The 72089-nt window shown below is 41.4% G+C and overlaps 2 protein-coding genes across 3 annotated transcripts in view; one reads left to right on the top strand and one right to left on the bottom strand.

Annotated features, from left to right (window-relative positions):
- mpi (mannose phosphate isomerase) overlaps nt 1–14861 on the bottom strand; it is a 21269-nt gene extending 6408 nt beyond the window's left edge. For both annotated transcript variants that reach the window (XM_043680364.2, XM_087982211.1), the window contains exons 1-5: nt 14819–14861; nt 11656–11783; nt 10431–10631; nt 6791–6932; nt 4967–5146 (exon numbers count right to left, since the gene is read on the bottom strand). In XM_043680364.2, the coding sequence (XP_043536299.2) occupies nt 4967–5146; nt 6791–6932; nt 10431–10631; nt 11656–11783; nt 14819–14834 (667 nt within the window). In that variant the 5' untranslated portion in view covers nt 14835–14861. The remainder of the gene's footprint in view (nt 1–4966; nt 5147–6790; nt 6933–10430; nt 10632–11655; nt 11784–14818) is intronic.
- An 8402-nt stretch (nt 14862–23263) lies between these two features.
- Nucleotides 23264–69603, top strand: LOC122542530 (secretory carrier-associated membrane protein 2). Its single transcript, XM_087982141.1, has 9 exons — nt 23264–23418; nt 43696–43776; nt 48398–48493; nt 55777–55888; nt 56665–56793; nt 57671–57830; nt 61742–61843; nt 64892–65009; nt 67093–69603. Exons 1-9 carry the CDS (start codon nt 23362–23364, stop codon nt 67237–67239), a joined length of 1002 nt encoding a protein of 333 aa, XP_087838267.1. The 5' UTR covers nt 23264–23361; the 3' UTR covers nt 67240–69603.
- The last annotated feature ends 2486 nt before the right edge of the window (nt 69604–72089 follow it).

Genomic DNA, 72089 nt, shown 5'->3' with positions numbered 1-72089 from the left:
GATGTATGGAGATGTCTTCATCCACAGGGTAGAGATTTTTCTTTCTACTCTAATCCACATAAATGTCATACCAGAATTGATATGTTTTTTGCCCCCTCAATTTTTTTAAATTCCATATCATCCTGTAAAATAGGTAATATAGCAATTTCTGACCACGCTGCTGTATATATGGAAACTAAGGCGAGGAACAGTGGGACATCCCCTCGGCATTGGCGTATGGACCCCTTCTTAATGAAAGATAGTAAATTTGTAAAGTACTTCTCTCAAGAATTTAAAACTTTTTTAGAAATTAATTCAGGTACAGCTAGCAACCCGTCAATGATGTGGGAGACCATCAAAGCTTACACGCGAGGCTTGATCATCTCCTACTCAGCGTCCCAGAAGAAATTAAAGGGAGAACAACAGCGTCTGCTTGAAGCCCGCTTAAAAGCGGCTGAAACAGCATACACTGATAGACCCTCTATTATTAAATTGCAAAGGATTACAGCTCTTAGGACAGCTCTAAATACTACACTTACTCAAACGGCTAAGAGGGAAATATTATTTGCAAAGCAAAGGTTATATGAATATGGCGACAAACCGGGTAGATACTTAGCATTTCTTGCAAAGAAAAAAAAGGCCCCTCAGACTATTATGTCTATCAAGGAAAGTACGGGTATTTTGACTCATGATCATAAAAAGATTAATGCGACCTTTAGAAAATTCTATTCTGAGTTATATAAATCACAGGATTGTGAAGATAGGACGAAGAGGATGCAGTCATTTTTTAAAAATTTGACTTTTCCAGACCTAACTCCGGAACAAGTATCGGTCCTAAATGCTCCTCTTACACCCCAAGAAATAGTTGATGCAATTAGGCACCTTCAAAATGGTAAGACGCCGGGCCCAGATGGCTTTCAAGCTGAATTCTATAAAGAATTTACAGAAATACTGGTTGGTCCACTTATGGACATGTATAACTATGCATATAGTCAGGGCTGTCTCCCGCCTTCGCTGAAAGAGGCAAATATCTCTCTTATCCTCAAAAAAGGAAAGGACCCAGAAGATTGTACATCATACAGACCAATATCCTTGCTAAATGTAGATTTTAAAATCCTCTCTAAAACGTTAGCACTGAGATTAGAAAGGATACTGCCACATATTATAAAGGAGGATCAGACGGGGTTTATTAAGGGCCGTAGATCATCCAATAATGTTAGAAGGGCTCTGAATATGATTCAAGCTTGTCATCAGGGAAAGATACCAGGAGTAGTGGTTTCATTAGACGCGGAAAAGGCATTTGATAGGGTCGAATGGTCATATTTGTTTTACACATTGGAGAGGTTTGGTGTTGGACAGGTGTTTACCAAATGGATCTCAACATTGTATAGTGATCCCAAAGCAGTTGTGGTTACCAATGGATTAGGCTCGGATAGCTTCAGTGTGGGTAGGGGCTGCCGTCAGGGATGTCCCCTCTCGCCATTGTTATTCACGCTAATAATTGAACCACTAGCAGAAGCTATACGAGCTGATCCTAATATAGTGGCCCCAAGGATTGGTACAGGTAAACATAAAATTACCATTTATGCAGATGATGTTGTTCTATTCCTCAGTAACCCTTTGATGTCCATACCTCGCTTAATCCAAATTATTAATACATTTAGTGCATTCTCAGGCTATAAAATTAATTTTTCAAAATCGGAGGCTATGCCAATGGGTGGCCTTGCTGTGATACCCCGCTTAGCGGACGGTTCCCTTTTTCCCTTTCGCTGGTCCCTGGAGGGTTTCTTTTATTTAGGCATTTTTATTACTCCAGTATTTGGTCAGTTGTATAAGGCTAATTTTGTGTATTTATTGGAAAGGATAAGGCAGGACCTCCAGCAATGGGGAGACCTGCCAATTTCCTGGTTGGGTAGAATAGCATTAATCAAAATGAATATCCTGCCCCGTCTCCTATATCCTATGAGAATGCTTCCGGTGATGCTGCCGAGGACAGCTTTATGTAAGTTATACGGCTGGCTGAGTTCCTTTATCTGGAACCATAGGCGGCCCCTCATTAAGCTGAAGAAGCTACAGCTTCCACAGGCAAGGGGTGGATTGGACTTCCCAGATTTTAGGAAATATCAATTAAGTTCCCTATTAAGTTACATAGCTGATTGGGTCTTGTCTGATCCACAATCAATCTGGTTGGACATCGAGGCTTCTCAAGTAAAATACCCACTTATTAACCTTTTATTCTCAGACAAGAGGAAAATCATTACAGATCACTGTAAAAACCCTATAATACTGAATACAATCAAGGCTTGGAATATAATGCGGCAAAATGAGGGTAATTCACATAAAACATCCCCCTATGCACCGATAGTGGGAGCATGGGGATTCCAACCGGGGTTAACAGATGCCACTTTTAAACTCTGGAGATCCAGGGGTATCTCATGTCTCGGGGATTTATTTAAAGATGGGGTCCTGATGTCTTTCGGACAGCTGCGTCAGAAATTCGGATTACCCAATGGAGACCTCTTTCGATACTTCCAAATTCGAGATTTTATACAGAAGAAGACTACGTTATTAGATAGTCTTTATAAATCCGATAGAGAATGTAATGTCCTATGACCAGTGGGGGTATCTTCCGTCAGTAATATTTATCATTTGCTACATGATGAAGTATCGGGAGATATGGATAATCTGCTTAAAACATGGGATCAGGATCTGGGACTAGAAATCTCCACAGAAACGTGGAATGATATCTGGGAAAATGCTAGAAGAGTTACTATTTGTAACAGAACCCAGGCTATCCAGCTGAAGATACTTCATAGGGCCCAAATAGCACCGGTTCGATTGGCAAAATTTAAGGCAGGAGCATCTCCAATGTGTCCCAAATGCAAAATAGAGGTGGGCACTCTTGTACATTGCTTATGGACCTGTCATAAGATCCGTAGATATTGGACTAAAGTAGCAAGCACCCTGACAGAAATTTTAGGAACAGAAATAAAAGTGGACCCCGTATCTCTCCTCTTGGGCTTTTCGAACTTTCCCTCCCTGGACACGTACGGGAAGAGACTATTTTCTATTCTTTCTTTCAGTGCAAGGAAAAATATTTTGATGAACTGGGTGGCGGAGGGCCCCCCTGGACTTTCAAATTGGCACAGACTAATTATGGAATGTATTCCCCTTGACTTCCTTACAAATATGGTGCACCGAAAGACCGAATTATTTTATAAAATATGGCAGCCCTTTTTGAATTACATAAATACAGATATTTCGGCTATCCTAACAAGGGCTTTTATTTAATTGAGACTACAAACCTGGCTGGTCCGCGGCCCCTCGGGGGAGGAATCCCGCACGAATACGGGTTTTATCATATCTGATGTTAACACATCCCGAGCATGTAAGAGACTTAAATATACACCCTGGTTAGTTGTAGGTTAGATTAGTAGATAGTTGAGTTTTGTTTGTTTGTTTTTTTTCTTTTCGGTTTTTTTTGTTGTTTTGTTTTTTTTTTGTCAAATTTTGGCTATTGTATATTTGAGCTAATTGTATATCAATATTTATATCTGAGAGTTTTGTTTATTTTTGTAAACTTGTAAAAATGTTAAATTTCTAATAAAAATATCTATAAAAAAATAATGCACAATAAGCAGAGGTTAGTTTTTTTCAGTTGGCTGACTATCAGCCTTATTGAAGGACATGCCTGAAATAGTGACCAGTCTTTCGTTGCAAAGCTAATTCCCTATTGTACAATTGCAGCATTTCCCTAAATAAGTTTATTTTTAGCATCTGGAGCTTTATGCAGAATTGCAACCACATGGAAGTCAGGATAGCTCTCCATTGACCAGAGAAGGTTAAAAGGAACTTTTAAGAGATGCATTCAAAATCATGGATGGCTTTGAGAAAAGAAAAATGGTTTCTACCAGAGGAGTATCAGTAGTGACAATAAACAAATTTAAGAATAATTAATAAAAGTGCCAGATGGGTGATGTAGAGAATTTTTCTTCATGCAGCAAATCATTATGAATTGCAATGCATTCTGAAACAATTTCAAAAAAGAATTGTATAAATATTGAAAAAGAACAAATATTGCAAGGATATGAAGAAAGATGACAGAGTGGGATTAACTTGATGATTCTTTCAGTGTCAGGGCAGGAACAACAGGTTCAATGGCCTGCTTTTGTGCTGCAAGATTCAATTATTTAATTATAGGTCACAGTCACTAAATGGCAGCTTGGTTAACTTGGTAACACTTTCTGTTCAAGCCACATTTCAGGTTTAAGCTCAACTGCAATGCAATAGAGAGAGCAGGACTGTCACTACCTTGTGGGTAAGAGATTTAGGCACTGGTAATCCTGTGAATGCAGATCACAGTGCATCACTTCAAGGGAAGGTTGCCTTCGTAGTGTCATAGATAATATCACTGTCTCACCAACATCCATTATTAATTCATCTTATTAATGTTGGTGGGATCTTACCATGAGAGGTTCTAAACAGAGGCAGTCCATTTAGGACAGAGATGAGGAGGAATTTCTTTACTCAGAGGGTTATGAATCGTTGAAATTTTCTACCCTACAGGATGGTGGAGAGTTATTGAGAATGTTAATGATGGAGGTTGAGATATTTCTACACATTAAAAACACCGAGAGATTCATGGAGAGTGCAGGAAATGATACTGAAGATCAGTCAAAATCTCATTGAATTGTGCAGCAGACTGAATGGCCTCCTTCTACTCCTATTTTATATGTTAAGTGCAGTAAAATGGCTATCACATACTTGCAAACCAGTAACTGCATTTCAAGTAATTGCCAGCAAGTCATTTCCGACAGCTGGGATTTGGTAGGTAAATGCAAATATTTGTTTAAGAGTTCCATATGACGACAAGCTTACATAAAAATGTTTAAGAAATATTGCACAATAAACACTAGCTTAGTGAGTGCAAGCTAATTTACATTTGACTTTAACTATTTTCTTCAGGCGGATTATTAATGTAACAAACCTTCTTGCAACACCCTCTTCACCAACATGTTCAGCTGATCAATAAAGGTTTTTTTTTCACAGTTCATCATTCGGGTAAAGCATTTCTTCAAAGCATCAGATACGTGACGTGGGTCACCAGTGTTATTTTCAAGCACTTCGGCAGCTTCGTTGCCAATGACTGTACGGAATTCCGGGACGTCTGCAACAAAGCAAAGTGTCTCAAGAGAAGGGAACCAGTGCAGGTCAGACATTTGTTCAGTTTCCATCTGAAAGAGGAAGGCTAGATAATACTTTGGGTGTAACACTACAAAATGATGAAGATAGTTGGGACAAGGAATAGCAACTAAAATTCCTGCTTGTATTACCAATAATGATCGAAATGCATAGCGCAACTCTTGATTGAGGAGGACAGACTTAAGAGGAAGGGCACACATTGTTGAGTATCTATATCTGAACTTTTAGAAGAGCATGTTACACAAGGAAGTGGAGGTTGCTGTTTTAATGAGGAATCATGATCAATCCAAGATACTACCATTAGGAAAAGAGATGAAAGGACAATGCAAGTACACTATCTCAAATCCAGCTACCCCAAACTGACTTAATCTCAAATACTTTTTGAAAAAATATTTAAGCTGAGAAAAATTTCTGACATAGGAAATGGGGACAAATAGGAAAGTGTTATTAAGTCCAATGCATTTAAAGTGAATCAATGTCAGCAACAACCTGGCAATTAAGATAAAGTGCTTTGCAATTACGTAACTGGTTTTCCTGCGTTCCTATTCACTAGCTTAAGGTTTTCCAATATGAATTAACATGGTCCAAACCTTTTGCTAAAAAAAACACGTTCCAAAATCTATCACAGTTTTCAGGCTGAGGTCAAGTAAGTCTTGAGAGTGTCTACTTATATCAGAAGATAAGAAACAAGGGGCATTAAGTCATTTTTTAAAAGTTGGATTTAATCATTGACAAACCAATGACTTTGGAAAATATTTGTGTTAATGTTATAAACAGATATCCCAGCTCTAAGGGTGCATTTTGATAATACAAAAGAACCTTTGGTTATACAGGACCTCACCACATCCTCAATTCATCATAAAGTTATTTACAGCTCAATGATGAGCACCCAGTATTTATGCAGATAAATTCAGCAATCAACTTGTCCTGTAATGTTTGACAAGTAGCATAAACATTTTTTTCAAACAGTGAACAGGAAAATCATTGGTACATCAACAATGCAGCTTTTCCTTATTAGATTAGATTACATTACAGTATGGAAACAGGCCCTTCGGCCCAACAAGTCCACACCGACCCGCCGAAGCGAAACTCCTTACATTTACCCCTTACCTAACACTACGGGCAATTTAGCATGGCCAATTCACCTGACCCTGCACATCTTTTGGACTGTGGGAGGAAACCGGAGCACCCGGAGGAAACCCACGCAGACACGGGGAGAACGTGCAAACTCCACACAGTCAGTCGCCTGAGGCGGGAATTGAACCCGGGTCTCAGGCGCTGTGAGGCAGCAGTGCTAACCACTGTGCCACCGTGCCGCCCGTATTACTGCACTGATATAATAGCCCATATGTCCTCCAGACTTCTATGAACCTTGAACAACCACCTTTGGTCTTGAAAATAAGAGTGCTACCAAATCAGATTACTAATAGCAACTTGGGGGAAATCTACACATTAAACAGGAGGGCTGATCTTTCAATATTGCTCCATGAGATTCCACGGCAGAACAACAAGGTAGTGTGTCTAGAATATGGAAAACAGTGTATAATCCAGAGGTCTCTGATTGAGATTCCCTACAGTTCTTACCAATACATGTCAGAAATCCTCTTACTTTTCAGAAATCCAATAATTTCCTCCACTGGTCTAAATCCACACAGCCCTTCAAATGGAGTCAGTGCAATCGCCATTTCTGGTTTGTGATTTTTATCCGGATAGCGATCCGGAAACTGAGTGTGCAGTTTTACTGCTAATTCCTGAAAAAGACACAAACTTTGTTAAACTGTGAATTATGCAGTGCTGAATGATCTAAGAGAAGATAGTATAAAACTCCCAACAATTCAGTGTAGAGTGCTAATTCCTGTAAAAACATGTTATGCATATATTTTTCAAATGCTTAAGCTTTGAGACACAGAACAGGAACAGGATGATGCGCTTCAGAGTCCATCAAAATCTTATGATCAATCTCACTTTGACCAAACGGTGTGGAAACATAAATTTACCCCAATAACGTAGGTGGTGGTGTGCTTCAATATTTCAAGCAAATTCCTTACTAAATGCATTTGCTACACATTCATGACTCTGTAAACAGTAAAAAAAAGGACTTTTATTTAAATAATCTTTGACTGCCTTAACTCAAGGTTTAGGAGAGACCATCTTGACATGCCCATGTAAATAAAAACCAGGTGTACTTGGAAGTTTGCAACAGTTAAGTTAATGATAGTTTAACAGGAGAATCGACGTTTCGGGCATTAGCCCTTCTTCAGGAATGAGGAAAGTTGGTCCAGCAGGCTAAGATAAAAGATAGGGAGGAGGGACTTGGGGGAGGGGCGTCGGAAATGTGATAGGTGGAAAGAGGTCAAGGTGAGGGTGATAGGTCAGACTGGGGTGGGGGCGGAGAGGTCGGGAAGAAGATTGCAGGTTAGGAAGGCGGTGCTGAATTTGATGGATTTGACTGAGACAGGCTGGGGGGAGGGGAAATGAGGAAACTGGTGAAATCCGAGTTCATCCCTTGTGGTTGGAGGGTTCCTAGCCGGAAGATGAGGCGTTCTTCCTCCAACCGTCGTTTCGCTGTGGTCTGACGATGGAGGAGTCCAAAGACCTGCATATCCTTGGTGGAGTGGGAGGGGGAATTGAAATGTTGAGCTACAGGGTGGTTGGGTTGGTTGGTCCGGGTGTCCCAGAGGTGTTCCCTGAAACGCTCCGCAAGTAGGCGGCCCGTCTCCCCAATATAGAGGAGGCCACATCGGGTGCAAAGGATGCAATAGATGATGTGTGGAGGTACAGGTGAATCTGTGGCGGATATGGAAGTTTCCTTTCGGGCCTTGGAGGGAGGTGAGGGGTGAGGTGTGGGCGCAAGTCTTTCACCTCCTGCGGTTGCAGGGGAAGGTGCCGGGAGTGGAGGTTGGGTTGGTGGGGGGTGTGGATCTGACGAGGGAGTCACGGAGGGAGTGGTCTTTACGGAATGCTGATAGGGGAGGGGAGGGAAATATATCCTTGGTGGTGGGGTCCGTTTGGAGGTGGCGGAAATGACGGCGGATGATGCACTGTACATGGAGGTTAGTGGGGTGGTAGGTGAGGACCAGTGGGGTTCTGTCCTGGTGGCGGTTGGAGGGGCGGGGTTCAAGGGCGGAGGTTCGGGAAGTGGAAGAGATGCGGTGGAGGGCATCGTCGACCACGTCGGGGGGGAAATTGCGGTCCTTGAAGAAGGAGGCCATCTGGGATGTGCGTTTTTGGAACTGGTCCTCCTGGGAGCAGATGCGGCGGAGTCGAAGGAATTGGGAGAATGAGCAGATGCGGCGGAGTCGAAGGAATTGGGAGAATGAGCAGATGCGGCGGACCGCTCCCAGGAGGACCAGTTCCAAAAACGCACATCCCAGATGGCCTCCTTCTTCAAGGACCGCAATTTCCCCCCCGACGTGGTCGACGATGCCCTCCACCGCACCTCTTCCACTTCCCGATCCTCCGCCCTTGAACCCCGCCCCTCCAACCGCAACCAGGACAGAACCCCACTGGTCCTCACCTACCACCCCACTAACCTCCATGTACAGCGCATCATCCGCCGCCATTTCCGCCACCTCCAAACGGACCCCACCACCAAGGATATATTTCCCTCCCCTCCCCTATCAGCATTCCGTAAAGACCACTCCCTCCGTGACTCCCTCGTCAGATCCACACCCCCCACCAACCCAACCTCCACTCCCGGCACCTTCCCCTGCAACCGCAGGAGGTGCAAGACTTGCGCCCACACCTCCCCCCTCACCTCCCTCCAAGGCCCCAAAGGAAACTTCCATATCCGCCACAGATTCACCTGTACCTCCACACATATCATCTATTGCATCCTTTGCACCCGATGTGGCCTCCTCTATATTGGGGAGACGGGCCGCCTACTTGCGGAGCGTTTCAGGGAACACCTCTGGGACACCCGGACCAACCAACCCAACCACCCTGTAGCTCAACATTTCAATTCCCCCTCCCACTCCACCAAGGATATGCAGGTCTTTGGACTCCTCCATCGTCAGACCACAGCGAAACGACGGTTGGAGGAAGAACGCCTCATCTTCCGGCTAGGAACCCTCCAACCACAAGGGATGAACTCGGATTTCACCAGTTTCCTCATTTCCCCTCCCCCCAGCCTGTCTCAGTCAAATCCATCAAATTCAGCACCGCCTTCCTAACCTGCAATCTTCTTCCCGACCTCTCCGCCCCCACCCCAGTCTGACCTATCACCCTCACCTTGACCTCTTTCCACCTATCACATTTCCGACGCCCCTCCCCCAAGTCCCTCCTTCCTATCTTTTATCTTAGCCTGCTGGACCAACTTTCCTCATTCCTGAAGAAGGGCTAATGCCCGAAACGTCGATTCTCCTGTTCCCTAGATGCTGCCTGACCTGCTGCACTTTTCCAGCAACACATTTCCATCTCTGATCTCCAGCATCTGCAGACCTCACTTTTTCCTTAATGATAGTTTAGTTTGGCAGAGATACAGTTGATCAGTCACCTTAGCTGGAATTAAAAGTACCAGGGATAAAAGAAGAGCTCGTCAACATTCAACGACTTTAAAAAAGGACTAAAATTTGAACCTTTTGCTCCATATTAGGAAACACTAATTTCCGTGCTTAATCATTGTGAACTACAGCCCAACATATTCTCTTTCATTCCGAACCACTGATTTTGTCGAGGTAACAAATTAAGCAGCTCATTATTCTACAGAAATTACTTTTTCTAAATTTGTGTTCAGTGACTTGCCCCATCAAAATGTCCACAGTTGGATCCAATTAACAACGTTATCCAAGACCAAACTGGGACCCATGACGGAATACTAGAATTCATTAGGTTTCTGTCAATCTTGAGCAGAGCAAGCATCAGGTTTTGACAGTCGCTACTTTCTTATCTAAAGAATGTGTTTCTTCATTTTGCTGGATCCCAATAGAATAATTATTCTGAAACAAAAGAACCAGCTTCTCGTGGACAACTGCTCCCATCTTTAAAAGTCAGAAGGGGCATCTGCAAATGCATCAACACTTGGGGATGCAACTCACTGCTGAAGATAGTATGTTTTGTCTTCAACTCAATAATCTTTGAAATGACATTTACCGCTGCAAATTAGGTTTTCCTCTCAAATTCTGAACAAGACTGCATTTTTAAGATTCTGAGCGTACAAAAAAAAATTTCCGGATCAAACCAAGTGTAGAATCTATGTAACATGATATTTGCCCAGTTGACTAGAAGCAGTTAACCGTTTCTTCACTTACTTTGGTTGGATGAGCTTGAATAGATAACGAAATGTTGACCGAAAGCACCTTGAACAGAAAGGGAAGCTGCCCTTGGAAAATATCTTTCACCTTTGACCCTAAACAGTCAGGATGCTTGGCAATCCATTCCCCAAGAGTCTTCTGAGGAATTCTGTTGTCGCAGATAATGGCATCCCCTTTGGGATGCGCTCCCATCCATAACTATTAGAAAATTATAACAAATTTTAAAAATTACTTTTCAGCTCATCATTCCTGTATTTTCCTTAATTATTTTACACATTTTAGTGTTCTTGTGCTGTCAATGCTATTCATTAACAAGGTAACACCACAAAAAAACTGCAACATGTTGGGAATAATTTCATGTGAGCAGATTTATTTTATAAACGCTGCCATTTGAAATTAACAGCATTCCTTAATTCCCAAATGAACTGCAGGAGGCCCAGTGTTGGCCAAAGCAGGGAAGGAGGCTTTACCACACAACAGATTTGTTTGCTTCTCATATCTTAGTCATTCAGAACACCGAGTGCTGAATTAATATTTCAGCAGGAGGAATAATTCTTTTCTGTATCAGTCAATGAGTAAGTTAGCAAGTCGAGCAAACCGTTTTATGCTGGTATTTGTTGGGGTGCAGAATTGTTGGCCTGAGTACAAACTGAATTAAATTGAACCCTTTTGCCAAGATATTAGATAAATAAAGATTAGCAAGGCCAAATCATCAGCACACACCTACTTGAACAGGTCTGTTTAACATCTTGCAAAAAGATGACAATACAGCTTTTGTCACATAGCACAAAAGTGTCATCATAGATTAATCTTTGAAATTAACACAAAGGTCTGAAAGTGGAAATGCCTACTGCTGAATCATATTGATTTATTCTTGAGAGGGAGCTCCAAGCACAGCATCACAGAGTGGGACAGTGGCCTCATATGAATGACCCACGTTACCAAGCTTCTGATCTGCCCAACTTCCAAGCACAACTGCTGAGCGAAAAAATCTGAACACTCCACTGCACAATCGCTGGATACCTGGCTCAAAGCAGCGCTGATAGAGGCCAGACAGGCATCAGCATTACGATGCACAGCTGCCAAGGAGCAGGGAAATAAAGCTCACTCACACCAAAGAAGAGTTACTGACATCACAACGCTCTCTGAAAGTTGACCCCATGTACCTCCACGTAAAAACAACCACCTTGGATTTTGTATGAAGTGAAGAAAACTAAAGTACCTCAGCATAGGGTTTCTCTTGCTCAATGGCTATAGAGGGATCATCACTTAAAGTGAGTTTTGCTACCTCACTCTCCAGGCCAACTTTCCCCCAGGCATAATGCTGCACGACACACTTCAGCGGGAACACTGAAGAAACAAAAAGATTGAAGATCGCTGTTGGTCTCTAAATTATAGTGCAACACTCAAGGTATGGTGATTGCTTGACACAGTGCATATTAGAATTAAGATACTGAACTTGATTTTAACTTTCAAATCAATTAGGCAATAAAAAGCTGCAAATTGAGACAATTTTGTTTTAAAACAAAGAACATTTTGAAATCATGTAAAAGTCAAATGGGGTCTAAATCAATGTGTTTGTTGATAGAGTTCTGGTTGGGAGTGCCATGCTTCTATGAATTCTAGGAGACATGTCCAGTGTGGGCAACCCTTGTCCTAGGACTGATGTGTTGTCCCAGATTTTGAGCCCACATACAATCTTTCAAATCGCCAGGTTCATTTTCCAATCAGAGAAAATGAGGACTACAGATGCTGGAGATCAGAGTCAAAACGTGTGGTGCTGGAAAAGCACAGCCATTCAGGCAACATCCAAAGAGGAGAGTTGACATTTCAAGCATTCCTCATGAACAGCTTATGCTCAAAACATCAACTTTCTTGCTCCTCAACTGGCTGTGCTTTTCCAGTGTCACACTTTTTGACTTATTTTTCATTAGGGAGGAGAAAGTGAGGTCTGCAGATGCTGGAGATCAGAGCTGGAAATGTGTTGCTGGAAAAGCGCAGCAGATCAGGCAGCATCCAGGGAACAGGAGAATCGACGTTTCGGGCATAAGGGCTTATGCCCGAAACGTCGATTCTCCTGTTCCCTGGATGCTGCCTGACCTGCTGCGCTTTTCCAGCAATACATTTCCAGCTTATTTTTCATTAGACCAACCAAGAGCAACGTGCATAAGACTAGAGTAGCGAATAGTTGGTGTGAACATTGCAATAAAGTAGGATGAGCACAAATCATTGGAGAAAAGAAGGTTCAGGGGTGACTTGATAGAGGTGTACAAGATGATTAGGGGTTTAGATAGGGTTGACAGTGAGAATCTTTTTCCACGTATGGAGTCAGCTATTACAAGGGGGCATAGCTTTAAATTAAGGGGTGGTAGGTATAGGACAGATGTTAGGGGTAGGTTCTTTACTCAGCGAGTCGTGAGTTCATGGAATGCCCTGCCAGTAGCAGTGGTGGACTCTCCCTCATTATGGGCATTTAAGCAGGCATTGGATAGGCATATGGAGGATAGTGGGCTAGTGTAGGTTAGGTGGGCTTGGATCGGCGCAACATCGAAGGCCGAAGGGCCTGTACTGCGCTGTATTCTTCTATGTTCTAAATCAACTGGCAGCAGCACTGCCCATGATTAATTGATACATATCCCCTTATAAAGTCCAATATAGTGGGAAAGGTGGGCAAGACGTTTTAGAAACAAAATCAAATGGTCAGAGCCTCCTCACTAAAGCAGAACTGCCTCATTAAACGGGAAGCTCTTTACAGCCACTTACTGAAGGAAATATTGACACATACTTCATCCAAAATACTGATAACAAGAAAGATTGGTAGTTCAGGAAGTGAGTGGCTTGTGCAAGGTTTCTGAGAAGGCATTTGTATTGCTTTTCCCAACAAAGCAGTAAAAATCCTGGAAGGCCAGCAAATTAAGAATGTTCTAAATGCATGTTTGCTCGCTGAGCAGGAAGATTCGTTTTCAGATGTTTCATCACCACATGAGGTAACATCATCAGTGAGCCTCTGGTGAATCGCTGATGTTGTGACCCACTTTCTATTTATATGTTTAGGTTTCCTTGGGTTGGTGATGTCATTTCCAGCTCTTTGTTTCAGAGGGTGGTAGAATAGGGTCTAAATCAATGTGTTTCATGATAGGGTTCTGTTGGAGTGCCATACTTCAAGGAATTCTAGGAAGCTTGTGCAGTGTGGGATCCCTTGTCAGAGGACTGATGTGTTGTCCCAGTCAAAATGTTGTCCTTCCTCATCTGTATATAAGGATACTAGTAAGAGTGGGTCATGTCTTTTTGTGGCAAGTTAACGTGCATGTATCCTGGTGGCTAGCTTCCTTGCTAAAACTGTAACAACATTACATTGGACAAACAGGCAGAAAGCTAGCCACCAGGATATTTAAATATCAACTAGTCACAAAAAGACATGACCCACTCTCACTAGTATCCTTACATACAGATAAGGAAGGACACCACTTCGAGTGGGACAACAGATCCATCTTTGGACAAACCAAACAGAGACATGCACAAGAATTCCTAGAAGCATAGCACTCAAACCAGAAGTCTATCAACAAACATTGATTTAGACCCCATCTACCACCCTCTGAGAAAAAGAACCAGAAGTGACAACAACCCAAGGAAACCTAAACACAAATAGAAAGCAGGTCATAACACCTACGCTTCACCACAGGCTCACTGATGTTAGCTAATATGGTGAAGAAACATCTGAGTATAAACCTTCCAGCTCAGCAAGTAAACTTACATCCAGAACCTAACCTGAGCAACAAATCTTCTCAAAACTTACTAATTAAGAATGCTCTCAACTGGCTGTGAGAGGGTGGATAGGATGGGAGGGGAGATGAGGAAGGATTTGGAAAGGGGGGGGGGGGGGGGAGAGAAGGAGAGGATAAAAGGGGGCTGGAGGGAAGGTGAAGAACAGAGAGAGTGCTATTTGAACGGGGGGGCCCCACCGGACAGGGGGGGGAGCCACTGGACGGGGGGGGGGGGGGGGGAGCCACTGGACGGGGGGGGGGGGGGGGGGGGAGCCACTGGACGGGGGGGGGGGGGGAGCCACTGGACGGGGGGGGGGGCACTGGACAGGGGGGAGGGGGCAGGGGAGGGGGAGGGGGAGGGGGAGGGGGAGGGGGAGGGCCACCCCTGCCCCTGCCCCCCAAACACTGGACATGGCCCCCGCCGTGCCCCTACATACTGGACAGGGCCCCCCAGGCGGCAGGGAGGCAGCCCTTACTCTGACCTTTAAACCAACACAGCAGACCGCCCTCACTAAGGCCCGAATCCCACACTCCGGCCCACGGGCCCCCTGAATGCTCTGTATGACCGTGACTCGGCGCCACCAGTTCCCTGATATTAACCGAATTGAAATTCCGCCTCACCCTTCACCGCCGCCATCAGCCCGCTCCAGGCGACACGCGCCAAGCCGACGCGTCATCGCCGGGCCACGTAATCACGTGGAGGAGGGGCACGTGGCCGAGGTGGCTGCCGGGAATTGTAGTCCTTCCCTCAAAGTGGAGTTGGTTCTGGAGAACACAAAAACATAAAATGCTGGGAAAAAGAAACGGAGCAGTTTAGTCAGGCAACATTGTACAAAGATAAGCAGCAATTGTACAAAGTTTGCAGCAATTTTCTATTTTTCTTTCAGATTTCCAGCATCCACGTTATTCTCCTTTCCGATTTCTGCTCTGGATGAAATTGCAGTTTGAACTGATATGCTTTGCTGACTCTTTGTGCTTTCGTCAAATATCCGTTGGAGTGTAGGTGATCCATAATAGTCAGTTTTCTCAAACTAATTTAAATTGTTAACTGAAAATGTTACATTTTTCATGTAATTTATCATATTCTCTGGACTTCTAAAGCACTGCAAATTCTCCTTTGCAATTCTATATCTGTTATGCCAGAGACCAAAAAAACTGCAGATGCAAGAATCCAAGTTAGAGAAGCAGGAGACTGGAATAGCACAGCAAGCCAGGCAGCATCAACAGGTGAAGAAGTCAACATTTCTAGTGTAACCCAAAAGAAAGGTTACACCTGAAATGTTGACTTCTCCACCTCCTGATGCTGCCTGGGCTGCTGTGTTCTTCCAGCCTCCTGCTTGTCTATATCTGTTGTGCAGGCAAACGTGACAACCAATCCATTTTTTTAAAAAAGCTTCTTTTTTAGGAAGACATGTTGGTCAAAATATTCAGAAAGCTTTTTTTCCTGATTAGTAATTTTATTCTACCTGACGAGGCAAACAATGCCTTGTATTATCAGAGACTGGGATTGTCATAGTGTTGAGGGCTCAGACGGAGAGGAATTTGTTTAAATGTGTATAAAAAATTTTCAAAATTCAGTTTGTGGATGTACCTCCCAGAGAAACAGAAAAAACCTGACCTTCTCTTGGGAAATAAGGCAGGACAAGTGACTGAAGTATCAGTGGGGAAGCACTTTGAGGCCACTGATCATAATTCTGTTAGTTTTAAAATAATGGTGGAAAAGGATAGACTTGATCTAAAAGTTCAAGTTCTAAATTGTAGGAAACTGAAAATGTGTTGCTGGAAAAGCGCAGCAGGTCAGGCAGCATCCAGGGAACAGGAGAATCGACGTTTCGGGCATAAGCCCTTCTTCAGGAAGGGTTAATATCAGGGAACTGGCGGCACCGAGTCACGGTCATACAGAGCATTCAGGGAGCCCGTGGGCCAGAGTGTGAGATTCGGGCCTTAGTGAGGGCGGTCTGTTGTGTTGGTTTAAAGATCAGAGTAAGGGCTGCCTCCCTGCCATTCCTAAAGAAGGGCTTATGCCCGAAACGTCGATTCTCCTGTTCCCTGGATGCTGCCTGACCTGCTGCGCTTTTCCAGCAACACATTTTCAGCTCTGATCTCCAGCATCTGCAGTCCTCACTTTCTCCCTAAATTGTAGGAAGGCCAATTTTGTTGGTATTATGAGCTTTCAAACATTGATTGGGACAGGCTAGTCACAGGTAAAGGGATGTTGGAAAGTGGGAGGTCTTCAAAAATGAGATGAGAGTCTAGAGATAGTATGTTCCTGTTAGGGCAAGGCTGGTACATGTTGGGAATGCTAAATGATTAGATAGATTGAGGTTATGGTCCAGGAAAAGGCGGAGGCATATGTCAGGTTGAGAAAGCTGGGATCAAGTGAATCCCTGGAGGAATACAAGGCAGTAGGAATATACTTAAGAGGGAAATAAGGAAGGCAAAAAGGGGACATTTGATAGCTTTGTCAAATAAAGTTAAGGAGAATCCAAAGAGACTCTACAAATACATTAAGGGTAAAAGAGTAACCAGAGAAGGAATAGGACCCCTTAAAAATCAACAAGGCCATATATGTGTGGAACCCCAGGAGACGAATACAATACTAAACAAATAATTTGCATCAATAATTACTGTGGAGAAAGACATGGAAGCTAGAAAACTTGGGAAATAAATAGTGCTATCTTGAAAAGTGCCCATATTAAGCTAGATGTCTTAAAATGCAATAAGGTGGATAAATCTCTGGGACCTAATCAGCCATACTGTAGAACTCTCTGGGAAGCTAGGGAAGTGATTTCTAGGCCCCTTGCTGAGATATTTGTATCATCAATAGCCACAGGTGAAGTGCTAGAAGACTAGAGGTTGGCCAACGTGGTGCCACTATTTAAGAAAAATGTTAATAAAAAGCCAGGGAACTATAAACCAGTGAGCCTGACTTTGGTGGTGGGTAAGTTGTTGGAGGCAATCCTGAGGGACAGGATTTACATGTATTTGGAAAGGCAAGGACTGTTTAGGAATAGTCAACATGGCTTTGTGCGTGGGAAATCATGTCTCACTAACTTCATGTCTCACTAACTTCAAAAAATAACAAAGACAATTGATGAGGGCAGAATGGTGGATGTGATCTATATGGACTTCAGTAAGGTGTTCAACAAGGTTCCTAATGATAGACTGGTTAGCAAGGTTAGATCACATGGAATACAGGGAAAACCAGCTATGTGGATAAAGAACTGGCTTGAAGATAAAGAGTGGTGGTGAGAGTTGCTTTTCAGACTGGACGCCTGTGACCAGCAGTGTGCCACAAGAGATTAGCACTGGGTCCACTGTTTTTTGTTATTTATATAAATGATTTGGATGTGAACATAAGAGGTATGGTTAGTAAGTGTGCAGATGACAGTAAAATTGGAGGTGTAGTGGACAGCAAAGAAGGTTACCTCAGAGTACAATGGAATCTTGGTCAGAGGGGCCAATGGGCTGAGGAGTGGCAAATGGAGTTCAATTTAGATAAATGTGAGCTGCAGCATTTTGGAAAGGCAAATCGGAGCAGGACTTATACACTTAATGGTAAGGGCCTGGGGAGTGTTGCTGAACAAAGAGACCTTTGTTCATAGTTCCTTGAAAGTGGAGTGACAGGTATATAGGATAGTGAAGGTGGTTGGTACGCTTTCCTTTATTAGTCAGTGCATTGAGTATAGGAGTTGGGAGGTCATGTTGCAGCTGTATAAGACATTGATGAGGCCACTTTTGGAGTATTGCATGCAGTCTAGTCTCCCTCCTATAGGATGTTGTGAAACTTGAAAGGCTTCAGAAAACATTTACGAGGATGTTGCCAGGGTTGAAGGGTTTGAGCTATAAGTGGCTGAATAGGCTGGGACTTTTTTCCCTGCAGCATTGGAGGCTGAGCTTAGAGGTGTTCATAAAATCATGGGAGCATGGTTAGGGTAAATAGGCAAACTAGAGGGCATAGGTTTAGGGTGAGAGGGGAAAGATTTAAAAGGGACCTGAGGGTCAACTTTTTCTTGCAGAAGGTGGTGTGTGTGGAATGAGCTGCTAGAGGAAGTAGTAATGGTTGGTACAGGATTGCACCTAAATTGGAAGGGGACTAATATACTGGCAGGGAAGTTTGCTAGAACTGCTTGGGAAGATTTAAACTAGTAAGGTGGGGGGGTGGGCCAGGAAGATAGTGAGGAAATAGATCGATGTGAGATGGGTACAGCTGAGAAGAGAAGTGAGTCAAATAGTCAGGGCAGGCAGGGACAAGGTAGGACTAATAAATTAAACTGACAATAGACAATAGGTGCAGGAGTAGGCCATTCTGCCCTTCGAGCCTGCACCATCATTCAATATGACCGTGGCTGATCATTCTTAATCAGTATCCTGTTCCTGCCTTATCTCCATAACCCTTGATTCCACAATCCTTGAGAGCTCGATCCAACTCTTTCTTAAATGAATCCAGAGACTGGGCCTCCACTGCCCTCTGGGGCAGAGCATTCCACACAGCCACCACTCTCTGGGTGAAGAAGTTTCTCCTCATCTCTGTCCTAAATGGTCTACCACATATTTTTGAGCTATGTCCTCTGGTTCGGCACTCATCCATCAGCGGAAACATGTTTCCTGCCTCCAGAGTGTCCAATCCTTTAATAATCTTATATGTCTCAATCAGATCCCCTCTCAGTCTTCTAAACTCAAGGGTATACAAGCCCAGTTGCTCCAGTCTTTCAGCGTAAGGTAGTCCCGCCATTCCAGGAATTGACCTCGTGAACCTATGCTGCACTCCCTCAATAGCCAGAATGTCTTTCCTCAAATTTGGAGACCAGAACTGCACACAATACTCCAGATGTGGTCTCACCAGGGCTCTGTACAGCTGCAGAAGAACCTCTTTGCTTCTATACTCAATCCCTCTTGTTATGAAGGCCAGTATGCTATTAGCCTTCTTCACTATCTGCTGTACCTGCATGCTTACTTTCACTGACTGGTGTACAAGAACACCCAGATCTCTTTGTACTGTCCCTTTACCTAAATTGATTCCATTTATTTCAATGCAAGGGGCCTAACAGGGAAGGCAGATGAACTCAGGGCATGGTTAGGAACATGGGACTGGGAAACATGGCTCAGGGATGGGCAGGACTGGCAGCTGAATGTTCCAGGATACAAATGCTATAGGAAGGATAGAAAGGGAGGCAAGAGAGGAGGGGGAGTGGCATTTTTAATAAGGGATAGCATTACAGCTGTGCTGAGGGAGGATATTCCAGGAAATACATCCAGGGAAGTTATTTGGGTGGAACTGAGAAATAAGAAAGGGATGATCACCTTATTGGGATTATAATATAGACCCCCCCGCATAGTCAGAGGGAAATTGAGAAACATTCTTGTAAGGAGATCTCAGCTATCTGTAAGAGTAATAGGGTAGTTATGGTAGGGGATTTTAACTTTCCAAACATCTACTCGGACTGCCTTAGTGTTAAAGGTTGAGGTGGAGAGGAATTTCTTAAGTGTGTACAAGACAATTTTCTGATTCAGTATGTGGATGTACCGACTAGAGAAGGTGCAAATCTTGACCTACTCTTGGGAAATAAGGCAGGGCAGGTGACTGAGGTGTCAGTGGGGGAGCACTTTGGGGCCAGCGACCATAATTTTACTTGTTTTAAAATAGTGATGGAAAGGGATAGACCAGATCTAAAAGTTGAAGTTCTAAATTGGAGAAAGGCCAATTTTGACGGTATTAGGCAAGAACCTTTGAAAGCTGATTAGAGGCAGATGTTCGCAGGTAAAGGGACAGCTGGAAAATGGGAAGCCTTCAGGAATGAGATAACAAGAATCCAGAGAAAGTATATTCCTGTCGGGGTGAAAGGGAAGGCTGGTATGTATAGGGAATGCTGGATGACTAAAAAAATTGAGGGTTTGGTTAAGAAAAAGAAGGAAGCATATGTCAGGTATAGACAGAATAGATCGAGTGAATCCTTAGAAGAGTATAAAGAAAGTAGGAGTATACTTAAGAGGGAAATCAGGAGGGCAAAAAGATAGCTTTGGCAAATAGAATTAAGGAGAATCCAAATATATTAAGGACAAAAGGGTAACTAGGGAGAGAATAGGGCCACTCAAAGATCAGGAAGGTGGCCTTTGTGTGGAGCCACAGAAAATGGGAGAGATACTAAATGAATATTTTGCATCAATATTTACAGTGGAAAAGGATATGGAAGATATAGACTGTCGGGAAATAGATCGTGACATTTGCGAAATGTCCAGATTACAGAGGAGGAAGTGCTGGATGTCTTGAAATGGTTAAAGGTGAATAAATCCCCAGACCTGATCAGGTGTCCCCGAGAACTCAGTGGGAAGCTAGAGAAGTGATTGCTGGGCCTCTTGCTGAGATATTTGTATCATCGATAGTCACAGGTGAAGTGCCGGAAGACTGGAGGTTGGCAAACGTGGTGCCACTGTTTAAGAAGGGCAGTAAAGACAAGCCAGGGAACTATAGACCGGTGAGCCTGACCTCGGTGGTGGGCAAGTAGTTGGAGGGAATCCTGAGGGACAGGATGTACATGTATTTGGAAAGGCAAGGACTGATTCGGGATAGTCAACTTGGCTTTGTGCGTGGGAAATCATGTCTCACAAACTTGATTGAGTTTTTTGAAGAAGTAGGTAAAAACAATGACTGCAGATGCTGGAAACCAGATTCTGGATTATTGGTGCTGGAAAAGCACAGCAGTTCAGACAGTATCCGAGGAGCAGTAAAATCGACGTTTCGGGCAAAAGCCCTTCATCAGAATGCCCTTCCTGATGAAGGGCTTTTGCCTGAAACATCAATTTTACTGCTCCTCGGATGCTGCCTGAACTGCTGTGCTTTTTTGAAGAAGTAACAAAGAAGGTTGATGAGGGCAGAGCAGTAGATGTGATCTGTATGCACTTCAGTAAGGTGTTCAACAAGGTTTCCCATGGGAGACTGATTAGCAAGGTTAGATCTCATGGAATACAGGGAGAACTAGCCATTTAGATACAGAACTGGCTCAAAGGTGGTGGTGGAGGGTTGTTTTTCAGACTGGAGGCCTGTGACCAGTGGAGTGCCACAAGGATCGGTGCTGGGCCCTCTACTTTTTTTCATTTACATAAATGATTTGGATGCGAGCATAGGAGGTACAGTTAGTAAGTTTGCAGATGACACCAAAATTGGAGGTGTTGTGGACAGCGAAGAGGGTTACCTCAGATTACAACAGGATCTGGACCCCATGGGCCAATGGGCTGAGAAGTGGTAGATGGAGTTTAATTCAGATAAATGTGAGGTGCTGCATTTTGGGAAAGCAAATCTTAGCAGGACTTATACACTTAATGGTAAGGTCCTAGGGAGTATTGCTGAACCAAGAGACCTTGGAGTGCAGCTTCATAGCATCTTGAAAGTGGAGTCACAGATAGATAGGATGGATTAGAAGGCATATGGTATGCTTTCCTTTATTGGTCAGAGTATTGAGTACAGGAGTTGGGAGGTCATGTTGCGGCTGTATAGGACATTGGTTAGACCACTGTTGGAATATTGCGTGCAATTCTGGTCTCCTTCCTATTGGAAAGATGTTGTGAAACTTGAAAAGGTTCAGAAAAGATTGACAAGGATGTTGCCAGGGTTGGAAGATTTGAGTTATCGAGAGAAGCTGAACTGGCTGGGGCTGTTTTCCCTGGAGCGTCGGAGGAGGAGGGGTGAACCTTATAGAGGTTTACAAAATTATGAGGGGCATGGATAGGATAAATAGGCAAAGTTTTTTCCCTGGGGTGGGGGAGTCCAGAACTAAGGGCATAGGTTTAGGGTGAGAGGGGAAAAATATAAAACAGACCTAAGGGGCAACTTTTTCACACAGAGGGTGGTACGTGTATGGAATGAGCTGCCAGAGGATGTGGTGGAGGCTGGTACAATTGCAACATTTAAGAGGCATTTGGATGGGTATATGAATAGGAAGGGTTTGGAGGGATATGGGCCGGGTGCTGGCAGGTGGGACTAGATTGGATTGGGATATCTGATCGGCATGGACGGGTTGGACCGAAGGGTCTGTTTCCATGCTGTACATCTCTATGACTCTATTTAAAAGGCATGTGGATAGGTACATAACTGGAAAGGTTTTGGAGGGATTTACACCAAATATGGGCAAATGGGACTAGATTTATGTAGGATATCTGGTCAGCATGGACCAAAGGGTCAGTTTCGTGCTGTATATCTCTATGATTCTATGACTAATTGGTGATCCACCTTCTTCAATAACTCCTGACCATGTAGATGCACATGATTTGCTGCATATGTACAGCATTTATTTGTGATCCTTCTGCAGTATTTTGCTGAAGACATGGGTCAAACATTTAAGGTGTGGTAACAGATTGGATCTGACTACTCTGGTCAAGGTAACTTGCAACCTGTGAGACCAATCATTATTATTTCCACTTATAGGTTTTTCTTGAAGTTGAGTGCTGCAGAAGAATTCATATGGGGCTCAAGATGTAAACCAGCATCTGCAGTTGTTTGCTTTATAGAATTACAGGTATATTGTTCTTCCAGGTTGTATTGAGCCGCAGATGGTCAAATTTCTCCAGCATGTTCGGCTTCTTTTTTTCCAGCAACCAGCAAGACTTTGCACGGAATGGATGGAGTGGTCGTGGGTTAGGCAAAAAAAACTTTTTCTCCTTTCCTCCGTCTCCCCCGCCCCCCCAAAAAAACCTTCCCTCCATCCTAATAAAACCATTTCCCCAACTCCCCAAAAACACCGTCCTTCCATCCCCCTAAAACCTTTCCTCCAACTCCCTAAAAACATTTCCACCATTTCCTACCTCTTCCCCAAAAAACTCCTTTCGCTAACCCCCAAAGTACAACTTTGTCCCAACTTTGTCCCCAAGACCCTGCCCATTGTGACGCACCGGGCCAGGTGATCCCGGCTGTCATCACGCGGGGTGGGGTGGAGTAAGTGTCATTTGTGACATCACAATAGGGGGCACGGGTTGGCCGGCAACGGCGAGCGAGTTATTCGCGCCTGCGCGGTTCCACTCGGCAGAAGGGTGCGAGCGCGAGAGGCTGGCGGGTGAAGGTGGTGGTGGCGGCGACGACGGCGACGGGAGGGAAGGAAGGAAGCGGGTGAACGCTGTTCGTTAACTTTTCCGATATCCGTGTAGGGGGAGAATTAAGGGAATCGGAAACGATGTCGGAATTCGACGCCAATCCGTTCGCGGATCCGGTGGATATCAATCCCTTTCAAGTAAGTCTTCAGTTCGGTGCTGATGGGAAAGCGTAAACAAATAATTTTTTTTTCCGGGGTGGGCTGTCGTTGGGCCGCGGGCCGTCGAGACGCATTCCTGAGTCGACCAAACCTGCTGGACGGCTGATTGGCGTGTTGTCCGACCAATCAGAGAGCCGCGGGCAGGCTTTTTACGTCCAGTCAAAGGCTGGCGGGGGCGGGGAAGGTTGAGGGCTCCAGCGAGTTTGGTTGCTGACACACCTTTGGTTCGTGCCCCTTTACCTCAAGTCAGCAGCCGTTGCCCACACCCATTCACCACAATTACTGCATTTTTATTTCACCTACTAGCCTGATCAGATGACTGAGGCGTTATGGTAATTACCCTTGTCGATTGTGTTTTTTTTTGTTTCTCACCTTTTCCCTTTCTCGCCTTGTCCCTTTTTGTAATCTGGAGAGCAGAAGGTGCGAAATGTGATCTAACCCAAGGATCAGCGCAGGTTTAGCATAACCGTCTCAAATTATTTATTTGAAGACCTATCAACAGCAACTTGGCCCATTGAGTGTGCACCAGCATTCGACGAGATCAGGGCTGCTCTGATGATCCTCGACTCCACTCTCCAACTTTTTCCCCCTCTTTACCCTCGATTCACTTATAAACAAGGACAGAAAGTAGTGGAGAAACTCAGCAAGTCTGGCAGTATTTGTGGAGAGAGAAGTCGAGTTAATGTTTCGAATGCAGTGACCTTCCTTCCGAGCTTGATTCCCTTACTGATTAAAAGTCTTTCTTGTACCTACATAATGACTCAGCCTCCTGTGATGGAGAATTCCAGAGTCACTCGTGTCTGAGAGTAGACATTCCTTCTCAGTCTTGAATGAACGACCCCCTTCCTCTGAAATACTACCTGACATCCTGAGACTGTGTGACACCTCCAGTATTCCCCAGAAAAATATTTGAAAGTTTTTAGTGATTTGCCAAGTTGGAAGCAGGTGCAATTTAGTGAAGTTCATAACAAGCTGTAGCCCACACCCATCTCAATGGTTTTTCTGCTTTCATTTCAGTAACTGCCCTGACAGAATAGCTAAGGTATTGTGACTACATTCCTGTCAATTTGTTTTGCGTCTTCTCTGGTACTGTGGAATTGTTTTTGAAGTGTGCAGAGCAGAATAGTTCAGCTTTTTCACATTCAGCGTTAATGGGCACAGGCAAAAATGTAAGCAGTTTTATGTTGCTTCTTCAGACCCCCTTTCTCGTTTATGTTTCTGGTTATGTGCATTTTGCACATTAAAAACTGAACAGATGATGTAACTAACTCTCCAACTACAAATCCACTAACCCAGTCAACATATTGTCTTTTCCTTTTAATTGCTGTGATGCCAGCACCACTGGCAAAGACTAAGTAAATTGTGGTGAGTTTCCTTGAACTGTAGTCGTCCATCTTGTGTAGGTAAACATAAATTGCAGTTAGGGAGTGTCTTCCAGGTTTCAGGCTTGGTGACAGTAAGGGAAGAATGACACAATGTCCAAATCATCATTCACTGTGGCTTGCTGGTATGGCCAAGCAACTACTGCTTGTTTTTGAATTTATAGAGGGAGAGTTTGGAAAGTGCTGTAGAAGGAGCCTTCACAGGTTGCTGCAGTAGATGCTATACCCTGCTGCCTGTGTATTGATATTGGAGGGAGTGAATTTTAATGGTAATGCATGGGGTGCAGTCACCTGGGCAGGTTTGTCTTGAACCTTGTTATTTTTTTACTATCATGTAAATATTTCAGTTCTTAAGTGCATCTGTTATTTATCTCAAACTTACTAGTGATTAGTAGTATTTCCATATTCCAACCATTCTATAGAGAATGTTTGTTCCTTATTGCATTTTAAAATCTGATAGTGATGGCTTTAATTGTAGACTCTTTCCACCATTTGGAAATGCTTCTGTATACCCTATTAAACCAATTATTTTAAGACTTCTATTCTGTCACCTAATATGAAATCATAGAGATGTACAGCATGGAAACAGACCCTTCGGCCCAACCCATCCATCCCTCCAAACCCTTCCACTTCATAGATCCATCCAAATGCCTTTTAAATGTTGCAATTGTACTAGTATTCACCACATCATCTGGCAGCTCATTCCATGCATGTGCCACCCTCTGCATGAAAACGTTGCCCCTTGGGTCTCTTTTATATCTTTCCCCTCTCACTCTAAACCTATGCTGTCGAGTTCTGGACTCCCCGACCCCAGAGAAAAGACTTTGCCTATGAATAATAATTTTGTCACCTTAAGACCAAAAAAGTCTATTTAATACTAACCTTAGAATAACAGGAATTATAGTATCGTCCTTGTGAATTTCTCTTTGCAACTTCTCTCATACTGTCATAAACTTTTAAAATGGAGAGCAAAATAGTTCACAGTACCAAATGTGATCAAACCAAGGTTCAGTACAGGTTTTGCATAACCTGCTTTTCAAGATCATTCCCTGAAAAATGAACTGTGTATAATTTGCAGTCGCTAATGATGTCATGCTGTCCTTCTTTGAAGGATTATGACTGTATTTCTGATTCCTTTGATCCTCTAAATATAGTTTAATATGTTAACATCCGAGCCTATTCTGTGGGGCTGTGTTGTAATAACATTTTAAATGCAAGAGTGAGTTCCCAACCTACCATGAATTAATCTACAATCTCCTCACATGTTGAGCTGTTAGTTTGTGATGCCACAGAATGATTACAAGTTATTTCTTCCCAAGGGATGCTGTCATTCCTTATGAAAGGAATTGAACATACAAGTAAGGTTAGAATGCTTCAATTTAAATTAAGGCATTGGTGAATTGTGCAGTTTTGTCACTTTCCTTTAGAAAAAGGACATAAATGTTTAGTGGGACATTCAGAGGTGGTTTCGTAGATTTGTTTTTGTGTGATGTGTTGGACAGGCTAAGTTTGTTTCTACTCTAGTTTAGAATAATGAGGGTTGACCTAATTGAAGATTCAGAATGGTCTTGAAAAGGTTGACTGGGAAGGATATTTCCTTTTGAGAGTCCAGAACCAGGGCACTGTTTTTAAAATTTGTCATGTCCCTTAAAGGACAGTGAGAATTAATTTTGAGGTTTATAAGACTTTGGTACACTCTGCCCTACAATGTAATGGAAGCAGAGATATTTTTAATATTTTTGAGATGGATGGGTAGATTCTTGTTAGGCAAAGAGGTTTAAACTTATGGGTTGGGGGGCGGAGGTGGTAGGTGACAATGTGGAATTTGAATCACTAACATAAGCCATGGCCCTGTTGTGTGGTGGAGCAGGCTCAAAGGGCTGAATTGTCTATCCTCTGCTCCTATTTCATACTTTTTCTTTCATAAAAGGTGGACAAAATAGTTTTGAATTCTCTTGGCTTTAGTATATCTGAATGAGTGACCTGTTACAGTAAGGCTATAGTGTCTGAGCAAACCTTCAGTAACGTGATGTGTAAGGTAGATTGCATATCCAAAATTATTAAAAGCTTTGGATTCTGGAATAGCCTGGCCAGAGGTAGAGTATTCTTTAGAAATAGTCATGGAAAATAACCAGATTTGAAGGAGGTGAACTATAAAAACAAAAGGAAATTGCTGGTAACACTTAAGTGCTCACACTCTATCTACAAGAGGAGGAAGAGTTAATGTTTTATGTTACCATTCATCAGCTAAAATATTTGGCTTTGCACTGTAGAATTAAACATGTACTTGCAACCTCAATTTAGGCAGTAGGCTTGTCAGTGTCAAATTTATCATAAATCTGTGGTATTCCAGTATAATGCTGTTTCTGGGAAGAATAGATTGATGCAGCTTTATGTTGAAGATTGTTAATAGGAACAGATTTGAAATATCCTTTACATCATGCAGGCTGAAGTAGATAACTAGAAATATGGGCTGGCTGAACCTTTTGGAATATTTTGGTATGTAAACATTGTATGTAGCTAATTGTGTAAAACAGTTTATTTTTATAATTGAATGCTATACATAAAGTGATGGTAAATGAGTTGTTTTTGAGCATTGCAGCTTGATGGTACTTGTTAATTTTTGTTATAAATTCACTTTCTGTTCAGTTTAATTGATTTTATATTGTATGGACATGAAAATTTCAAGAGATTGTTAGGATTGCAGACTGAGGAGAATGTGAAAGATAAAGCTTTGGAGGAAAAGCTGAGAAGGGAATTTGAGAGCCTGTGACCTCAGCAGCTGAAGATTGCTGATAAGGTCTTGAAGGTTTGACAGGGTGGTTGCTGACAGGAGTATTTGTTTTGTTCATTCATGGAATGTGGGTGTCACTGGCTGGGCTAGCATTTATTACCCATTCCTGCTGCTTTGAAAGTGGTGTGAGCAGTTGCCTTGAGCCCCAGTAGTAGTCTTGATGTAGACAGGCCAACAAATAAGTATTATGGAATTCCGCGATTTTGACCTGGTCATACTGGAGAAGCGATGATGTAGGTGTTTCAGCCACCTTTGTCTTTCTCAGTTGGAGTGGTTTGGGCTCTGCTCCTCCACCCCCACAATTTATTTTGCTCTGATGCATAGACCTCTAAGGTCGGAGCACAACAATGATTTGTGCAAGTGAAAGTCATTGTATCAGCACATCGATTGGTTTTATGGAACTTTCAAGTGGCTGTGCAGCTTAAAGGGAATGTTGATCATTGGTTTGGAACTTTTCTGCAGTATGATTTGCAGCTGGTTACGCCACCACTGATGTTCAGTAGCAATAGCGTGAACAATTGTGGTTGTGCCAATCAAGTGGGCTGCTTTTTCCTTGAATGTTGCTGGAGCTGCACTCATCCAGGCAAGTGGGAATACATCACAATCCTGCCCTGTGATTTGTGGATGGTGGGCAGGCTTTGGGTAGGAAGCAGGAGTGTTATTCATGGGTTTCCTAACCTCTGACCTTTCTTACAGCCACACTATTTATGGCTAGTCCAGTTCACATTTTGGCTAATGTTAACTCCCAGGATGGGATAGTAGGGAACTCGTGATGGTGAAACTATTGATGCCGTTTTCCCTTTGTGGTAGAGATTAGAAGTAGGTGACATAGTTTGAGTCAGACTATTTAACGCTGCTATTTAAAAGTGTGGGTTGTCATTCTTGGAATAATTTTTCTCCAGAGACTCGTAAAACCAAAATTGTGGTGCACTTTTAAAGCAGAGTTAGATTGACTTTCTTTTTAAACTGAAAGTAAAGTGTTGTCAATATTGTCCCTGTTAAATACACTCAGGACAGGGACAGCACAGTGCTAGACAGAGCAAAGCTACTTCTCCTCTTCTAAAGGAAAAGCCAGAAATTATTGAAACAGCCCCCACTGGTGCACTTCAGCAAAAAACACTAACAAATATTCAATAAAGAAATGGGAGGTTATGAAGTTAAAATAACATTTTCTGGAATGATGAGACCTAGCCCTGATGGTACCTACCTGTCTCTAAATGCCTCGATCATATTAGACAATACTATGTCCTGAGTGTCTCATAACTGTGAAAGAGGAGCAGACAGTAAGAACCATGACCCCCTTTGCAGTTCACTGCCTGGATCTGTTAATGGTCAATTCGGTCACGCTTAGGAGAAGACCAATGGTAAGGCCCTCTGACTTGTTTGCTGTCCCCTACCCCGTACGGAGTGCTCGAAGATCAGGCATGTTGAGCTGAGGTGCAGACCCTTCAAAAAAGGGTTGTCTCTGTTCAATGGCAATGTGGAGTTGTGGCCACAGTCCCATCTGTCATTGTGTTATTTAATGGGATAGCAAACTTGAAGAACTAAGTGACCTATTCTTGCACCTAATTTTTTTTTTCTCTACAAAGCAAAACTAATGATGAAGCAATTAAAGTCAGCGAAGTGCTCAATGAAATTGATGGAGCACAAAGATCGAGAAGGATTGTGGGGCTGGAGGAACTTATAAAGAAAATTGAGCAGAGTGAAGGTAGAGACAAGGAAATGATGATTGAAATGAGTGTTGCCAGACTAAGGGCCAATATAAATCAGCAAGTATAGCATGAGTGAACAGGATTTGGTAAAAGTCTGAGTGCAATCAGCAGAGATCAAACTATGTTTGAGTTGAAGGATGGAAGTGCCAGGCTAACCACTGAGCTGGAGAGGCAGCAATTTGGCTTGATCGGCTTGGGGCTAGTATAATATGACAATGTTGTTTTTTCTTTAAGCAACTATAAAAATAAGGATAAAAAATGAAAATGTTAGGGAGATGAATTGTAGTTCATCGGGTTCCCTACTAAAATGATAGTCATAGCGATGTGCAGCACGGAAACAGACCCTTCAGTTTGACTTGTCCATGCCGACCAGATATCCCAAGCCGATCTAGTCCCACCTGTCAGCATGTGACCCATATCCCTCCAAACCCTTCCTATTCCTATACCCATCCAGATGCCTTTTACATGTTGCAATTGCACTAGGCTCCACCACTTTCTCTAGCAGCCTTTTCTCCACACGCACCACCCTCTGCGTGAACAAGTTGCCCCTTAAGTCTCTTATATCTCCCACCCCCCCAAGGCAAAGACCTTGTCTATTTACCCTATCCATGCCCATCATGATTTTATAAACCTATATCAGGTCACCCCTCAGCCTCCAACTCTTCAGGGAAAGCAGCCCTAGCCTATTCAGCCTCTTTCTCCATAGCTCAAATCCTCCAACCCTGGCAACAACTTTGTAAATCTTTTCTGAACCCTTTCAAGTCTCTCAACATCCTTCCGATAGGAAGGAGACCTGAATGCAGTGTGAAGGCATCAACTATTGAACCAGCTGAAGTGACTAAAAGACACTGAATTAAACTGATCAAACTTGTTTTCTAATTTTACCCATGTTTTTTTGAATCTAGACTGCACTATTTCTTTTTTCCTTATTTGATTTAGTTACATATTTCCTAACTTTTCTATATAGAGTTCCTGAGCGTACCACCTGTCAGCTGTCAAAAGTATTTTTGTATTTCAAATTGTGACAAATGAGACCAGGATACGTACTTCAGATTGTTTCTGATGCGGCTTTGGTCAATATTGCTTTACTTAATTTCCAGTTTAATTTTTGACAAACTTTCAAAGCACGTTATTTGGAGAATACAAGTTTGACCAGTTTAATTCAGTGTCCTTTAGTCACTTCAGCTGGTTCTATGGTTGATGCCTTAACACTGTTGCAATCTGCAAAGTTGTTTTTGTTCAGAACATCTTAAGCACTCATATTTTACTCAGTTCCTTACCAACCCTAGTGAACACTCTGTTCTGCATGTTTATTTACAAAAGAACAATCATCAAATTGTGACTCCACTAAATAAATAAAATTTTACTCCTTTTGATTTGATAGCTTTTTTAAAGTGTTTCTTCTAGCAAACAGAACATAATTTGCATTTGTATAGCAGTTTTCATACCACAAAAATCTCAGAACGCCTCAGCACTGCACTGAGAATGTCATCTTTGATTTTGCCCTTTTTGATTTTTCAGGTGTAGTGGCAATAGACTTATGCTATCTTGTCTCGGTGTAAAATATTAAGTTTGGCTGCGCAGAATTGACATAAACAAGTGTTTGCCAAGACTCTTTTGGTAGACAGTCCTTATGATTTTTATCACAGAACTGTTATATTCTTCCACTGTTAATGTTTCTGACTATTCATGAGAATCTGAACAGAGAATTATGGTGACCTCTTTAATCATAGGCAAATTAATTTGTGCCTAACAACCAAACACTCTGCTTTAAGTTCAGTAAACCTTTTTATTCTATACTTAGTTCCGTGTTCTCTTACCCTTCCTACCTTTCCCACACCCACTATCCAGATGAGTGCCATTGAAGCCTGCAGTTCAGAACAAACATGTAATCTGTGACCTTTCTCATCTGTGTGGCCTCATGCCAAACTGATGCATTTACCCTCTGTCCAATAACTTTTGAATAATTTGAACATAGTCTTTCCACTACCTGCTCTTTATTTGAAAGTAAGTTGTCATTAAGGTGCTTTCCTTAGTTCAAAAGTAGGTTATTGTGGAGGAACAATACTTTTTGGTCAAAATTATTGTTTGAAATTTAGGAAAGTGCATTTTGTAACTGTTAAAATTTAACAATGCTATACAGATTTGTTGCTTTTAGTAAACCTACAAGATGCATCATTACACTTCATGTTACAGGTTATATTCACAATAAGACCATAATTTACAGGAGCAGAATTAGGCTAGGAGAAAGTGAGGACTGCAGATGTTGGAGTTTTCAGAGTAGAGAGTGTAGTGTTGGAAAAGCACAGCAGGTCAGGCAGTATCAGAGGCGGAGAGTTGACATTTCCAGCAAAAGCCCTTCATCAGGATATTGCCCAAAGCGTTGATTCTCCTGCCTGCTGCCTGACTTCCTGTGCTTTTCCAGAATTAGGCTATTCAGCCTATCCAGCCGCCTCTGCCATTCAATCATAACTGATGTTTCTCAACCCCAATCTCCTGGTTGTCCATATAATCCCCTACCAATCAAGAATCTACTTACCTGTGGCCTCCACAGCCTTCTGTGACAATGACTTCCACAGATTGACTATCCCCAGCTGAAGAAATTCCTCCTTATCCCAGTTTTCAAGTGTTGTGCCTTCAATCTGAGGCTTGCCCTCCGGTCCTAGTCATTCCAAGTGAAAGCATGTCCATGTCTACTCTGTCCAGGCCTCAACATTTTCAATCTGATCCCTCCTCATCCTTTTTAAACTGAGTACAGACCCAGAGTCCTCAACCACTTCTCTTGACAAGCCCTTCATCCATGGGGTCATTGTTTATAAACCTCCTCTGAGCCCCCTCCAGGCCAGCACATCCTTCCTTAGATATGGGACTCAAAATTGCTCTCAATATTCCAAATGTGGTCTAACCAGACCTTAAACAACCTCAGCAGTACAGTGTATTCTTGCTGTCTTGAAATGAATGCTGACCTTGTATTTGCCTGCCTTTCTACCAAGCTGTTAATCTTGAGAATTGTGAACTAGGACTCCAATTCCCTTTAAGCTTCAGATTCCTGAAGCCATTCTCTGGTTAGAAAATGGTCCATGCCCCTCCTTTTTCCTACCAAAATATATAATACCACATTGTATTCCATCTGCCATTCTTTACCTACACTCCTAGCCTGTCCAAATACTTCTGTAACCACCTTGCTTCCTCGTTACTACCTGACCCTACACCTATCTTTGTGTCATCTGCAAATTTAGGAACAAAGCCCTCTTCCTTTTGTCCAGATCATTAATGTGTAACGTGGATAGTTGAGATCCTGACATGGGTGCCTGCAAATTTTACTAGTCACCAGCTGTCTCTCTGAAAAAGACTCCTTTATTCCCACTCTGTGCTTTCTGCCAATCAGCTAATTCTCTCTCTCTCTCTCTATCCCTAACACCATGGTCTTTTATCTCATTTAACAGCCTCCTGTATGGTGCCTTGTCAGAGGCCTTCTGGAGATTCAGATCACATCCAGTGACATTCCTTTGTCTAACTTTTGTTACTTCCTCAAAGAATTGTAACACATTGTCAGGCATGATCTCTCCTTGACGCAGCTGTGCTGACTTAATTAAGGATGAGTTTGTAGTGCATAGTAAAATAGGGCTGTAGTGCATAGTATTTGGTAGTGCATAGTAAAATAGGGCTGTGCTGACTCAGCCCTATTTGAATATGCACTACCAATTACTCCGCAAACTCATCCTTAATAATGGACTCTTTAAAATCTGGCCAACAATTGGGGTCAGTCTAATTGACTGGTTTTCTTGTCTCTGCCTCCCTCCCTTCTTTAAACATGGCTGCTATGTTCAGGGGCAGCACGGTGGCTCAGTGGTTAGCACTGCTGCCTCACAGCACTAAGTTCCCAGATTCGATTCCAGCCTTGGGTGACTCTGTCTGTCTTTGGAGTTTGCACATTCTCCCCGTGTCTGCGTGGGTTTCCTCTGGGGCGTCTGGTTTCCTCCCACTGTCCAAAGATGTGTGGGTCAGGTGTATTGGCCATGCACCTAACACTATGGGCAATTTAGCATTAGTCAGAGAAATGGGTCTGGGTGGGTTACTCTTCAGAGGGTTGGTGTGGACTTGTTGGGCCGAAGGGCATGTTTTCACACTGTAGGGAATCTAATCTAATCGATTAGCCATTTTCCTCTCCTCTGGGACCCTCTCTGACTCCACTGATTCCTTAAAGATCATTACAATGCCTCTCCAGTCTCCCCTCATTCCTTCAGAACTGAGATATAGTCCATCTTGTCTGGTTGATTTACCTTTCAACTTCGTCACACCTTCTCCTTGGTGATGGCAACTACACTTAACTCTGGTATGCTGCACATGTCTTCCACTGTGAAAACTGATACCAAATACCTATTAAGTTCTTCCAGGATTTCTTTGTTCATCATTTGCTACTTCTCCAGTCTCATTTTCCAGCAGTACAATGTCTCTCCTTGCCTCTGTACCTCCTGGGTATCTTAAAAGATGATTTCACGAGTATTTGTTATTGCTAGCTAGCTAATATTCATATTCCATCATCTCACTGCTTGTTTTTTAAAATTATCCTCCGGTTTTTAAAGGCTTCCGCTAATCTTCACCTTGTTTGCTTTTATACTGTCCCTGACTTCTCATCACCAATGGTTGCCTCACCCTCCCCTTAGTATATTTCTTGCTTGGCATGAATTTCTGCTGTACCCCTCAAAATACCCCCAGAAACTCCTGCCATTGCACCTTCTTCTCTGCTTGGCTCCCTTCCAATCAACTTTGGCCAATTACTCTCTCAAAATCTTTGTTCCCTTGTTGCTCATTTGTAGTAACTACATCTGATTCCATTTTTCTCTCCAATTGCATGGTGAATTCTATCAAGTTATGATTAAATTCCCTACAGTGTGAAAATAGGCCCTTCTGTCCAACCAGTCCACATCGACCCTCCAAAGAGTAACCCACCCAGACCAGTTTCGCTGTGACTAATGCACCTAACACTATGGGCAATTTAGCATCGCGAATCCACCTGACCTGCTCATCTTTGGACTGTGGGAGGAAACCGGAGCACCTGGAGGAAACCCACGCAGACACTGGGAGAATGTGCAAACTCCACAGTCACCCGAGGCTGGAATCAAACCTGGGACTTTGGTGCTGTGAGGCAGCAATGCTAACCACTGAGCCACCGTGCTGCCTCTATGGTCACTGTGCCCCTTGAAAGTTCCACAAATTTTTTTTGTTCAGATTTGCTATCAACCTGATCTTCCCAGTCCCAACTGCCTATTGAATTCTCCATGCTTATTGTAACCATGCTTTTTGTGCATGATGTATATTAACACTTTATTTCTAAACAACTCAATGGGTTTCACATAATTTAAAGTTTGACAGTATGCTGTTGCAATAGGGTCTTTCCAGCTACTATCTCCAGGCTTTTATGCATCCCTGAGCATGTGTTCCTGGATTTCAAAGTCTGGAGCAATATGCTAAGAGGCAAGATAATTCTTATTACCTTTGGCAAACTTTGGAAATTTGGGACTGCAATCAACTTTTTTTGTGTAGAAAATAAAAAAAACGATGGAGTGTACAGCAGGTCAGGCAGCATCCTTTGAGAGAAAGCAAGCTAACGTTTCGAGTCTCAAAGGAATGGAGCTTTGTTTATTCTGCAATTTTTAAAAAGCAAATAGTTTATAGCTTTTCCATTTTATTAATCCACTTTTACCTTCAGTTTAATTATCAGTTTTGTTTCTAAATCAGACATTTTTGAAAAATACGTAACATTGTCTTTTTCCTAGAGTAATAAATTGTCCATGTTATCTGCATTAAATCAATAGTTGACTTTGAATGCGCACTTAATATATTGTCTACTTTGGACAAATACTTGACGTATGTGTTTGTGCAGCTAGTATTTGTGCAGGTCCATTTGAAATTTAGTCAGTTAGTGCACTTGTTTGACCTGTTGCATTCCCTGTAATTTAGCTATTGAAATTTTACATATTTTTTTAAATATATAGACAAAGTGTTAACTTTTGAAGGTAATTTTTCGCATTGTTCTCAAATTAACCCCCAGCCAGTAAGGGAAACCTAGTGATTTCTATTATCATTTGTGCCTTTGATTGCATTGTATTTCTGTAACATTGCTGTCTTTTCTAAGGGAGTTTAAACTTTTGTCTCTGGTGTCTTTACCTTTTGGAAGTTTGGGTCCAGGTCCTAAAATGTCGATGAAAATATTGCTGAGGGACCACCAACACATTTTGTACTTTTCACTCATCCATGTAAATTATAAATAGAAACTTGCTTTTAAAATATGTAATATAAACCCTAAAGGATTTTTCATGTCACAATTGCTGTTTTGCTGTGATAGATTGGGAATTGTAAACTTTTACTTGATCAATGTCTACACCACTTTAAAATATCTGGAGGGTAATTTTAGAAATTAACTTCTCACTTTTGTTAGATGATCATAACTGTAGGGTGCATTTGACCATGCTTGGAATCATAAGTCAAACTTACTGCTTTCATAAACTTATTAACCAATCTGACTGCCACAAATCTCTGGCAATTTGCCAATGTTTATTAAGTCATTCATTTCATAAAGTGGAGTTCATATTTCTATGCACGAACTTTCTTCCTAAGCTGCCTTAAACCCACTAGTAGTTCTAACTATGAACCACAAGGACAAGGGTTGATTGAGTTACGTATGAGGGAAGTAGATTGTGTTGTTCGGACTTTAAATAATTCACTTTGAAGAAGAACCCTTCAATAACAGTTGAAATTTGTGATGCAAGGAAGTCTCCTTGGTTTCTCTTGCCTCATCTCTTGAAGGACAAAGGACCCAATACCCAGCATGAGCAAAACCAACGTAGTGTACAAAATCCCATGCAAGGACTGCACAAAACACTACATAGGACAAACAGGAAGACAGCTCACAATCCGTATCCATGAACACCAACTAGCCATGAAACGACACTACCAGCTATCCTTAGTAGCCCCACACAGATGATAAGCAATGTGAGTTCGACTGGGACAACACTACTATTATAGCACAAGACAAACAGAGAACAGCCAGGGAATTCCTAGAGGCATGGCACTCATCCACAGATTCTATCAACAAACACATCGACCTGGACCCAATATAATGGCCAATGCAGTGGCTAGCTGGAACGGACAACCGTAAGCGGCAGAGACAAACCACTATAAATGTCGGAGGAAACAACACAGAAGCGCTTCACAGGAGGCTCCCAAACACTGAGGATGTTACCTAGACGGGACGAAACGTCTGCAACACAAATGCCCAGCTCGGTGAACAGTACCACATCATCTCTTGAAATTTGACTCCTTGTTGTGATAGATATTTTCTAGTCAACCAGTGTAAAGATGTTATTACACGCCTCTAGATCAGGTGGGGCTTGAAGCTCTGAAGGTAGGAATACTTCCACTGTGCCACAAGAGTCCCTTTCTCGTTTATAATTTGTTTCTGAGAAATGTTTGGTACCTAATTATCTTTCGCAAAAAAAGATGTTAACGTAATTACTGAACTTCAGACTATTTCTAGAGTACGTATAGGGACACTAGAGCAAATCTTGATAGATTCCAGGTGAGCAAACAATGTGCATACTTACTGTGGGAGTTGCTAGACAAAGGTGGATCATAGCTGTATATTAGATTAGATTACTTAGTGTGGAAACAGCCCTTCGGCCCAACAAGTCCACACCAACCCGCCGAAGCGTAACCCACCCAGATCCATTCTCCTACATTTACCCCTTCATCTAACACTACGGGCAATTTAGCATGGCCAATTCACCTAACCTGCACATTTTTGCATTGTGGGAGGAAACCAGAGCACCCGGAGGAAACCCGCGCAGACACAGGGAGAATGTGCAAACTCCGCAGTCGCCTGAGGCAAGAATTGAACCTGGGTCACTGGCGCTGCGAGGCAGCAGTGCTAACCACTGTTTTCACCTTTTTATTCCCACCCAATATTAAAGCTGTGGCAATGATACAGATTTTAATATCCAAACCGCTTCCCTGTTTCAGTATAGACCATAATTGAACCAATATCTTTATGGTGTAGATAACTACTTAACTCCACACTGAAATGATAGGAGCAGTGAAAGGATATTTTTAAAATCTTGTATATTAACTACATTTAGTTTATTCCACGACCAATTGGTTTTTAATATATTGCAAATTAGATTTTAGTTGTCATTTGAAATGAGATTGTAATTGTGTGTTTTTCGGGACATTGTTGTAGTTCAGCAACATTTTGGCTCTGAACTAGTAATTCAGAGCCCCAGGATGCCATTCCGAGACCTTGAGTTTCAATGCAACCATGGCAGCTGGTGAAATTTTAATTCTGTTATTAAATCTAGAATTGAAAGGTAATTTCAGAAATAGTAACCATTGAAACTAATCTACTGTTAAACAAATCCATCATTTTCATGCCGTCTATTTTTAAGGGAAGAAAGTCCCCACCTTGTCTTGCATATTTAACTCCAAACCCAAAATAGTGTGGATATTCTTAACTGCTTCCGAGAAAGTATAACGATTGAGCAGGTAGGGAAAGATTTAAGTTTTGGGTTGTGAGAGACAAAGGGTTGGCTAGCATGACTTGGATCAGATAAGAACGTGCAGCAAACAAAGAGGTGCTGGAGGCAAGGGTATTGGGTTGACTAGGTGAAAAAGCATTCATTATGTCAAGTCAGTTAACAAGGTTAAGAACAATCCAATGTATAATGCGAGATGGCTTAATCTTTACTGTTGCTTGCTGATTTGTAATGGTCAACTAATCAATCTAGATGTTGCCTAATTTGGAAGCTCCTCTCTGTAAGAGACTATATTATTCCTTAATCTGTTCTTCGAAAGAAGACAGAGAACTTGTGTCTCTGTGCATATGGGTGATCATTCTCTCTCTCTCCCTCCAGGGCCCAGAATAAAGATGGAGGTAAAGCCATACTGCATCTGAGTGTTTGCTTCGACTGATACTGGGATAGGGAAATGGATGACACTCCCTGAAATGATCTAGCATACCACTCTATTAGAAAGAAATTAGGAATGACCAGCAAATATTGGTCTTGCTAGCCATAACTATGAAAGAGTGTTTTTATTTAAAAGAAGTAACATTGGTGTAGAAAATCTTGAGCAAAGTGCTGATATGTTGGCTGAATACCATTTGTTGAACAACTGATTGTCTGCACTTTAGAAATGCAGATATTTACTATAGTCATTTGTCTTGAATCAAAATACCTCTGGTGTGAATTTTCTCTGTTGAAAAGTTGATGTCATTTTAGTTTGACTAATTTCCTTGGCGTGTGCAGAATTAAGTTATTCTTAATTTGATCTTTTTAAGCATTCTGAAAGAAGAAATCGTATGATATCTCATAACTAGTACAATCAAAGTCGTATAAAGCATCTCAAGAGTCTGCTCTGTGGTGCAATGCAGTCAGTAAAATGAATGGAATACAGAGCCATATAGCAAGCAATGGTATATAAAAATAAATAGGGTTCTGGTTAAAATATACTTGAGTACTGTCCAACCTCTTTCAAGAAGGTGAAAAAGTGATGTTCGTGCCCATAGCAAGAGCCAAAGGGCCAATCCCAGTTCGAGTTGTGGCGACAAAAAGGCAGGAGGCCCTTGGCCCTTCACCTGTGAGAAGAGATTGCCTAAACATTAGGCACTGTTTCAAAACACATCTGGACAGCAAATACAAGCTAAAACAGTAGGACTGATTTCTAGTTAAAGGTGATTGTAGGTGGATTCTCAGGACTTCATATAAAGCAAGATCGACATATGAAACAGACTTGCAGGCAGAAAATAGAGATGAATAAAATAAGACCTTGCAGTTGTTCGGAAAACAAATGGATATTGGATGGGAGAAGTGGACTTTCTGGATGGCTTTTGTGATTCTTTACCCTTTTTTTTTTAAATTAAAAATGTATTTTCTCGAGTTTATATTGTTTCTTGTTGGAGTCCTTGCTGGGTGAATAAGGATGAAATTGAAGGGGGTCTAATGTAAGAACCAAGAGAATTAACTGTATTAAAGAGTCACCAGACTTGAAACATAGAAGAATACAGCGCAGTACAGGCCCTTTGGCCGTCGATGTTGCGCCGATCCTAGCCCACTATCCTCCATAAGCCTATCCAATGCCTGCTTAAATGCCCATAAAGAGGGAGAGTCCACCACTGCTACTGGCAGGGCATTCCATGAACTCACTACTTGCTGAGTAAAGAACCTACCCCTAACATCTGTCCTATACCTACCACCCCTTAATTTAAAGCTATGCCCCCTTGTAATAGCTGACTCCATATGTGGAAAAAGGTTCTCACAGTCAACCCTATCTAAACCCCTAATCATCTTGTACACCTCTATCAAGTCACCCCTAAACCTTCTTTTCTCCAATGAAAACAACCCTAAGTGCCTCATCCTTTCCTCATACGATCTTCCTACCATACCAGGCAACATCCTGGTAAACCACCTCTGCACCCGTTCCAGTGCCTCCACATCCTGCCTATAGTATGGCGACCAAAACTGCACACAATACTCCAGATGTGGCCGCACCAGTGTCTTATACAACTGCAACATGACCTCAGGGTTCCGGAACTCAATTCCTCTACCAATAAAAGCGAGTACGCCATATGCCTCCTTCACCGCACTATTTACCTGGGTGGCAACTTTCAGAGATCTGTGTACATGGACACCAAGATCCCTCTGCTCATCCACACTACCAAGTATCCGACCATTAGCCCAGTACCCCATCTTTGTGTTACTCTTACCAAAGTGAATCACCTCACACTTAGCTACATTGAACCCCATTTGCCACCTTTCTGCCCAGTTCTGCAGCTTATCTATATCCCGCTGTAACCTGCCACATCCTTCCTCACTGTCAACAACTCCTCCGACTTTCGTATCATCCGCAAACTTGCTCACCCAACCTTCTAGCCCCTCCTCCAGGTCATTTATAAAAATGACAAACCGCAATGGTCCCAAAACAGATCCTTGCGGAACACCGCTAGTAACGGCACTCCAGGATGAACCTTTACCATCAACTACTACCCTCTGTCTTCTTCCAGCCAGCCAATTCCTAATCCAAACCTCCACCTCACCCTCAATGCCATACCTCCGTATTTTTTGAAGTAGCCTACCATGGGGAACCTTATCAAACGCCTTACTAAAATCCATATACACCACATCTACCGCTTTCCCCTCGTCTACCTCCTTAGTCACCTTCTCAAAGAATTCAATAAGGTTTGTGAGGCACGATTGCCCTTCACAAAACCATGCTGACTATCCTTGATCACATTATTCCTATCCAGATGTTCATAAATCCTATCCCTTACAATTCTCTCTAAGACTTTGCCCAAAACAGAAGTGGGACTCACCGGCCTATAGTTACTAGAGTTATCTCTTCTCCCCTTCTTGCACAAGGGAACCACATTTGCTAGCCTCCAGTCTTCTGGCACTACTCCTGTAGACAACGAGGACATAAAAATCAAGGCCAATGGCTCTGCAATCTCCTCCCTTGCTTCCCAGAGAATCCTAGGATAAATGCCATCAGGCCCAGGGGACTTATCTATTTTCACCCTTTTCAGAATTTCCAACACCTCATCCCTACATACCTCAAAGCCATTCATTCTACTTAATTGTGACTCAGTATTCACATCGGCAACAATGTCCTGTTCCTGAGTGAATACTGACGAAAAGTATTCATTCAGTGTCTCCCCAATCTCTTCAGCCTCCACACGCAACTTCCCACTACTATCCTTGACTGGACCTATTCCTACCCTAGTCATTCTTTTATTCCTGACATACCTATAGAAAGCCTTAGGGTTTTCCCTAATCCTACCAACTAAGGACCTTTTCATGTCCCCTCCTTGCTGCTCTTAGCTCTCTCTTCAGGTCCTTCCTGGCTACCTTAACTCTCAATCGCCCCAATTGAACCTTCGCCTCAATCGCCCCAATTGAAACCTTGACTTTTTTTTCGGATGCTGACAGACCTGTTGAGTTTCTCCAGCAATCTTTTTTTTGTGTCAGACCTTCAGTGTCTGCAGTTCTGTTTTATTTTGAGTTATGAGTACCTCAGCATTTATTTACTTTTAAGTCTGTTAAACCTTTCCAGCATGCTCTGTATTACCAGTCAGGAATGATACACTCATTAGTAGCTGCTAGCCAAAAATAATTGTCAAGAAAAGTTTGGAAGACAAAAGTCAGATCGGGCAGTGATGGAAGTGTTTAATTTGTATAGTTTGGTTACTTTTTATGCTTTTACCGCTCAACTGAAATTTTAGTCAAGCTGAATGCCACATTCGGCACCTTTTTAATATACATATCAAGGTACTGAGGGCACTAACTGGTGATAAACTAATATAGGACATTAATTGAAATAGTGAGCTAGTTTGATCTCAAGCTAGAAAGTGGACTTTTGATTTGCTGTAGTATTTAAGGTATTGATTCAACTTTGCAATACAGCTTTTTATTTTTAATAGTACTGACAATGATTGTATAGGCTGAATGTTAATGCATTTTGTGATCGAACAGATTGTCAATTGGGATTAATTACTATGGCGTTTGAAAGATGCAGTTGGAGAAAGATCATGAGTCAACCCACATTCCGATGCTGAACCTTCAAGTTATTTGTTTTGTGATGAGATGGGCAATTTGAGTGGGAATATGAATACCCAAAATTAGATCCGTTTCATGAAGTTAGTTCATTGAAATTTTAGTAAGCAGCACTAAAATCACTTTTGCATCAGTTTTGGCTAAAGAAACAAATACTTGTGATAAATTGTACACTTTTTTTTCTCTCCAGGCAATACTATGAAATGTTGTCGCAGGAACTGTGTACACTTAAAGCATTAAGAGAATTTTTCAGTTGATCTGTGATATTGTTTGAGAATAAGTGCTGTTAAGGCACTTGGAATAGTTGAGGGGCATGTGGGTTTGGCTTAATGTCCTATCTGAAAGATGACATCTTTTGACACTGCCTCAATACTGGGTCTAAAATCAGCCTGGCGTATTTAGTTTGCCCAAACAGCCTGTTAAATTCACTTGGAACATGAGACCAGGGAATTATTGACAAATCTAGAAATCCACCCTGACTAATGAGAATTTTAATGCACTGACTTATGACCAACTTACAAATGAATGATGCATCATTTGCAAAATTGAAGACTTAATGAGTTTTATATTAGTAGCTAAGGTTGAAGTTCTGGATGTAAGCTTGCTTGCTGAACTGGAAGATTCATTTTCAGACGTTTTGTCACCATGCTGGGCAACATCATCAGTGAGCTTAATTTCATGAACCATGATTGAGATGTATTACTGTAACTGGCCTGTTCATACAGTATACAATTTAACATCTGGCTCTATCTTCAAACTTGGTAAATTGATTTTCTTCTTTGCCAAAGTAGAGGTGTGTCTTTTGTGGACAATGTTGAGAGGCAATCCAGGGAATTCTTAATGGTGATGGTAAATAATGTTGCTAGTGTGGAGCCAAAAGTTCAATAGTATATTGGACATTAACGTTCAGTAGATTTGCACTAAATTCCATTTGTTTAAGAATACTGAGGTAGAAGAATAACATCACTTCTTGATGGAGCCATTAAAGAATGGTATGCAATGGAACAGCATAAGCTAGAAGTCCCTCACTTAATTACCACCAATTTAAATGTTGTGACATAGTGCTTTTGTCAACCCCCAGAGGGCTTTTGCATAATGCTGTTGACATGGTTTCCTTGTGAAAAATCTCTACCTTTTTATTCTTGACACTAAAACTGTTATCCATTCAAGAGGGAACAGTTGATAGCTATGATATGTGACTGTAAGGCAATCATTTTAATGAGGCAACCAAGCACTTCTGTTGGTAGAGTTTAGTAGTAATGGAGGAAAATGAAATATTCTGTATGTGTCCTTGATTTAATTTTATGACAGTTATGGTGATAGTAGGGATGCTTCACCTGGGCAGTGAGTCATTATGGTCTACTCTACTGTCAAAAACGATAGCACAGTCTATCTAGGTGTTGACAATGAAGTACCTGAAGACACTTGGCACTCAAGGATCAGTTAGTATTTACGAATGTGATGGAGTCAGGGTAGTTGACTGGAAAACTAAGCTGCTTGTTCTATTACTTTGTTCACTAATCCTACTGCCTTTGTGAATATGTCTAAATAGAAGTCCAAGGAGAGATTGAGGAAAAAATGAGAAGTTTAAATATTGCACTGCCTGACATGAGATCAAAAAGCCACCTAACTGGTTGACTTCACTTTAGTGTTTACCCACTAATTAATCTAGATTCAGATCCTCCCTTTCACTCTTCCTTGAGCGAATCCTGTTCTGTTGAATACTATCAATTACTGTTCTCAGCCTGTTTTTTTTTTCTCCTCAGGATCCATCAGTAACTCAGCTGACAAATGCCAATCAGCAAGGTATTGATGACTTCAATCCATTTACTGAAAACTCTAGGCTGGTAAGTCTGATTTCTGCTTTGTAATTTTTGTTCTCTGTTCTGCCAAAAATGAATTTCATTCTTTATTTTTAGTCTGGGCATAGCTAAAGGTGTGTATGTACAGAAAGCTGGAATTTTACTTGGGAGATGGGAAGGAAGTAATTGTGTACATTTTCTGCTTAGCAATATTTCTTGGCTGCAAGTCATTTGAGATTTTGGTTTTAACTAGGTTGATAGACTTTCAGGAAGGTTATTTCGCTTTCTTATTGATATGGGTGAGTGGTTAGATGAGCAACTAAGGTGACATTGAAAATGTAGCAGGCAGCTAAAGTTGGAATTTTGCTTGTGTAATTTGAGAAATCCACTGAGAATTCCTCAGATTTTGGTTTGTAAGTTAGGAACATGTCAACTTTTATTTTAACTGTCAATTATTGGTTGAAAGATGAGATTTAGTTGTGAAAGTATTTTGAAAGGGACTGTTTTGAGATTTGCTTTGTTGGCAATTTCATTTTAAATGCCTACTCTGTAATTTGATTTAATGCAATAATAGTGAGTACAAGAGAATTTTCCGATTCAGTATGTGGATGTACCTACTAGAGAAGGTGCAAAACGTGACCACCTCTTGGGAAATAAGGCAGGGCAAGTGACTGAGGTGTTAGTTAGGATATTGACCATAATTCTATTAGTTTTAAAATAGTGATGGAAAAGGATAGACCAGATTTAAAAGTTGAAGTTCTAAATTGGAGTAAGGCTAATCTTTGACTCTGTATTAGACAAGAACTTCCACAATTAGATTGGGGACAGATGATCATAGGTAAAGGGATGGCTGGAAAATGGGAAGGCTTCAAAAATGAGATAATGGAGTCCAGATACAGATTTTCCTGTTAGGGTGAAAGACAAGGCTGGTACCTGTAGAGAATGCTGGATAACTAGAGAAATTCTTTTAAGGAAAAGAACGAAGCAGAGATAGTGAATCTAAAGTATAATAGAGTATAAAGGCAGTAGGAATATACTTTGAGAGAAATCAGGAGGGCAAAAAGGAGATATAAGTTTGGCAAGGTTAGGGTTAAGGAGAGTCCAAGGGGATTCTGTAAATATATTTTAAGGACAAAAATGTAACGAGGGAGAGAATAGGGCCCCTCCAAGACCAAGACAACCTTTGTGTGGAACAGCAGGAGATGGCAGAGATACTGAACAAGCATGTTGCATCAGTGTTTACTGTGGGGAAGGGCATCGAAGATATAGAATGTGGGGAAATAGGTGGTGTCATCTTGAAAAATCTCTTAGAGGTGTTGGTGCTGGATATCTTAATGCATAAAAGTGGATAAATGGCCAGGACCTGATCAGGTATACCCTCGAACTCTGGGAAGCGAGGGGAGTGAATGCTGGGCTCCTTGCTGAGAGATTTGTATCATCAATAGTGACAGGTGATGTGCTGGAAGACTGGAGGTTGGCTAACGTGGTGCTACTAAAAGGCTGTAAGGAAAAGCCAGGGAACTATAGATCTGTGAGCCTGACATCGGTGATGGGCAAGTTGTTGGAGGGAATTGAGGGGCAGGGTTTACATGTATTTGGAAAGACAAGGACTGATTAGGGATAGTCAACATGGCTTTGTGTGTGGGAATTGATGTCTCATGAACTTGATTCAGTTTTTTTGAAGAAGTAACAAAGAGGATTGAGGGTAGAGTGGTGGATGTGATCTATTTGGACTTCAGTAAGGTGTTCAAGGTTTCTCATAGACTGGTTAGCACAGTTGGATCACATGGGATACAGAACCAGTTTGAAGACAGGATGGTGGAGTGTTGCCTTTCAGACTGGAGGCCTGTGACCAGTGGTGTGCCACAAGGATTGGTACTGGGTCCTCTGCTTTTTACTTATTTTAATGATTTTGGATGTGAACATAGGTGTGGTTAGTAAGTTTGTAGATTACAGTAAAATTGGTGTAGTGGGCAGCAAAGAAGGTTACCTCAGTTCAGTGGGATCTTGATCAGATGGGCCAATGAACTCAGGAGTAGTAGATGGAGTTTAATTTGGGTAAAAGTGAGGTGCTGCATTTTGGAAAGGCCAAGCAGAGCAGGACTTCTACACTTAATGGTAAGGGTCTGGGGAGTATTTTTGAACAAGAGACCTTGGAGTGCAGGTTCACAGTTCCTTGAAAGTGGCATCACAGGTAGGTGGGATAATGAAGAAGGCATTTGGAATGCTTTCCTTGGTCAGAGCATTGTGTATAGGAGTTGGGAGGTCATGTTGCAGCTGTACAAGACATTGGTTAGGCCACTTTTGGAATATTTTGTGCAATTCTGGTGTTTCTCCTGTTGGAAGAATGTTATGGAACCTGAAAGGGTTCAGAAAAGATTTATAAGGATGTTGCCAGGGTTAGAGGTTTTGAGCTATGGGGAGAGGCTGAATAGGCTGAGGCTGTTTTCCCTGGAGTGTCAGGCTGAGAGATGACCTCAGATTTATAAAATCATGAGGGACATGGATAGGATAAATAGACATCTTTTTCCTTGGGTGTGGGAGTCCAGAATGAGAGGGCATAGGTTTAGGGTGGGAGGGAAAAGATTTTAAAAGGGACCTGAGGACCAATGTGTTGTGTGTATGGAATGAGCACCCAGAAGTTGTGGAGGCTGATACAATTAAACATATAAGGCATGTGAATAGGAAGGATTTAGAGGGATATGAGCCAAGTGCTGGCAAATGGGATTAGATTAGGTTAGGATATCTGGTTGGTATGAACGAGTCTGATCGAGGGGTCTGTTTCCACGCTGGGCATCTGACTTCAAATATTACAAATGCACACATGTGGCTGTGTACTAGATTTTGTCAGAGAAAGTAGGCTTGGAAGTCTTTAATGTGAAGAATAGCCAGAAATAATATAATAGCTGTTGGAAGCCAGTTATTTTAGATCTGCATTATTAGGACATTCTGAACAGTGTGTATAATATAAGTTAGTTTTATTTTCAGTCTCTCCTCACTGAGGTATCAATCTCAACTAACAGTACATTGGCCCATTGACTTGTCACCACCTGAGTGGGCTTGATAGTGAAGGTAGGAATCAAATGCAACTTTAACCTGGCAGTCATGGCCCAATATCCATGTATTCCCAACAAAGGTCACTGGATAAGGATTAGTATTATATGATTTCTCCTTACTTAATGCAATGCACACAGCCAGTGAGAGAATCCTTGGTATCCCTCTGGTTTAAGAGTGAACTTATTTTAAATTCGTTCACTGGCTGATCAGCATTTATTGCTTATATCTAGTTGCCCTAGAGAAGGTGAGCTACTTTCTTGAACCCCTGCAGTAGATGTGCTGTAGGTAGACACAGAATGCTTTTCGAGAGGGAGTTCCAGGATTTTGACTGAGAACGCTGAAGGAGCAGCAATATGTTTCCATGTCAGAAGAATTTGCAGATGGGGGTGTACCCATGTTTCTGTCATTCTCGGTCAGTGGTTGGAGAAGGTGCTGTCTAAGACTCTTTCGTGAATTTCTATCATGCATCTTGTATGTGGTACACCCTACTGTGCATGGAGGCAATGAATGTTGTGAATATAGTGCCAATCAAGACCATAAGACATAGGAGTGGATGCAAGGCCATTCGGCCCATTTAGTCCACTCCGCCAGTTAATCGTGGCTGATGGGTGCTTCAATTCCACTTATCCACACTATCCCCATAGCCCTTAGTTCCTTGCGAGTTGGCTACGTCGACTTGGATAGTGTCAAGCTGCTATTGGAACTGCACTCATTGAGGCAAGTGGGGAGAATTCCATCACTCCTGACCATTTTTTTTTGTTTTAATTCATTCATTCCTGGGATGAGGGCATCACTGGTTATACCAGCATTTATTGACCTTTCCAGAGTCAACAACATTGCTGTGGCTCTGGAGTCACATATAGGCCAGGCCACACAAGGATAGCCGTTTTCTTTCCTAAAGGACATCAGTGAATTCATGGCCATCATTTGACTCTCAATTCTAGATTTTTTTTTTTATTTAGGAGTTCAAATTCTATCATTTGCTGTGGTGGGATTTGAACTCTGGCCCCCAGATCATTACGTGGGTCTCTGGATTAACGGAGAAAATGAGGACTGCAGATGTTGGAGAGCAGAGACAGTGTGTTGCTGGAAAAACACAGCAGGTCAGGCAGCATCCAAGGTGCAGGAGAATCTGTGCAGAAATCCTAATCAAGGGCTTATGCTCAAAACATCGATTTTCCTGCACCTGGATGCTGCCTTACCTGCTGCGCATTTCCAGCACCACACTCTTCATCTCTGGATTAACAGTCCAGCAAAGTGACCACTAGGTCATCAACTATTCAATATCACAATTTCAAATGGGATATTGCTTAGACACTCTTGCTACTTGTTTAATTGATTCAGCTGGGCATTCCACACCATGGTCGTAACTAAAAGAAAGTGCATTTACCTGCTGTTTGAGCAGTGTTCATGTCTAGCTAGCTGCTACCAGAAATACACATTAACCTGTCATTTGCCTCAAAATCTTCATAAATTGTTAAATATTGGTTGCTGTATTTGTTGAATTTCCCAGTGAATTCCCAGTGTGCACGTGGAGAGCAATTGCAGCTGCTTAACTCAAATTTAGCAATGTAGTTCATTCCTATGCTTTGTTTTTGTTTGTTCTTAGACACCACCTATTTCAGATACCAAAATACCAGCGGGACAGAAGACAACTCCTTCTCAGCCAGCAATATTACAGCCTACAGTGGAACCCAGTCCACAGGTATGGAGTGATGAGTCTGTGTTTGTTGACTGAACAATTTTATAGAAAACACCCCACTCCATAGAGACCAATTTGATTGGTCATTCTCCCATTTGTAAGTCAGAATGTTGTGGGTTAAAGTGACACTGCAGATGAACACTGCTCAAAAAAAAAACCAAAGAACTGCAAATGTTTGAAATTAGAAATAAGATCATAAATTGCTGGAAAATTTCAGGTCTGGCAGCATCTGTGGAGAGAAAGCAGAATTAATTCTTCTGAAGGAGGATCATTGGACTCTGATTGTAGCTGAGAGAATATAGGTGTATGTGCTTAAACGGGTGGGGGTGAGTGGGGGAAAGGAATGAGTAGGAGTAAATAATAGGTGGAGATGGAGCCCAGAGAGAGAAACAGTTGGGCCAAGGAATGATTAAAGGTCAGCCTGAGCACGTAAATAGCTGTTAAGGGGACCCATTAGTGGCTAACAATGGGTTGTTTGAGATAGTGCTGAAAATGTGTTGCTGGAAAAGCGCAGCATGTCAGGCAGCATCCAGGGAACAGGAGAATCGACGTTTCGGGCATAAGCCCTTCTTCATGCCCGGAACGTCGATTCTCCTGTTCCCTGGATGCTGCCTGACCTGCTGTGCTTTTCCAGCAACACATTTTCAGCTCTGATCTCCAGCATCTGCAGACCTCACTTTCTCCTGTTTGAGATAGTGGCCCATGTGATGCCAAGGCTTGAGGTAAGGATATGGGAGAAGGTGTTCAAGCCCTTCTAGTTGAGCTCTATATACAGTCCAGAGGCTGCAACGTTCCCAAACTGAAAATGAAGTGGTGTTCTTCCACCTTGTGCTGAGGTTCATTCGAGCACTGCAGCAAGCTTGAGACAGAAGTTGGGCAGGTAACCAGAAGTTTGCAGTCATTTTTACAGACCGAATGTAGATGTTTGGCAAAGCAGTCACCCAGTCTGCACTGTCTCCAAAGACCGCAATGTGAGCAGCAAGTACAGTAGACGAGATTGAATGAATAAAATGCAGGTAAATCACTGCTTCACGTGGGAGGTGTCTGGCACATTGGCTAGTGAGGAGGGAGGAAGTACACAACTCAAGTTTGTGCCAGTTCAGTGCAGTATTGAGGGAATGCTACAATGTTGACGGAACAATCTTTCAAATTAGACTTCAGACTGAGATTCTCTGTCTGCCCAGATTTATGTAAGAGATTCCATGGTATTGTTTGAAGAAGAACAGAGTTAAATCCTGACCAACATTTCCTCATTTCATGATGTCTGTGAAATATTTCCTATGAGCAAATTGGTTGGTTTGGCCGCAACTGTGTAACTTTGTTACTGTAATACTCAAATATCCTGGGGAATTGATGTGCTAAATTAATGTGTTTTATTATGAATTACCTGTGTAGTGAAACAATAAAAGCAGTTAAAATCTATCTTAATCATTTTACGAATTTAAGTTTCATCACTGTTTCCTTACACATTATGTCAAATTGCACTAGGTGTTGCTCAAGTCAGTCACTTTGTCCAGAATTTTAAGAGCAATTATTAAAAAGTCCGGGATTTGCAATTTCCCTGTGACTGGATGGACATGCTGTTTTCAGACCTTTGCTTGTGACTGACTTTAATTAGGAAATTGACTGGAGCAACAGCCTGATGGAATTTGGGTACTTATACGGAGTAGAAAATTAATTAATTTTGCCGGAAAACAGTCGTCCAGATCATCTGACTACTTCATGATGCAACATGTTTCAGCAATGATATGTTGTGCCACTGTTCTGCACATGCAACTATTTGGCATGGACCCATTCACATTCATAATCCTTCTAGTTCTCTTGTTTGAGTTTCTCTGAAATGAATGTTTTTAGATTTAAGACTTTTTTTTAATCATTTTGGTATTAACAGTATTATCTGAACCACTGATCTTAATTACTAACTTGCTGAGCTGCTGAACATAGAAACATAGAAAAAAGGAGGAGGTAGAGATCATTCAGCCCTTTTGAGACTTATCTGCTATTCAATATAATGTTTGAAAATTCAGCTAAGTACCTTGTTCCTGCATTCTCCCCATAACCTTTTATATCACAATTGTTATGGCGCAGGAGGCCCATTTGGCTCATCATTTCTGCACTGGCTCTTCGATCAAGCATTACCTGGTTCTGATCTCCTGAACTTTCACCATGTCCTGCACCCAATTTCTATCCACATAATCATCTAATGCTGTCTTGAATGCCTCAGTTGAAGCTGCCTCCTCCACGTTTCTAGGTAGTGCATTCCATACCCTACCTACTCGTGTAAAAAGAACTTTTGTTTTCCCTAATTACTAGCCAACAGTCTCTGACCCTGAGAAACTGATTTTTTTTTTTGTTGTTTTTGGAATGTTAAATATTTTGATGTTTTTTTTTAAAAAGTAGTTTGTTTGAATGATGATTGAAACAAAAATAATGGTAATCACTTCGTTTGCATTCTAAAACTTGAAAGAGAATAATATTGGGTGTTTTTAATGCCTTGTTTGCTATGTGTTGACACTTGTGTTTTACCTGCTTGCTGAAACTGCACACTAAAATATTTTTATCTAGAGTGCTGGTTTAAATTGCCATTGGGAAAAGATAAAATCATGCTACAGTGGTCGCTATATCTTAAGCGCACCCCACACTCTACTCTGATCTCCAGCATCTGCAGTCCTCACTTTCTCCTCCCCTGAGAATTGAGATTGCATTACTATAAAGTATATGTTGACACTTATAAGCCACTTTAGCTTTCAAAGCTGCAGCAATTGCAGTTGAAGTAACTCTGCAGGTTGCGATATCTGAAAAGTTAGAATTCAGTTAGCATTATTTTAAAACTTTTATATTTAGTATTACTATTAGCTTTGAGTTGAGACTTGTGCTAGAACATTGTTGGTAAAACAAAAGTCTGTCTCAAAAGTTCAGTTATGCTCCAAGTTTATACAGGAGCTCATTGATTTTAAGGTTAATTATCCTTTCTGAACATTTGGTTGTCAGATTATTCTGAAATGATATATATTTTTGTGATTGAGGCAGATTTAAATCTTTCAGTTCCTTTTCAACTTTGTTTCGTTTTTAAGAATTAAAATCTTGATTACTTTCCATAACTTAAATTTTTCATTTTGATTAGTTCATGCTGATCCTGCGGGTTTGTTTTTGGGTTTGGAAAGTTGGTGTGTTTATAATCTTCAATCCCAACAGTATACAATCAGTGAGAACTTTTGAGATGGGCTCTTGCAGTTATTGAAGATCATGGAGTTAGACTGTCAAGCTTGTGTTGCAGATACTACTGTTTCAGCAGGCCAGGAAGTTTCTGACTACCTTATCCAGTCCACTGTCTACACCAATTAACAATGACAAGTATTCAGAGACCTGCAGTTTGTTAGGGGCAATTCCTTTCGAATGTAAAGACAAGGTGAGAAGAAAGATAGGATCAGGTAGGCAAACTAGCTGTTTCCTGAAAAAGATTTTTATTAGTCCAAGTTGTAACATTAAGTTTATTAAGGTTTTGTTCCCACAATGGTAGATCTCTAATCACTTATTTGAAATGTACACTTAAGTGGATCTTGCTTGAGCAAAGTAATATCTTTGTATCATGATGGGTATCAACACAAATCCCAAGTTCAAATTCTATTAGTAAAATCCAGTGTTGTTGTTAAATTCAGTTTTAGTAGCCTCATGATCCAACGCATGCAGCTGAATAAGTGGGAAACCACAGTTACAGCCCCTTGTGTTTCCCATTGGTTCTGCCAAACCTGCCACCTCTAACTGGCACCTTGTACGTAGTTGCCTCCATTTTGAGTTGAAAATTATGTCATGTCTGTTGTCAATATCACTTTTTCATTAGCTTATAGCGGGATAAATGTTCTTTGTATATTGTAGTTCAATAATAACCATTGCACAACATTTAACATGTTGATGGAATCATTCATCTGTTTTGACTATAATTTATGCAGTAAAGACTGCAGTGTTTCCACTTTAGTTTTCATATTATGGGATGCCATGAAAAGCACCTCTTAGCTGAGCTTAATAGCGCAGCCCCATTCTAACCTGAGTGAATCCAAGTGCACTAAAATGTTTTTTTTTTACATATTATCATTGCCTGTTTTTGTTGTGTTTTAACCTTTTCTATTCCATTGGATCCCATCCCTGGTTGTCCTTGAGCTGTGAGGTTTGCTCGGCCATTTCAGAGGTTAATAAAGAGTAACCGCATTGTTGTGAATTGGGACTTGCACATAGACCAGACCAGGTAATGATGGCAGATTTCCTTTCCTAAAAGAAACCGGATGATTTCTTTTTCTGTAAATAGAGATTATGAAGCTGTCTTTCAGTTCCAGATTTTTTCTCTCTTTAACTGAACTTGAGTTCTGCCAGCCGCTGTATGGAATTTAAACACAATTTCCAAAGCCGTAGCCGGCTGTTGGTGTTACTACTTCAATAATTTTGCCTCTATGCCATCGTCTGTGGTCAAGACTGGGATGAGTTGCCATTTGCTCATTTCACATGGGGCACTTGCAGTCAGCTGAAAGAGAACCTTCCACTGCATCAGTTAGGTTAGGATCTTTGCATCTAACTGCAAAGTGCCATCTCCACTTTCTTCTAGTTCAAAGTTTGGGAGAAGATTTGTAGCTTGGGTGCTCGTTGTTGTGGTTCTGTTCGCCGAGCTGGGCATTTGTGTTGCAGACGTTTCGTCCCCTGTCTAGGTGACATCCTCGGTGCTTGGGAGCCTCCTGTGAAGCGCTTCTGTGATGTTTCCTCCGGAATTTATAGTGATTTGTATCTGCCGCTTCCAGTTGTCCGTTCCAGCAGTCCACTGCAGTGGTTGGTATATTGGGTTCAGGTCGATGTGCTTATTGATTGAATCTGTGGATGAGTGCCATGCCTCTAGGAATTCCCTGGCTGTTCTGTTTGGCTTGTCCTATAATAGTAGTGTTGTCCCAGTCGAATTCATGTTGCTTGCTTGTCATCTCAGTGTGTGGCTACTAAGGATAGCTGGTCATATCGTTTCGTGGCTAGTTGGTGTTCATGGATGCGGATCGTTAGCTGTCTTCCTGTTTGTCCTATGTACTGTTTTGTGCAGTCCTTGCATGGGATTTTGTACATTACGTTGGTTTTGCTCATACTGGGTATCGGGTCCTTCATCCTGGTGAGTTGTTGTCTGAGAGTGGCTGGTTTATGTGCTGTTATGAGTCCTAGTGGTCGCAGTAGTCTGGCTGTCAACACACTTCACATTCAACAACCAAATATATGAACAAATCAACGGCACATCTGTGGACTCTCCCATCTCTGGACTCATAGTAGAAGCGGTAATGCAAAGGTTAGAACAAACCGTCTTAATGCAAGTTCAACCCAAACCCTGGGTCAGATATGTAGATGATACCTTTGTGTGGGATATAGGTAAATTAATGTTTCTTCTGCAGATCTGCAATTCTGCAATTATGGTTTCTGGTGCGGGGTGAATGAACTCACACCGGTGTGGGGTTGTTTCGGCCAGGAGCTGGGAAGGCGGGGGTGGGGGCTGTGTGGAGGAAATATATAATTGTATGCCAGCATGAAACGTGATTGCAAAACAATAGTAGAAATACAGGCACTAGATGAAATGCTGTGAAGAGAGGCCTGTATAAACAGTAGGTTTCCCACTTGTACAGAGACGTGGGAACAAACCCCAATTAAAAGGGCTTAGTGATAAGATGCTGTGAGGGGCAGCACAGATGGAGGGTGTAGATAATGGTAAGCAAAGGATGGGATGAGGGCATACGGCCTTGAGGTCAGAGTAAGTATTTTGTCACAGACAAGACCGGGTAAACAGGAATAATGGGGCCAGTCTTGGGGAACTGGAGGATGTAGATAGGGGAAGAGCAATGTAAAACAAAAGAAGCCAAATTATATAAATATCGAGCGTTTGTCAAATTCGGTGTGTGTTTTGTCCCTGCCTTGTGACATCACACCCACTTGCAAGTGTAAAATAAATGACACTACTGATTCAGATTTTTTGGTCTCGGACTGAAATTATTGAAGTAGTGAGCTTTGTTTCTCTCATTTTGTAATCATTAAAAACACAGAAATAGAGAACACACACCGGATCATCAACGCCACACTCAGAGGAAACCGATTCACTAGAGAGGAAGAAAAGGACAACCAACTCCCATTCCTAGACATGATGGTATAGAGAACACTGAATGGAAAATTCACCACAGGTATACAGGAAAGCTACACACACCGACCAAGTCCTAAACTACGAAAGCAACCACCCCAACACACAAAGGAGGTTGCATCAAGACACTGTTCAAAAAGGCCACAACACACTGCAGCACACCAGAACTGCAAAAAGAGGAAGAAGAACACCTCTACAATGTATTTGCCAAAAACTGATACCCCTGCAATTTCATCAACAGATGCCTAAGGGAAACACAATGCAATGAGGACATGCCACAACCCAAAGGACTAGCCACACTCCCACACATCAAAAACATTTCTGAACTGACAGCCAGACTACTGTGACCACTAGGACTCATAACAGCACACAAACCAACAGCCACTCAGACAACAACTCACCAGGATGAAGGACCGATACCCAGCATGAGCAAAACCAATGTAATGTACAAAATCCCATGCAAGGACTGCACAAAACAGTACATAGGACAAACAGGAAGACAGCTAATGATCCGCATCCATGAACACCAACTAGCCACGAAACGATATGACCAGCTATCCTTAGTACCAAACACTGAGATGACAAGCAACATGAGTTTGACTGGGACAACACTACTATTATAGGACAAGCCAAACAGAACAGCCAGGGAATTCCTAGAGGCATGGCACTCATCCACAGATTCAATCAATAAGCACATCGACCTGAACCCAATATACCGGCCACTGCAGTGGACTGCTGGAACGGACAACTGGAAGCGGCAGATACAAATCACTATAAATTCCGGAGGAAACATCACAGAAGTGCTTCACAGGAGGCTCCCAAGGACTGAGGATGTCACCGAGACAGGGGATGAAACGTCTGCAACACAAATGCCCAACTCGGCGAACAGAACCACAACGCCCTTCTCGTTCTCCAATTTTTTTGCATTTTGATCAAGCTTTGCTTACAAAAAGTGCTTTAAGATGGCAAAGCAGGAACAAAAAAATGAACAGCAGTGTTAGTGCTGTCTAAAGGTTATGTAAACTGCTAGTTAGGTGATCATTGTGCTCCAGTTGGTCTGTGAACTGACCCGCCTGTTTTATCATAGTGTTAAGGGGTATTTTTACCATTATTTACACTTACTTTATATCCTATTCAGGTCAGTGCTACAGCTGCACAGCTGGCACTGCTTCGACAGCAGGAAGAACTAGAAAGAAAAGCTGCTGAATTAGACCGCAAAGAGCAAGAACTGAAGAATGAAAGTTACACTTGTAAGGATATTGTATGGTTGGGGGGGGGGGGAAGGAAGAGAGAGAGAGACGGGGGACGGGGTTGGTGGTTGTGTATGAGGGTGGTGGGTTTAGTGGGTTGGATATGCAGTAGGACATGTGGCCTGGGGATGGTAGGTGGTTGTGTGGGATGGTTCAGGAGACTGGAGAGAGTATGTGTGGAGGTGGCGTTTCTGTAGGGAATGAGATACACATAGGTTATGAGGGAGGATTGTGTGGGAGGATGTCAGGCTGGGAGTGGAGGGTGAGCGATTATGTAGATGGGATGGTAGGGTTGTTTGAGCTTGGGTATAGGATTATGTGCATAAAGATGATGCATGCATGTATGGTGGGGAGAGAATGAGTCTGAATGAGCAAAGAGACGCCTATCTCTCTCCAAACACCCTCCCTTTTTAAATATTATTACAAGAACAAAACAACTTCAACTGTGATCATTTCCAGAAGTGGTTTTATAGTTGAGTTACCTCTTGTGTTGCAAGTCTGATTCTACATTTGGTGGTTGTCTAATTATTGAGACTAGACCAAAGTAATGTTAAGCACATTCTCAAAAGTAGTTTCATAGTTGCCCGACTATTAGTACTACATTTGGAACTCTTGAAGAATTGTTGTGTGAAGTTAAATAGTGTCAAATCAAACTGAATTTGGTCCAAACATCGTATCAGCTAAAGGTATAGAACATTCAGGATTTCAGGTCTTTAAAATACGCTGCTTCTTTTAAGCTTTGTTTGAAAGCAAAATTTCTTCATTCCTCCATGCAGCAAAAAGAAATAACTGGCCTCCTTTTCCTTCGTTCTGCCCCATCAAACCATGCTTCTACCAGGACTTTGCAGCAGAGATCCCATCAGGCTTTCAGAGGACAGTAAAAATGTTGTACTACTTGTGGATGTGTAAGTTGCAGCCAATGATTCCTGCCTTTTGTTTCAACCCCTACCGAAGTATTTTTGTACAAATCTTTGCAGTTGTGCATTTTAGTGAAAACATTCAGTATTATTGGTGTAAGTTAATAAATTGAGCTTCAACCTGATTAGAAGACCTTATCTTATCTCAGATGGCAAACGACAAGTGAGTCAATTATGCAGGGTCATAAATGTACAGCACGAAAACAGACCTTCATTCAACTTGTCCATGCTAATCCGATATCCTAAAATTAATCTAGTCCCATTTGTCAGCATTTGGTCCATGTCCTCATGTACCCATCCAGATGCGTTTTAAATGTGCTAAGTGTACCAGCCTCCACTACACCACCTGGAAGCTCATTCCATACAAATACCACCCTCTGTGAAAAGGTTGCCCCTTAAGCCCCTTTTAAATCTTTTCACCTCTCACCTTAAACCTATGTCCTCTAGTTTTGGACTCCCCTGCCCTAGGGAAAAGACCTTGGATATTCACCCTATTCATGCCCTTCTTGATTTTATAAACCACCCGAGAACCCTCTGCAGTCTCCAGTACTCCAGGGAAAATAATCCCAGCCTATCCAACCTCTCCCTATAGCTCAACCGCTCCAACTTCAACAGCATCCTTGTAAACCCTTTCAAAGATAACAACAAAAGAGGCTGTGGAGTTGCATTGTTGATGAGCATTGAGCTAGTCATGCTAGCCTCAACTCAACATCATAAACTGGTGAAATTGTGTGCTGTTTGGTGAAGTTTGCAGAAATTCAATTGGAGGTGTTTTTAAAATTTGAGATTCCAAAGTTATTGTTTGAGTGATATGTAGAATTAAGTATGCTCACAAGTTATTGAAATCTGGTTTTTCTTCCAACAGTCCATGCAGTCACACTGTTCTTGAACCTCCTTGCTTGCCTGGCTGAATTTATTGTTGACGCAAAGTTTGGAGTTGACTTTGGCTTAGCAATCTTATGGTTTTTGCTCTTCACCCCTTGTGCCTTCCTGTGTTGGTATCGGCCAATATACAAGGCTTTCAGGTAAAATGTCCTCTGGATCCGAGCTGGTTTTCTTTTCACTTTATGGTTCACCTCAATAAGACCGGGTCTGCTTCATAATACTTAATTTTTTTTGGTTTATTGAATGGCTGTGTTCATGTAACCATGTAGCATGCAAAATAACACATCTGCAATTTGCCATGTAAGGCAGGGCTTTTGACTTCCTGTGACATTGTGTGCAGAGTAGAAACCAAATGTATTCCTGGGTGAAACCAACTTTGAGGATGGGAGACCAACTGGATCTGTGCACAAATGTGTGTAAAGGATGATTGAGCCAAAATATGAAATAAGGACTTAATAGTGAAGTCTATACTTGTTTATGGACATTATCTGGAAATTGAAACCGAAAAAACTGCATGCTGTAAATCAGAAACAAAAACAGAAATTACTGGAAAAGCTCAGCAAGTCTGGTGGTGTTTGTGAAGAGAAATCGGAGTTAACAGAAAAAATGTTCTGAGGGAGGGTTACTGCAACCAGAATGTTAACTCTGATTTCTCCTCACAGATGCCACCAGACATGCAGAGCTTTTTCAGCAGCTTCAAGTTTGTCTGTATATATTGGTTGTTTTGTATTCTATCTTACTAAGTCTACAGTGCTGTAGCTCCTCCACAGGTGAAGGATATAATGACGACAATGTGGCAAGTTTGTTAGTAGTTTCCATTTTAAATGTGCTCCATAGGAATAAAGAACTTTAAGAATATGTGAGTGTATACAGCATTTTTTAAATTTATACAATTAAGTACAAAGGCATTTGGTATCCGGGAATAGTCATAACCTGAAATACTACAGTATTAGTGGGCCTTGGCTCAACTCTTGCTTAAGCTAGGCATCCTTTTGCTAGCTGTATCCAAAAGAGGAAAAGTCTGAGAGAAAGTTAAATTGGAGCAGTTTTTCATGTTTTTATTGACAAGATGAGAGCTGCAAGCTATGCCAGCATTTATTGTGCAAGCCTGATTGCCTGAAGATAGTAGTGAACTGCTGCCTTGAACCGTTGCAGTCTGTGATGTAGGGACATGTGTTGGAGGAGGAAAGGTTCAAATGAGCAATGGAGTAAGCGGACTGGTGCAGACTTGGTGCAACTTGCTTTCAAGAAAATATTAATGGTTTTAAGTCTAAATCTACACTAGTCAGCATGATTTTTTTTTGAAGCAGAAGCTAGAAATTGAACTGAGTAAATAACATCCTAACTTATAAAATTTATGTAGAAGGCACAGAACAAAAAGGCCATTTGGTCCAGCTGATCAATGCCAATTTTTGAGTATCCTGCCACCCTGTTTCATCTAACTGTAACAGTATATCCTTCTATTCTTTTCTCCTTGTTCTTGGAAGCTTCCTCTTAAATATCTATTTGATTTGTCTGAACTACAAGGATCGGTGCTGGGTCCACAACTTTGTCAGTTACACAAATGATTTGGATGCGAGCATAAGAGGTATAGTTAGTAAGTTTGCAGATGACGCCAAAATTGGAGGTGTAGTGGGCAGCGAAGAAGGTTACCTCGGGTTACAATGGGGATCTTGATCAGATGGGCCAATGGGCTGAGGAGTTGCAGATGGAGTTTAATTTAAATAAATTTGAGGTACTGCATTTTGAGAAAGCAAATCTTAGCTGGACTTAATGTTAAGGTCCTAGGGAGTGTTGCTGAGCAAAAACCTTGGAGTACAGGTTCATAGTTCCTTGAAAGTAGAATCGCAGGTAGATACGATAGTGGAGGCATTTGGTATGCTTTCCTTTATTGGTCAGAGTATTGAGTACAGGAGTCGGGAGGCCATGTTACGCTGTACAGGACATTGGTTAGACCATTTTTGCGTGCAATTCTGGTCTCCTTCCTATTGAAGGAACGTTATGAAACCTGAGGGTTCAGAAAAGATTTACAAGGATGTTGCCAGGGTTGGAGGATTTGAGCTATAGGGAGAGGCTGAATAGGCTGGGGCTGTTTTCCCTGGAGCATCAGAGGCTGAGGGGTGACCTTTATAGAAGTTTACAAAATCATGAGAGTCATGGATAGGTTAAATAGACAAGTCTTTTCCCTGGGATAAGGGAGTCCAGAACTAGAGGGCCTAGGTTTAGGACGGGTGGGGAAAGATATAAAAGGGACCTAAGGGGCAACTTTTTTCACACAGAGGACAGTGCATGTATGGAATGAGCTGCCAGAGGAAGTGGTGGAGGCTGGTACAATTGCAACATCAAAAAAGGCAAATGGATGGGTACATGAATAGGAAGGGTTCAGAGGCATATGGGCCAAGTGCTGGCAAATGGGACTAGATTAGGTTGGGATATCTGGTCGGCATGGATGAGTTGGACTAAAGGGTCGGTTTCCGTACTGTACATCTCTGTGACTCTGACTCTACTCCATGTGGTAGCAAGCTTCACGTTCTACTTAATTTCTGGATGATTGTATGTATTAGTACCCAGATTATAACTTTGCCTTCTAGTTTTTGGATTTTTTTCATAAGTGATCTCTTCTCTGCATCGGATTGACTTATCAAATTCCTACATAATTGTTAAGGACTTATAATGGTCACACCATGCCCTTATTGAGAAAAGCCCAACCCTTTCAGTCTTGATTGTTATAGCTTCTATATTGTCCTTTTTATAATCATTTTTGGATCAATTCTATGCTATTATTTTCAACATTTACTTGACTGTTTTCAGAGATGCAATAATTACAAGTTTTTAAATTGTGAAAAGCCTAGAATAAAAATGGACAAAAGATTTTTTGGTCTTGATTTGAGAAATAAATTTGAAGTGCAACTTAAGAGCTGAAGGCCAGATGAAATATGGATGACTGACAAAACCTGAATTAAACTGCAATGTTAATATTTATGGAAGTAATAATGGCTCTTTCAACAACGCCTTCCAAACCTACAACCCACTTAGCAGAACAAGGGCTGTAGATGCATGGGAACGCAACACCTGCAAGTTGCTCCTCCAAGCCACCGCTTCATCCTGACTTGGAACTGTATTGCTATTACTTCAGTGTTGCTGAGTTCAAATTCTGGAACACCCTCTCAATGACACCAAATACAATGCAATGGTTCAAGATGGCAGCTTGTTGGGGGCCAGTGAGGTTGGGCACTGTGACAATGCAATAGTTTTAAGAGGTTGTTTTGTCCTGGTTTCTCTAGAAAGATTGAACAGGAGGTATAGAGCTAGCTAGTTAAGATCACTTGAGTATATTGCTTGGGAAGCCTTAGGTTTGTTTTTTTTTTAAAAACAGTCTGAAATGTTGATGTGGCCAGCTCTTATTAGACTGTTGAATTTTGTTTTTTTCAGTAGTATTAGAAGCTATTGAGGTCTCAACAAAGTTGGAAGCTTCAGTGAATGTCTCCTGCCTGCTGTTCTCTGAATTTTCTTTTTTCCCTTCTGGAGGAAGAACTGCATGTGATAGTTAATGAAACTATTATTCTGTTAAGTTTTCCAATAGAGTTAAGCTAATCTATTCCTCTTTGTATTTAACTAGTGGTTTAAATTTTGTTTTGCTTAACATCGAGTAGTTTGACCAGTCTCAATGCAACTAGAACGGGCACTTTACATTTACTTTTAAACTAAGAAAAAGTCGGGGTCTAGGCTACCTAAAATATTTTGAGGGGCTCTGGCCTAGTCCATAACAGCATGAAATGTTGGTCCAGCCAGTGGTTCCCATGTCCAGTGAATTGATATTTCAAAAAATTATAACACTCAGTGCTACAGCACATTATTAACATCTGCCATAGGTAACTTATTTCAGCCAACTGCATCAGAGGAGTTGGAAGTTGATTTTAGACCTGGTTGTCTTTGTGTGTAACAAGAAAATCAATGGCAAGATACTGATGTTCGAATAAACTGAGACTGATTAATTGTGTCACAAGACTAACTTTTCAAAAAGACTAACTTTTTAAACTTGTTTTTTCAGGTCCGACAGCTCATTCAACTTCTTTTTCTTCTTCTTTGTGTTCTTCTGTCAAATTGTTCTTTATGTCATTCAGGCAGTCGGCATTCCCAATTGGGGGGTCAGGTAAGTGTCCATTCAGTGCTGAGTGAAAGAAATATTCTTTGGTGTGAGTTTTTGTCTTCTGTGAGCTATCTGTGGCTTTCTGCATATTCTCTATACACTTCCTTCAACAGATTCCAGTAGCGTGTATAGACAGTTGATATGACATGCCCTGCTGACTATTCTAGCCACTGGAGAGGCACGTATTTCTTAACTGACCACTCTTTCCCACTCAATGCTTGTTGTGTTTTTAAACCTCACTGCTTTCTTAATCAGTGTTCCTTTTTCTTTAGGGTCATCTAGGCTCTGACATCCTTAAACAAGTTTCTTTGATCCCTTTTGTGACTGTCCACTTGTAATATTTTCATGGTTGCTGTACTGCTATTTGGTCAGATTTGTTGCAGCCCCCAAAATGCACACACTTCTGTCTAGTCACAAGATAATTGTTCCTACAGCTGAATTGCATGTACTCCTGGCAATGCAAATCTTTCCTTACATTATCTGGTTACATTGATTTAATATGAATCATATTTAATATGAATGATTCAAATGCAGTCTACTCCTGATAGCTCACTCGATCTCTTTATACCAAGAACCAAATTGAATTACTGTGCTCTTTAAATTTGGTTTGAGGAAATAAAATGGTCACATTCCAAACAGTGCAAAAGGAATTTGTTATCTAGTAATTCAATCTAACTAATTTTGAATTGAGGAGTAGACTGTGCTGGGTGTATCTTTATGGTTTTGCATTATTCTCCCTTACCCGATCTTAACTTTGCACTGCAAACTGCAGAAACTTCAACAGGACCAGATTGATTGATTTTTGTGTTACTTCAGTAACAGTCAGCTCTAATCCAAACTAAGTTCATTTGAACTTGTTCATGGAGTTAATTTTGGTTCATCAAGAATCGTGTGGGAATGCGAGAAGCAGCATACCAAAAAGTGAGGTGCCCACCTGGTGAAGCTACAGAACAGGGCTACTTGTGTGCCAAACAGTTTAGCCACAGGTGATAGCGCTGAGTGCCAAAATCAACTTCAGTTTGCCATGCAGTACTGACACATCCAGTTGTAAATGATGGTCGACAACCAAAGAATTCACTGGAGGAGATGGCTTCATGAATATCACCATCTCCATAGTGGGGAATCCAGTGTATGAATGCAAAAGATCAATCTGAAGTATTTGCAACTGTCTTCAGCCAGAAGTTCTGAGTGAATGATTAATCTCTAATTCCAGTAAAGGTGCGAGACATCACTGCTAGTCTTCAGCCAATTCTATTCACTCCACATGAGATCAAGAAATGGCTGGAAGCATTCTTTGCTGCTGCAGTTGTGGGATTATTCAATTATCACTTGGCAGTGTTTGCAGATCTAGAAGGTGCAAGGCTGAAAGAGACAACTTCATAGGTGGAATGGTGGCTCAGTGACTAGCACTACTGCCTCACAGCGCCAGGGACCCAGGTTCAATTACTGCCTCAGGTGACTGTGTCTCTGGGTGGAGTTTGCACGTTCTCCCCATGTCTGCATGGTTTCCTCCGGGTACTCCAGTTTCCTTCCACAGTCCAAAGATGTGCAGGTCAGATGAGTTGGTCATGCTACATTGCCCCTAGTGTTAGGTGCATTAGTCAGGGGTAAATAAAGGGTAGGGGAATGGGTCTGGGTAGGTTACTCTTTGGAGGGTCTATGTGAACATGTTGGGCTGGATAGCCAGTTTCCACGCTGTAGGGAATTTAATCTATGAAGTGGTGACCCAATCACTTGCGGATGCAGTTTAACCACTACCTTGAGGTATTTCTGGTAAATCTAAACTCAGAAATTAGTCTGTGATTTGTTGCATTGTGATTCATATTCTCAATTACTTCAAATCCCAGAACAGACAGGACTTTAACTTCCTTCCAATAGTTGGCCAAAAAAAGCTATCTTATAGGCTGTTTAAATGTGACTATCAATTTTAAAGACTTAAGTTTATATAAAGTAAGCAAGACTGCTGCCCCCAAAGGGCGCGTAGATGGAATTGGACTGAGTTCCACGTTTGAATCTAATGTGAAATTTGTTTACAGTGCAAAGATTCCCATGTTGACTTAGTGTTAAGTTTGAAAATTTCTGTCATTCGTCGAGGAAGTGTATTCTGCATTTAATAGAATCTGAATAGTACCACAGTGAAGCCAAAAATGTTCAAGATGGTATTCCCCAGATTTATAACTCTGCTAAACTGAAATGCTTCTCACCCAGGGTATTTTTTAAATTGCAAGGTGAGAACAGATTTCTTTTGAAGGACCAACAATGGGAAATTAACTAGCAATCCCTGGTCATTCAAGAAGCAAAGGCTCTTAACTATCTGATAAAAGTAGGGCTAATGCCACTAAGGCAGTCAACACCAAGGTACAAGGGGATGATCTGTGTTCAGGTCAGGGTGGTCTTGTGCCTTTAAGAGCCCACTGGCTGAGTTAGCACGCACAGTATTCTAGTGATATACAACGCAAGTTCATACTAATCTGTTTTTGATTGATTGTGTTCTGTTTTATCTACTATGCCATAAACTAGTTTGCAAATTCACAGAGCAATATTCACTTAATGGTAGTGCAGACTGTTCTGAGATTAACTCCATACCTGTGTGTACGACATAAAAATGAGATCCAGAGCATGAGTTCCATTGTGCTGCTGGGACTGTAGAAAATGCATGGCAGAGAGAGATAACCCAAGGGAAAAGTGGTGATTAGATTGCTGAAGGGAACAGCTGGTGCCCTGAATGTGGAGAGCTATCTTTGTCAGACTCAAATTCAGAGTGCCCAGTAACCATAAATCAATTGTCCTCTGTAACCTATGCAGTTAGCAAAATACACTAGCAGCTTGACCTGCTTTTCATAAATTATATACGATTTCAATAGTTTCCCCCAATACTTCCCTCTTACTGGCTTATTTTGTTTTTATAAAAGTGGCATGATTTTGCAGTTTGTTGTCTAGCCTTTCAGAATGGTTTGCCTATTGCCAAAAGTGATTCTTGGTTTCTGTAAAATAATGCTAATTTACCACCAGCTAAAAGTAACCAGCTTAACCATAAATATTTCTTTTCAGTGGTTGGATTGCAGCACTTAGTTGGACAAAAACAAATCTTGCTGTGGCAGTGGTCATGATGGTAGTAGCAGTATTCTTCACCGTGTGTGCAGTTTTGTCTTTGTTGCTGGTACAAAGGGTAAGAATGTCTAATTCATCCTTGTTGAGTTGCTTGCCTCACTCCTGACCTCTGTTCATCTTTTACTGAAACCTTTGGACAAGCTCTTGGCTGTCTCCAGATTTGAACGTTCCACCGCTGTGCTGGCTGTCAATCTTTCACCCTCTATATAAATTTCAGTTCATCCAAAACCCCACGATCTCACTCGAGCAGCTCTTGCTGACCTACATTGGCTGCTGATCCACTTAAGCCTCAACCTTTTAACATTTAAGTTTAGATTCGAGTGGTGCTGGAAAAGCACAGCAGGTCAGGCAGCATCCGAGGAGCAGCAAAATCGACGTTTCGGACAAAACTCTTCATCAGGAATGAGGGGCATTCCTGATGAAGGGCTTTTGCCCAAAACGTCAATTTTGCTGCTCCTCTGATGTTGCCTGACCTGCTGTGCTTTTACAGCACTATAATTTAGACTTTGATCTCCAGCATCTGCAGTCCTCACTTTTCGTCTTTTTAACACTTAATCCTAGTGTTGTATGATTTTTGCTCCTTGGGCAGCACCCAGGTTTCTATCTTTTAGATGAGTCTGTCGTGTAGAGTTTCCATGTTCTCCCTCTGTCTCTTTGGGTTTCCACTGGGTGCTCCAGTTTCCTCCACAGTCCAAAAATGCGCAGGTTAGGTGGATTAGTCATGCTAAATTGCCCCACGCTGTCCAGGGATGCAGATGTTAGATACATCAAATGGGGTTCACTGGGAAAGGGAGAGTCTCCGTGGAAAACTGGTCAGACAGCTAGTTCACATTCGAGGGACTTAATGGCCTCTTTCTGCACTGCAGGTATTCTATGATCCTGTCTATCTTACATTGTCCTTTGTCTTTTTGAAGGTTCAAATGATGAGTCTATGTACACAAGTTAAAATGTCGTGGTCAGAATTTAATCAAAAGACTACTGAAATGTCAGCCTTTATAATCTCGGGATAGAAGGGAGAGAAGGTGGCAGGGATGTACTGTTTTTTCTCCGTAATACCATAGTCAAACCACATGACTATTGTGTGTACTATACTAACCATGATGTGGCGGTGACAGTATTAGACTAGGGTAGACGATGTTTAAAAATCCTACAACACCAGGTTATAGTCCAACAGGTTAGAGTTAAGTGATTAAAGACTTAACAGCAATCTAGGTTTGTTCAATACATCGCAGCAGTTATGACATGTTTATCTTTTACTGTAAACTGTCCTATGATCCTGTACCACTAGCTACCTGATGAAAGAGTAGTTCTCTGAAAGCTTGTACTTTTTAAAAAAAAAAAAACCTGTTTGACTATAACCTGGTGTTGTAGTTAGTATAAAGGCGAAAATCACAACAGTGTATACAAGAAACATTGGTCTTGGACACCGTGTAATGCAAATTTACCTAAATGTTAACAAGGTGCCAATGATCAAATTGAGGTTTGTGTTACAGGGAATACAGATGGTTAAGATCTGATCTGATTAAGATTTTTAGAATTCTGAAAGGAATTTATAGGCCAGATAAAAGGTTATCCCACTGGGAGAGGAGTCCATGACAAGAAAATGTCCTGTTAAAATAGCCAAGCTATTCAGGACAAATATTGGACAAGATTTCTACAGTGTGGGAAAAGTGTGAAACTCCCTCCTGCAAGAAGCAGTGAATGTTTGCTAAATCAGTTTTAATTCTGAAATTGGTAGTTCTTTAGTTAAGGGGTGTGGAAATTAGGATGGCACACTCTCGTCACTGAATTGAAGAACAGAAATGAAGAGCTAATGGGATCACTTGTACCCATGTTCCCCTGTTATTGTCTGGTCCTAAGTTTTGCCTTCACTGACTAGTAATTTTCCACCTCTTTCCTACCCACCTATCCTCTCTGCCATTTTTTTCCCTCCGTAAAACCCATTTTTTGACCAACCTCTTTCTCACTGGCTGGCAAACATTTTTTGTTAACTATGTCTGTTTTTACCATGTGTATCTAAGCAACCACCTTATGTTTTCTCACATGAGAAGCTGCAATATAAATTCAAGAAGTGTAGAGATAAGATCGGACAAATTGAAATAAAGTCTTTTTCTTAAGGTTTTTTCTCTTTTTTTTTGTAGGTACATTCAATATTCCGCAGCACAGGAGCCAGTTTTCAGAGAGCACAAGAAGAATTTTCCCATGGGGTCTTCTCCAATACCACAGTGCGCAGTGCTGCAGCTAGTGCTGCATCAGCTGCTGCACAAAGCACCTTCCAAGGAAACTAATTACTGGAGATTACTGTTTTCAAAAGTTATCCTCTTTGTACGTTCTTTATAAAGATGCACTTTCATTGGACAAAATGTGTATTTTGTGTCTACCTATTAAGGGGGAAGGATATATTAGGCTTTAATCAAAGGGTTTCAAACAAACTGTTGGTATCACTGCATTTTCTACTGTAGAAAACCAGCTGCTCAACAGTTTGTATTTTGTTTATGAAGAATTATTGGTCAGTGTGTTGGTTCATTGGGGAGGTACGTTTACAGAAGAGAGTAAAACATCAAGCTAACTTTTTGAAGTTTCATATTTTAATAAGTTTCTTCAGTAATAAGCACAATGGATTTTACTAGCACCTGAAGTATTGTTCAACACTATGACATTGTGTATGCCAGCGCTGGTCATCTGTTCTGTGGCACTGCATCTGTCTAGTTGATTTTTTTTGTATGATGGGCTGGTTCTTGCTGCTTTTTAAGTGGAATCACATTTGGAAGAAGGTGCATCATAGAAGTCTGGCAGCATCATGACAATACTGCAAATTCATGGGTGAAAGTTTTGAGCTTACAGCTTGAGCTCAACTAGTCAATTTTCTTAATCATAAATTCTTAAATGTTTAGATTGGGTATTTAAATGTAGAATCTTATGGAAACTTTCAGCATATCATCAGCATTTATGAAGGGATACGTAGTGCTTTCGGCAGAATAGACGACATTCATGGTTGCAGTTTTTTGCTCCATCCTTCCATCCCATTCATTATATACCTTTTATCAAATGTTGTTCACTTCAAATTTTGTTTCTGACCAAGTGTCCACAGACCTGATGTATCTTCCTATTAAGTGAAATATTCAATTCCATGATTAACATCTATTTCATGGGTGCTGGTTGATCTGTTTCCAGTATTCTCCTGCTCTTTGATTTTTTTCTTACATTTGCATTGTGTTTTTTAAAAAAAAATGGCTATATAAAGCTATTTCAGGCGGTAGTAGTATTCCTTTACCAAAACAGTTACTTTCATGTATGCTTTGGAGCATTTAATGCTCTTTTGTAAGAACTATCTCAACCCACCTCCATCTTTTTCAATTATATCCAAAGTATTTGGGGGAGGTAAGAGAGGAGCCAGTGTTGACTGTAGGTTTCCTGAGGAGTGAGTTGATCAGATTTAATCACTCTTAATCATGTGGATTGTTAACACAGTGGCAAATATTGTGGATGCTTGAAATCTGGAATAAGGGCAGAAATGTGTTAAAACTATTTGAAGTTGAGCAACACCAGTGGAGTGAGACACAGATAATATTTCAGGCTGAGGATGCTGTTAACTAATTTTTCTTAATTCATTTGTAGAAAACAAATTAAATGGTTTAACCTTTTTAGTCATTGGGATCTCTTAAATTTTTTGTAATCTTTTTGTCTCTTGAAACTGAGACTGCTACTACTGGATTGTTTGTTTTTTTTCTTGTTTCGGACTACTGTTGTGAAGCAGGCTTTCTGTTGTTTTTTTTTTAAAAACCTGTTTATAACACAGCTTCCACACTGGGATTCCGATGGTAAAATTATTTTTGGGTTATACTTGCCAAAAATGGACTGTACAGAAACCTTACTTCAGTAATTTTGCCCTTTTTCTTGTCACTCTGTCAATTTTAAAACAAAGCCATATGTCATTCTTGCATAGGTGAGATTTCCTATGGAATTGTTAAAATATCGCCTTTATTGAACTGCCTCTGTCCTCTTTCTTGCCCTTCTCCAAGATGACTGGATAAACCATGCCCATAGGAAATCAAGAGTAAGTGATTGTTGGTTGAGGCTAGGATTTATTTTCCCATTTGATGTCTGCAGCAACAGTGCTGGAGAGCATCTTCCATGTCGTCTTAACAAGTACACTCTCAATTAGTTTTTCCTCAGGCCTCACTCATTGGTAATTGGCCTGTTAGGTCCCCGAGCTTAGAGTGGAACCATTTTTGTGCTATTGGCATAATTGCCACTGAAGTGTTAAAACACGAGACTGTAACTGCAAAATTGAATTATTGAAAATCTTTCCTTTTCCCTTCAGTTTAGTTTGGCATGTAACAAGTGCTGGACTACCAACAAATTATGGGAGCTTGAGCTTAGCGCAAAACTAGACAGAATGACCAGAATTTCAGTCTTAGCTTCAGAGCTTTTGGTTTACAGGACTTAATTTTGAGTTTTATTTTTGAATCATCAAAATGAGCTGATGTAATTTTTTTTGATTTCACAAATGTAAATGGGATGGTCATTCGCTTGAACAAGCTTTCCAATGGAATGAATGATGTTAGCTTTTCATTGTTTTAAAAAAGAATAATTCCATGCAAATGCCCTTTTAAAACATATTTGTGCTCAAATAAAGGTATTTAACTCGATTCCAGTAGTTCTTTTGACTCTTCAGACCAAACGTTTCCTAGAATGGAACTTTCTTTTTGATAAGAGCTGATGCACCTTCCTATTGAGTGAAATGTTCAATTCCATGAATGGACTGATCTGAAAAGTATGAATTTGACTGTCTTGAAGCCTGATCCTGAGAGAAGAACCTCTGAATGTTTGATCTGAGCTCCTTGATTTGAATGACTGTAAACTCCATTCAGTGATTTCATGCATGCAATCTTTTAGAACTGAATCACTTGACATCCTGCTTCTCTTCACTGAAGCCTGGAATTTGCTATAGATGTGGATATAGCAAGTTGAACAATTGTTGAAAATCTTGATCAGGTTCTTGGCATCTCCAATACCTACTGTGAAGCTGACTACTGTCAGTAGTACTGTATAGGTCTGTGCATTCATCTTACAATTAGAAGTTGTGATATTTTGATATTCTTGTTTGAAGTATTTAATTTGTTTTCAGAAGTTGGTTCCCTTTTGGGTACTGTTGACCTTTTCTCATCTCTCAATCCTATTCCAGGTACAATTCTGCAACAAAGAATTCATTTGTAATAAGTACTACTTTTGATAAGGGAGTGAAATGTTCCTAGGTGCTGCATGGGAGCAGAAGCAAAATGTGACCAGCAGTGAAATGTTGGCTTGCATGCAGCTCTATGCAAAGATAGACTAATAAGCTTCTCAAAGGAGAAAACTAAGGTAGACAAAGTTTAGGGGGAGAATTTCAGGGCTTAGTGGATATAATTCGAAGGCACAGCTACTGATTGAGCAATGAAAATCCAGGAGATGTGCACCAAGCCACAATTGAAATGCAGAAATCTGAGGGTTTTACAATTGGAGGAAAAGGGTAAGACCGTGTGATTTGAAAGATCAGAATGAGAATTTTGTGATGGTGAAATAGTGAAATCCTTTTGATATTTGTAGTGAGAATCAAATAGTTATTGTATAGTGTTAATGCCTTGTTTTTCTATTTAGTTAATATTTATGTTTTAAAAGTACATTGAACATATTCACAAGAGGATGCTAGTGACTGATTTACTGTGATTGCCAGATTTACTGTTTATCAAGCCAGGTCCCGCTCTTGGATCTGACTTCTCAAGATGAGGTCATTGGTCCAATTGGAGAACAGTATCCTTCAACATTTAGGTGTAAGGGAGAGGTCTAGTTCTGAAATGATATGGATGTAGAAACATTAAAAACACTACTCAAATATCTGAATCACTAGAACTGTTCTGATACGAGTGACTCCTCTCAAATTCAGCCAGGCCAGTCCATTTTTATGCTTCAATGTAGTTATTTCTCAACCTGAAAATCTTAAGATCTCATCAAGAGGTTTGTTCAACTTGTCTGCTCATGCCCGAGTTTCACTTTCTATCAGGGAGCAAAGTATATAAGCCAATCCATTCCCACCTCCCTGAAGTTAGGCATAAGAAGGACATAATGATAAAACCTCACGTTAAACTATTGTTTATTCTGATCCTTGATGTCATGAATCAAACTAAATTTATAAATCTGAAATAATAATAATAATAATAATGTGACAGCTACTCAGTTCAGGTAGCATCTATGGAAAGAAGCAGCAGATGTTTAGAGCATGAAGAACTGCACTTCATTTTATAGTCTTTGGGAGCCAACATTTGAATTCAAAACTCCAGACTGTACTCAGTCTGCTGCCTTGATTATACCTATCTGCCATAGTATCTTCAGAAAGCCAATATATTTTTGACAGTCCACTGATCATCATTTAACACCTATCTTCCATCAGCACAATTCCTTTTGCTACCATTAGTGTTCCCTTTGTCTTCTGCTCAGGGTGTACTTGTTTCATTTTCACTCAGTCCTTCTCTTTTGTCAACAACATTGCTACCAGAATTTTCCAGCTTTTTCAGTTGTGAAGAGATATGAATGTTGAAAAGTTAACTTTGCTTTTTCTCTTAGATGCTGCCAAAACTGTTGAGTTTCTCTAGCAGAGTCTTTTTATTTCTGCAGTAAACAGAAATGATCAATAATGATATTGGGGAATATTATTTACCCAAGAATTGTTTGGAAATGTTAGAGTTAGGGGAATTACTGAACCACATTCAGGAGAGCTTACTTGATCAGCCCTAGATGGGAGGCATTGCTGGATCTGGTGATGGGAAAGTACCTGGACTAAATGGACCAAGTGTCTGTAGGGAAGCTCCTGGGTCATTAGCAATGGAGGAAAAACCAGCAGAAATTCTAAATTGGGAGAGGCCATTTTCAATATCTAATCTAATCTAATCCCTGGTATTGATATTTAAAAGAAAAAAGGGCGGCACAGTGGTTAGCACTGCTGCCTCTCAGCGCCAGAGACCTGGGTTCAATTCCCGCCTCAGGCGACTGACGGTGTGGAGTTTGCACATTCTCCCCATGTCTGCGTGGGTTTCCTCCTGGTGCTCCGGTTTCCTCCCACCGTCCAAAGATGTGCAGGTTAGGTGAATTGGCTGTGCTA

The sequence above is a fragment of the Chiloscyllium plagiosum genome, unplaced genomic scaffold (assembly GCF_037043375.1).
Source record: "Chiloscyllium plagiosum isolate Xiang-an unplaced genomic scaffold, Cpla_swu_hap1 HiC_scaffold_42, whole genome shotgun sequence".
Taxonomy (NCBI): domain Eukaryota; kingdom Metazoa; phylum Chordata; class Chondrichthyes; order Orectolobiformes; family Hemiscylliidae; genus Chiloscyllium; species Chiloscyllium plagiosum.
The sequence above is the reverse complement of the archived record's forward strand: the minus strand, read 5'-3'. Positions and strand labels throughout refer to the sequence as shown.

Bases quoted from the DNA above. Each gene is read 5' to 3' on its own strand.
- LOC122542530 (XM_087982141.1), top strand. From the start codon at position 23,362: ATGTCGGAATTCGACGCCAATCCGTTCGCGGATCCGGTGGATATCAAT. The intron at 55,889-56,664 runs GTAAGGATATTG...TCCTCCATGCAG, and splicing joins GAAGAATGAAAGTTACACTT to CAAAAAGAAATAACTGGCCT. The intron at 61,844-64,891 runs GTAAGTGTCCAT...ATTTCTTTTCAG, and splicing joins ATTCCCAATTGGGGGGTCAG to TGGTTGGATTGCAGCACTTA.